General features: G+C 49.2%; 1 pseudogene; it reads left to right on the forward strand.

Moving 5' to 3' along the window:
• Positions 1 to 25,310: 25,310 nt before the first annotated feature.
• LOC142568092 (uncharacterized) lies at positions 25,311 to 47,699 on the forward strand (annotated as a pseudogene).
• The last annotated feature ends 24,390 nt before the right edge of the window (positions 47,700 to 72,089 follow it).

Here is a 72,089-nt window from a genome sequence, read left to right on the forward strand (position 1 = left end):
CAAGCTAAGAGCAACGTATCGCACATCACATCACGCGGCTCCCCAACACTGCCGCTACGTGGAAATGTGAGGGTCGACCGCTTCAAACCACCCCCTGTGACGATGTAACTCGTATTGTTCGCCGCGAGATCGAGGCCGCCTGTTTGCCAGCTTTCTCCGCGACGCCTCCCGATCCACCAGCAACCACGATCGCGATGATCCAGGCCGTCGTCAGATAGGAATTTGAGATCATGGGTCTCAACTCCGTGTGTTCATCGTCTACACCCACGGTTCCCCAGTTCTCTAGCAGCCCTCCTCGTCCCCAGCAGTCCTTCTCTCCCACACCTCGCCGCAACCCGTCCGAATGGCGTACCCCTGATGTCAGGCCGATCTGCTTTCACTGCTGTCGCATCGGCCACGTCGCTCGTCACTGCCGCAACCGATGGCCACCACCTCCTCGGACATACACCGCCGCTCATTCCCGCCCCTTTGGAGCTTCTGTTCCCTATGCCACCCGCCATGAACCCATTGCCGCTGATGCTCCTACCCCAAACCTTCGCTACAGCCGCTCGCCCTCACCTCGACGCCATCAGTCTCGTTCGCCCCAACCCCGTCGCTTCTCTGCGTCGCCTATCGCTTCCCGGATCCAGCCGGAAAACTAGCCATTGCAGCTTCTGGAGGTGAAGCTGCGTTGTCCACTCTGCCCTCAAATCCTCTGCTGACGTTACACACGAACCAAAACCTTCTTGACCTTGACGTTGATGGCTATCCTGTCACGGCACTCATCGATACAGGTGCACATCTTTCTATTATGAGTGCTGCCTTCCGACGACTGAACAAGCTCCTCACTACAGCGTCGGCACGCGTCGTCCGCGTTGCGGATGGCGGTACTGTGCCTATCATCGGCATGTGTACGGCACGCGTCAGCATCGCCGGCCGCCACACTCCTGTCCTCTTCACCGTGATTGCTCATTGCCCCACGACCTCATTCTCGGCCTCGATTTTCTCTCCGCGCATTCTGCTCTTATTGACTGCTCTGCCAGTACCCTTCGCCTTGAGTTGCCCATTCTCACAGAACATTCTGACGCACCCCAGTGCCGCTTATGCCCCACCGGCTTTATTCGCCTGCCGCCAAAATCAATAGCCTATATTGAACTCTTGTCTTCCCCACCAGTCCCTGATGGCGAGTACCTCGTCACTCCTCGGCCCGACATTCCGCTACAGTATGACGTTACCGTGCCTCACAGTATACTTACTATTACGGCGAACCGCACTTTCCTGCCTATCTTTAACTTTGGATTGGCAAAGCAAATTCTACCGCTAGGTATTTGCCTTGCCAACGTTGATTGTCTCGGCGACCATCACGTGGCAACTTTATCGACCGATGCTTCTCGCGAGCTTAGGGGGCCCATCGAGCCAGCCTCGGCCGCCGACTCCTAGATACAGAAAATGGTTGCGACGGACCTGTCTTCTGCGCAGGCTGAAGACCTTTACCAAGTGTTATCATCCTACAGAAATATTTTCGACTTCGACGATCGCCCTTTAGGCCAGACGCTCGCTGTCAAGCATCGCATTCTTACTGGCGATGCTACTCCTATTCACCGACGACCATATCGAGTTTCTGCGTCTGAACGCCGAGTAACTCAAAGTGAAGTTAACAAAATGCTAGACAAAAGCATCATTGAGCCGTCTTCCAGTCCCTGGGCGTCACCTGTAGTGTTGGTTAAGAAGAAGGATGGCACGTGGCGCTTCTGTGTAGACTACCGCCATCTGAACAACATTACTAAGAAGGACGTCTACCCGCTCCGACGTATAGACGACGCCCTTGACTGCCTCCACGGTTCCAGCTATTTCTCTTCCATTGATCTTCGTTCTGGATACTGGCAGGTTGCTGTTGACGATATGGACAGAGAAAAAACCGCGTTCATCACACCTGATGGCCTATACCAATTTAAAGTAATTCCGTTTGGATTATGCAACGCCCCTGCCACCTTTGAGCGTACGATGGACTCCTTGCTCCGTGGTTTCAAATGGTCCACCTGTCTATGCTACCTCGACGACGTCATCGTCTTCTCGCCCACGTTCGACACTCACCTTGAGCGTTTAACAGCTATACTTGACGTATTTCGAAAGGCGAACCTGCAACTTAACTCATCAAAATGTCGTTTCGGCCGCCGCCAAATTACTGTTCTGGGCCACCTCGTTGACGTTTCCGGAGTACAGCCTGATCCCGACAAAACTCGCGCTGTCCGAGACTTTCCGGTTCCGAAGACAGTCGCAGACGTTAGAAGTTTTGTCGGGCTATGCTCGTACTTTCGTCGCTTTATTCAAGATTTTGCGGCAATTGCTAGACCTCTCACTAATCTGCTGAAGAAAAGCGTACAATTCTCGTGGGAGCCTGAAGCAGCCCCCGCCTTCTCTCGTCTCTTCACTCTTCTCTCCTCACCACCCGTTCTCGCCCACTTCGACCCTGATGCCCCTACAGAATTGCGTACAGATGCCAGCGGTCATGGCGTAGGTGCCGTCTTAGCCCAGCGTCAGCGTGGCCAGGATCGTGTTATTACTTATGGGAGGCGCCTCCTCACACCAGCGGAGCGCAACTATTCCATTACGGAACGAGAATGCCTTGCTGTAGTCTGGGCGGTTGCGAAGTTCCGTCCTTACCTTTACGGTCGCCCTTTTTCCGTAGTCACTGACCATCATGCTCTCTGCTGGCTCTCATCGCTAAAGGATCCTACAGGCCGGTTTGGTCGATGGGCTTTGAGGCTACAAGAATTTTCATATTCCGTGGTCTACAAGTCTGGCCGCCTGCACCAAGACGCTGACAGCTTGTCGCGTTACCCTGTTGACGACCCTGAATCCTCCAATATTACCAGGGCTGCTTGTGTATTATCTGTGTCGCAGCTGCTTCATTTCGCCGACGAGCAACGTCGTGACTCCTAGATCAGAGCACTCATCTACCGTTTTGAACACTCTCCGGCCGACGCCACTCTACGCCTCTTCGTCCTCTGCGACGGTACTCTGTACCGTCGTAACCTTCATCCGGACGGTTCTGAGTTCCTACTTGTCATACCTAAGCACCTCCGCTCAACCGTTCTACAAGAGCTTCATGACGCACGAACGGCAGGACACCTCGGCGTATCTCGAACCTATGACGGTGTACGCCACCGTTTTTTCTGGCCGGGCCTTGCCCGTTCCGTACGACGTTACGCTGCCGCTTGTGAACTTTGCCAATGACGCAAGAAACCTTCCCAGCTCCCCGCTGGTTACCTACAGCCGCTCGACATCCCCGTCGAGCCCTTCCATCGTGTCGGCTTAGACCTTCTCGACCCATTTCCGGAATCTACATCAGGAAACAAGTGGGTTGCACTCGCGGTGGACTATGCGACCCGCTATGCCGTAACCCGCGCTCTTCCGACCAGTTGCGCAACTGATGTTGCGGACTTCCTCCTGCATGATATCATTTTGATTCATGGTGCCCCGCGTCAGTTGCTAACAGACCGTGGCCGTACGTTCTTAGCCAAAGTCATTGACGACACCATGCGTGCCTGCTCAATACAGCATGAATTTACCACCTCCTACCACCCTCAAACGAACGGCCTCACTGAGCGTTTGAACCGCACCCTACAGACATGCTATCCAAATACGTTTCAGACGACCACCAAGACTGGAACCAGGCTCTACCTTACATTACATTTGCGTATAGCTCTTCCCGTCTCGAAACTGCTGGATTTTCGCCTTTTTACCTCTTGTATGGCCGTGAACCGACGCTACCACTGGACACTGTGCTTCCGTCCACCACAGCTTCAACTAGCGCTTATGCCCGTGATGTTATCGCCCATGCTGACCATGCTCGCCAACTTGCGCGCACTCGTCTACAAGTCTCTCAAGGCAAACAAAAGCAACGCTACGACCTCCGTCACCGTGATGTCCATTTTGTGCCCGGCACCCTCGTGTTGCTTTGGTCACCATCACGTAAAGTTGGCCTTTGTGAAAAACTGCTTTCCTGCTACACAGGCCCATATCGCGTGCTTCGCCAAGTAACCGATGTCACCTACGAAATCGCTCTAGCCACGCCCACTACGTCCTCCACTGTGACACCCAGTGACATTGTCCACGTCGCCCGACTCAAACCCTACAACTCTCCACGCGCCTTGGATATTTAACAGCACCGTGACGGCGCTTTTGCCGCCGGGGGGGGGGGGGGGTAGTATTACGATATCATCGAGCGATGCTGAAGGGACGAGCCGCCGCGAGAACGACGACGAAGTGGGTCGGTGCCTTTGGCGCGAGCGAGTGTCGGACTGGCGATCTGGCTCCAAGGAGGTTAAAGGAAAACTGCTGGAGTGGAATCTCCCGTAGCTTCGTAACAGGAAAGGTAAAGCCGATGCTTGCCCCTCCTTCACCTGAAATACAGCCTTATTGGGTGATGTTTGCTTACAGCTTAAGTGATTTGGCTCTGTTATTGTTATGCTAGGCTAATTAAAAAAACAAAAGCTGATTACCAACGAAAATAGTAATTTCTTCTAAATATTGATGACGTTCTCCCTAACTCAATATGCCAAAGTATTCAGATTTCACTCTAAAACCAGTAATACAGAGGTACACGTAGATAAGTATGTTTGGTAAAACAGGCGATGATAAATCGACGAAGTTAACTCATGGGAAGTGTGCGAAGAGAGCTTCATTTTTATTTGTAGTTCTATCGTGCCCCTCCTGTGCGGCTTCACCTTCGGGACATAGTTTCCACTCTAGCAGTTTTTCTCTGGCTCCAGTGTAAACAACCTGTATATAGCCTCTTTAATCTGTGCCTTTCCACACGTAACAATATATATATATATATATATATATATATATATATATATATATATATATATATATATATATATATATATATATATATTCAATGTGAAATTAAGAAATAAAACTGGGTATACCTGGCCAAAGCCAGCAGGCAGTGATTAGTGATTACAGAAGCAGACGACGCCGGTGTCGGTCGTATGCTGTGCGGTACTCCTCAAATGCGTCATTCCGCTTTCGACACACATTTCCCATTTTAAACAAGTAGAAATTATTCAGACATAGCGTGTCGTTTTCAAATTTAACTTATAAGTAAATGATATTGAATAGATCATCTAGAATTAATAGGTGAAAATTTTTTTCTGGTATCAGTGTAACTACCGTTAGAATCCAGGCGGCGCTAGCGGCGCCTGCGAGAACCGGCGTCGTTGGTCCTATGGGAATGTCACGGGCTTGCGATAGTTCCAAGAGAAATGCCTGGACGCTGTTGGCCAATCAAATTGTGCGCGGAAGGTATGTGAGTGATACATTACTTCACCTATGCCAATAATCACACTGCTAAACCTGCTATATGTGCTTGAGTCACATCCTTTTCCGCGTGATTTGGGCTTGACAGGGGGCATTGACCCCCGCGTTCCTGCTTTTCCATTGCGGGCGCCTCCAGGCAGCTGCAGCTCTTTTGAGCTAGCCTTCACCACATTGTACGCATTCCACGTGCTCTTTGGCTCTTTGCTGACACTCCCTTCCCTGTCACGTCGGGAGTCTGTGTTCCATTGTCACGACCATACTCGTTCACGATGGCGGCCCTGTGCCGCTTTTCTTCGGCTGCTTCAAGTCTTCTTTCCATAGCCTTCTGTGTAACACTCCAAATTTATCTCATTTTTGAGCTCTTTGACCTGTTTCACAAGTTCATCCTGGAAATCCTCCATTTTTCTTAGCCTAACATCGACACCACAGTGTCTGCCGATTGACTCGATTTCCTCTCCATTCTCGTACGTCCCCTCGTCTACCCTCACGGAGCCCCCTCAAACGGCACGCTTGACCGTTTTCTTGCTAGGTGTTGCAGGAAGCTTTCTCTAAGGAAAACGCCGAAGCTTTCAGAGCGTGTGCCTTCTAGCAAAAGCTGATGCGCACAAAATCCAAATCCTTAAATTCCGCAAAGTAATTACCACCAGTGTTTTAGAAGCAATAAATGCTTTACAGACTTAAGGTATGACACGTGATCGCACGCGTTCAAGCACGCAGCCACGTTCTCACTGTCCTACCAAAGTAATATTCTCTATACCAATGCACATACACACTAAAACCACTAATGTCTAATAGTCTTGCCACTTCCAAACTTCAATTTATAGCCTATAAATGCTTAGCGTTCCACACTGTTGCACGTGTTGAAACACGTGGCGCGAAATGACACTGATTATCCTGAATGACCAAATATACACGAAACAGCCGCACAAACGAAAAAAAGGAAAACAAAAAAAGGTAGCCAATTACTATTTAAAGGCTAAAAAGTCATGAAATAAAAAAACAGAAGCAAGCTCAAAGCATGTAGAGAAAAACTTTTCTTTTTATCGCGACCAGGGAGCTCTGGAAAATCACGCCCGTCCGCCTCAAACACCGCCGCGATCATTTCCACAGCCCATGCCGAAGTGGTGCCACCAGGTGTCGTCTACAAAAGGGAGTGCCCAAGGAGTGCCCATGGCTTAGCCATGGGCACTCCCTGAACACACTATCCCCTTCCAGTATACTGTAGTCTAGCCCCGTCCGTGAAGGGAATGCGCACAGGTTCGTAGCAGAAGACAGCAAGGGGTTTATTTTCTACAATACATGCAGGCGAGAGCCGCATGTGTTCGAGAAGGCAAAGTCTCAATCCTGTCCATTGGCCGAGATGCTGGGGGCAACGGACGATTCTCAGAATTCGACTCGGGCTGTGGCAGCATCCTGTCTCTGCGACACTGGTACTTCACCCAATCGAAGAGCGTTGGTGCGTCGCTCGTACACAACACAACCCATCCGACCACTCCGTCAAAACCCGTACCGTGTTCGACAAGAGAGCGAGAGGCGATAAAGTTCGAAGTCGACGAAGTGTTGCGCGACGTAATCATCCAGCCATCGAACAGTCCGTGGACATCTACTGTTGTCTTGCTTAAAAAGAAGGTTCGAACTCTGCGTTTTTGCATTGATCATCGTTCCCTCAACTAAATCGCGAACAAGGACGTATACCCCTCCGACAGATAGACGACGCACTGGACCGGCTCTGTATTGCAAAGTACTTTTCGCAGATGGATCCGAAGATGGGCCACTGGCAAATCGAAGTCAACGACAGGGATTGAGCGAAAACCACCTTTTTTACTCCGTATGGTCTCTATAAATTCAAGGGGATGTCATTGGGTCTTTTCTCGGATCCCGCAACGTTTTAGCTCGTAATGGACACTGTCTTCGCAAGCTTCAAGTGGGAAGCCACGCTAGCCTATTTGGATGACGTCGTTTTTTCTGAAAGTTTCTACAAGCACTTGAGCCGCTTTGAAATATTACTAGAGACAATGAAGTCTTCCGGACTCACTTTGAAACGAGAAAAGTGTCACTTTGCCTACGAAGAGATGCTCTTCCTAGTCCACATCATCAGCAAATCTGGAGTACGCCCCGACTCGACCGCTGAAGACAGCTGCCTTTGCAAAGTTCCAGAAGCCTATCCATAAATTTACTATCGAGGCAGTGCGCAGATTCCTTCGCATGTGTGCCTACTATAGGCGCTTTCTCAACGAGATTTAACGCATCGCCGAGCGGCTGCCACATCTAAATAAATGTGATGTCCATTTCAAGTGGGACCGACGGATTTCAAGAACTAAAACGACGCATGAAATTGCCACGGGTACTTGCGCAATTCGACGAAAACGCCGAAACCGAAATCCACACTCACACCAGTAACCTAGGCCTCGGCGCCGTCCTAGTCCAGAGGAAAGACGGACTTGAACTGGTGGTAGTTTACGCTAGCAGGTAAAAAAAGCAGAAGCCAATTATTGTACTACCGAAAAGGAATGCCTTTTCATCATTTGGCCTAGAGCAAATTTCCGCCCTCACCGTTCAAAGTAGCAAGCGACCATCACGCGTTGTGTTGGCTAGCGAGTTTAAAGGACCCTTCAGGACACCTAGTATTCGGGAGCCTTAGACTGCAATGAAAAGACATCACGGTAATTTACAAGTCCGGAACAAAGCATTCTGATGCCGACAGCTTGTTTCGAGCTCTCGTGGACCTGCTGCCCCAAGTTGACCAAGACGAGGATGCCATTTTAGGGACAATAAGCGCAGACAACTTTGCCGAGCAGCAACGAGCAGACCCGCAGCTAAGAAGCCTTGAGGAATACTTGGAAGACAAGATCAAATTTCTCCCGAGGTTATTTAGACGCAGCTTGTCGTCGTTTTTCTCGCAAAACAACGTCCTTGGGGAAAAGGAACGTTTCGCCAGCCCACACCAACTATCTCCTCGTTGTGCCCGCGTCACTCCGACCAAAAGTCCAGCACGTCCTGCACGATAAGACATCCGGCCACTTCGGGCTTTCTCGTACGCTCGCAAAAATACAAGTAATATTGGCCCCGCGTGACCACCAATGTCGCGCGTAACGTCGAGACATGTCGAGACTGCTAGCGACCCAAAACACCGCCGACAAGGCCTGCGGCATTACTAAAGCCGATCTAACCTCCTTGCCGACATCAGATCGGGTGGAACTGTTAGGAGCCTTTCCAACGTCAACATCCGGTTACTAAGGGATCGTTGTGGCCGCCGAATACATTACCCGCTACGAAAGCCAGAAATCCTCAGTACTGACTGATACGTCGTCAGAAGACGACATCGATGGAGTACTCGTGCGAAGGCACTGGCGGTTTTCGCACGAGCGCACCTCAGGGAACCAACGCCTCGACAGCGCTGGCTCCTACGGCTGAACTAGTGTCTGCTACAATGGCCCTGCTTCCTTGACTTAATAAAACGTCGGCAGCCAACCACGGCTGTAGAGACGTAACAATTGGCGACGAGGAAAACTCTAGACGGCACTTCACCGACATCAAGGATCAACATGGCGACGCCTGACTTTCGTCGGCTACCCGAATTCAGGGGCAGCTCCGGCTGCTGGAGATCCTGGTATGGGAGCTTTCAATTCCTTTTCGAAGTTAACGACATTACGGAAGCTTCCCAGAAACGTGCCTATCTGCTAACTTGTGCGGGGAACAGACTTCTACGTTGTGTGCGTTCTCGTACAACCCAAGCAGCCCCGCCAAGTGAATTACGAGGATATAGTCGAGATGCTCACGGCGCATTTTGATTCCCAACCTTCTGAAGTCTTCAGCAGGGCACGCTTTGAACGACATGACCAACTGCACGGAGAAACAATCTGTGATTACGCGACAGCGCTCAAGAAACTAGCAGCCAATAGTAATTTTCAAACGAGCGCAGACACGCCGGCGAAACCGACAATGCTGCCTCGTGACGTTATGTCGCATGACCGTTTCCTTTGTGGTCTCCGGAACGACTAGGTCCAGAAACGCTTGTTCGCAGAAAAGGATTTGACGTTCAAGAAAGCGTTTGACTCAGCCACTGCGAGCTGAAAACGCCGTTGAAGATGAGAAAAACGTGAAGGTGGAATTTAAAGGCATTCACGAAGAAAGCACAAGCAAGCGGACACATTGAAAAAACGTGCATAACGAATCGGAAAAAGGCATGAAATAAAAGAAATAAAAATATCGAAAATGCGCAACAAAGAATTTTGACAACAGCCTCAGTACCAGACGTAATGCTTTACGAACTCAACTCCTTGGGGGACGCGAACAGCACATAGAAGGCCATGATGCAGTTACGCATAATTGGCAAGTCCTTGGATTTTGTGGTGGACTCATGTGCAACCTGATTATCTGCAAGACAGATAATCAAGGTGGCTCCAGTGCATAAAGCCAAAAGGAGAATCAACGATGTTGGCGTTGGGACGCGCAACTACATTCGGAAACTTGAAAGTTTCAGACAGCTCCATGCAAATACTGCAAGAAACGCGGACACATTAAAGAAACGTGCATAATGAATCGGAAAAAGGCATGCAATAAAAGAAATAAAATCTCGAAAATGCACAACAAAGAATTTTGACAACAGCCTCAGGCCCAGACGTGGTGCTTTACGAACTCAACTCCTTGGGGGAGGCGAACAGCACATAGAAGGCCATGGTGCAGTGAGGCATAATTGACAAGTCCTTGGATTTTGTGGTGGACTCAGGTGCAGCCTGCACTTTCATCAGTGAGGCGACGTTCCGAGCCACGTGCACACATCACCTACCACGGCTTCACACGAACAACATTCTCCTACACACAAGGTCAGGTCAGCCCCTTCGACTTCTCGGTTGGGCAACGGTGGAAGTAACATACAGTGACAAGACGTTCACATTGCCGCTTGCCGTTGTCAAGGCAGCAGGTTGTTGCCTCCTCGGACGAAATTGGTTTCCTCATCTGAGTATACAGATAACACGCATCAATGACGTAACAGACGATGAACTTGTGTCCAAGATTCTGGTTAAGTACCGGTCGGTGTTCGACGATGACATCGCAGTACACGTTGGTCCTGCGGTGCCAATCGAACTTGTGGAAAGAGCAACGGCAAAGTTTCTAAAATCACGCCCGGTTCCCTTCGCGTTGCGGTCGGCTGTAGAGGGTGAACTGGATCAACCGTAAGATCAAGGCATAATTGAGCCTGCACAGCATTGGGATTGGGCAACGCCTCTCGTACTCGTTCGAAAGAAGAATGATTCGTTACGAATATGCGATGAGTACAGTTGTACAGTGAACCAGGTATCAAAGAAGGCAGATTACCCACTTCCCACAATAGACGAGGTCCTCTGCCAGTTGAGGAGTGGCAAGGTCTTCAGAAGCCTGGATTTAGCACAAGCTTACCCGTAACTTCACGTGACACCAAAGACAGCAGAGATATTGCCCCTCAACACGCTGAAAAGGCTCTACAAGGTCAAACGGTTGCCTTTTGGAATCTGCAGCACCAGCAATTTTAAACGCTTCATGGAGGCTATGCTGTTTGACATCAGCATGGAGACTGGCATCTGGCATTGAGACTGCTGTCTGTTTGCGCATACTTAGAGAATGTGATCATCAGTGCAAAGGACGCCGTGGAATACGCCGTCAGATTGGCACAGGTCCTCAAGAGGCTGCGAAAGTACAATCTGTGCCTCGCAAAATACAAGTGCCGTTTTGCAGTGAGACAAGTTTCTTTTCTAGGACACCGATTTCACAGCAGCGAAGAGAAAGTTCAAGCTATCATTGAGGCTCCAGCGCCCAAGCAAGCAAGCGCTGCAGTCATTTCTCGGAGTGCTGGCTTTCTACGGCACATTCTTGAAGAACAAGGCAACAATTGCTAGCTGTCTCTGCCAGCTCCTCCAGCAGGACGTGACGTGGAGTTGGGAAACTCAGAATCAAGAAGTGTTTGACGAACTCGAGAGGTTGCTTCTCTGTCGGACCATACTGGCACACTACGACGAACGGAAGGAGCTTCTTGTTTCATGCTACGCTGCGCCATACGGCATAGGGGCTCTTCTGGCTCAGCGTGATGACCAGAATAGAGAAACACCGATCGCATTTCTATCTAGCACTCTTGGGCGGGCGGAAAGAAACTATGCACAGTTGGAAAGAGAAGGCCTTGCTGTAGTGTTAGCAGCTCACAAGTTCCATAAATATATTGCGGGAAGAAAGGTTACTTTTGTTACTGATCCGCTGCTGCTGCTCGGAATACTCGGCCCGGATAAACCAACGGCTCAAGTCCTTTCGTCACTAATGACAAGATAGTGCATCAAGTTATCTGCGTATGACTACAACATTGTTTACAAGCACAGCAAGAGCCATCAGAACGAAGACGCGTTGGGCCGATTGCCATTACGAGAACCCACCGACGAACCATGGCTATCAGGCGACGTCCTATTGTTTGAAACGTTGTCGAGACCGCCATTTACAGCCACAGAAATAGCATGTATTGCACAATAAGGCAATATCCTGCAAAGGCTGTACAAGTCAGTGCACGAGGGTACCGTGGAGAAACTCACTGGAGATAACTTCACTCATTACTAACAAAGAGTAACTGCACTGGCAGTTCATCGTGACTGCCTCATGATTGGCTCACGGTTGATTATACTAAGGTCAGCACGATCTCACGTTCTGCAACGTCTACATGCTGGTCACCGAGGAATGGTAGCCATGAAGAAGTGGGCAAGAAGCTGCCTATGGTGACCAGGAATCGACAAGGTTATCGAAGAAACGGTACGACAATGCCGTCAATGCCAATAAACGCAGAAGATACCACACAAAATTCCTATTCACAATAGGCATGTGTGCACAGCGCAAAATACAAGGACTGAAGGAAGAACACAACAGAAATGCGAAAGCACCCGTGTACTTAGATTTAGGTGCATGTTAAAGAACCCCAGGTGGTCGAAATTTACGGAGTCCTCCACTACGGCATGACTCATAATGAGATAGTGGTTTTGGCACGTACAACCCATAATATTTAAGAACACAACACAGGCATTGTGCTGTGCTATTCTTCCTTCACTCCTCGTCTTTTGCGCTTTGTACACATGTCGATATTGAATCACCTAACTCGCCCAAGCTTCCAGCTTATCATCCTATTCACACATGGGATCGTCCCCAGACAACTCGGAATATGGCGCACGTTGATTTCCCGGGGCCACTACACTGTTGCGCCTACGTAGTCGTGGTGGACGCGTAGACAAGGTGCGTGGAAGTTCGTCACGTGACACAGCCAACACCCGCGGCTGTCATCGATGTGCTCCGAAGTCTGCTACTTTCGGCATTCCCCGAAAAGTCGTCTGCGCCAACGAAAGAGCCTTTATTTCCAGCGAGATAAAGCAGTTCTCTGCGTCAAATGGCATATAGACCATCACATCATCAGCGCATCACCCTGCGACAAACGGCCAGGCAGATCGCTATGTGGCAGAACTGAAGAGAGCGCTCCTGATGCATACAAAGTGGTACATATAGTGTCGACTTGTAAGGTTCCTGTATCGGCAACACACGACAGTTCTCACAGTTACAGGAATGACACCTGCGAGAGCGATGTTTAGACGAGAACATTTATGTCCCCTCGACCTACTGCAGCCGGAGACGGAAACGCAGGTCCATCAGCGCCAAGAGACACTGAAACAAATACGTCGCTTCTCAGTAGGGCAAAAAGTGCTTATCTGTCACTTTTTAAATAAGCCAGACTATATTGAAGGTGAAATACTGTGCCGCATCGGACCACGATCCTGGCTTATAAATAGCTTCCTCGGAAATGTTCGGCGTCACATCCACCACATCAAAAAAAAAAAAACGAGTCAGACTAGGCAAGTAGACCAAGCATCGACCGATTCGAGCATAGCAGACTAATTACCGGACGCAATGACAAAAGTAAGAAGTTCTACTGTTCCTCTGGTACCGGACTCATTCGATACGAAAGACAACACTTCCTCTCAACCAGCAACTGCGGCCACCGGAAGTTGGGCGGTCTTCTGACCGCTATGGAGACTTTGTCTAAGGGAAGAAGGACTGATATGTCGCCAGAAGACGACATTGGTGAAGTGTCCCTGGAAAGGCACTGGCAGTTTTGGCACGAGCGTGCCTCACGGAACGAACGCCTCGGCAATGCTGGCTCTTACGCCTGAACTAGTGCCTGCTACTACGTATCTGTTTCCTTGACTTAATAAATCGTCCGCAGTCAACCACGGCTGTAGAGACGTAACACTGACAAAGGAAGTCCTCATTACTGTCTTCCTTGGTGACGGATGTCACCAAGGAAGACAATCTCCATGTCGCGGCCAATCTCCAGCGCGCCGAAGAAGCCCGACAAGTCGTCCGCCTACGCATCAAAAACCGGCAGAGGACCGACAGCCGGCACTACAATTTTCGGCAACACTAAGTGGAATACCAGTCTGGCGACGCTGTTTGCGTTTAGACCTAGATACGCCTACGAGGACTTAGAAGGTTTCACGTCACTATTTTGGACCCTAGAAGATCATCCGACGCATTGGCGCATGGACTATGAGGCCATGCAAGATGGCATTTCGCAATCAGCGGCGCTGGTCACGACCTGAAATACTCTGTTTTGCGCCTTAAACCGTTCTACCAGCTGCTAACGAACTTTGGGAATTTGTTTCTTTGTTGCTTTGTTACTTTTTCTTTACTCAGTGTGCTTTTGTCTTTTGCGCTCCCGTTACGTTTGTAGCATCGTGACGATGCTATTTAAAAGGGTGGCATTGACACATGTACTTCCTTATCTTTCTCGGGATGTCGCATTTCACCGGATAACAAATATAAACGCTGTGGCTCAGCGCATAACGCGCCTGTATGTATCGGAAACTTTTTGAATGCCATCGTGGGTTCTATCCCTTGAATATTGTCACCGCACCTTCTGTAATCTGATCATATGCGTGCCGCGAATTGTGTAGTACTTTCGGAAAGACATGCAGGCACCAGTGATTATTCTGGAACCTTGATTACTCATGTATAAAGGTCGACGAGCTTGACTCACAGATCAGCTTTCGACGATCGGCCACTGTATTCATCCCTATCGTTCTGCTTTTAGTGTAGCCATTCTTTTGTGGGTAAAGGTACACCTAATAAAAACTTAGTTTCGTAATTCACAGTTTTGCTACTATGTTCTTCGCCGTCACTACAACATGACAATAGACAGCTGTAGTTGGGCGTACGCAGCAGCTCTACGTACGCAGGAAATCCGCAGAGGTGACAGTGGGAATGCGCAGTACACAGGAGTACGCACGGTCTCATGTATGCGCCTGCAGCTTTTCAAAAGCTGCGTCGCATCCGCTGCGGGCTCTGCCGCCATTGCGCAATGTTCTCGGGTGTCCACAAGAGTATATTGTTTGATATGGCTCTTGCCGGAGATACCACTTCGGTTTGTGGTTTGACTTAGTGGCGGCTGATATCGGCTACACAGTTTCAGAAGGTGGCGTATGGCGGCGCTGGGTTCCCCACCTGATCCTGCGCGTGCAAGTGAGCAATCCCCTAGTCAACTTTTGCGTCCGGCCTACTATTGCCCTTTCGTGCGCTTCGGTACCTACCCACGACCTCGCGCATGTACGTGGGTGGTTGCGGCTGCCCAACTATAACTGTCTATCTTTAGAGTAGGCCTGCACGGTCTGTGACCCGCAAGCTGAAATCCTTTCTAAGATGCCTCAATTCGTACAAAATTGCGCAGCTTCATTTGTTTCTAACATGACTTCACTTCTAGTATTACTACACGTATGCATGGGCTGGGATGGGAATTATTAAGCCGGTCGAGAAAAAGCATGCAATTAGAGAAGCTTTTCAAAATTTCTTGCGGAATGGTTAACGTAGAGAACGAAATATACATTTTGCTTTCTCATTTTCATCTCAAAGACGTCGTCATAATTGGAAAATATGGGAAATTAATTGTCGAACCAATGTCTTTCATGAGTGATTTTTTTCCGTACACCACCAGTCAATTGAATCAACGGCCACAACAAATTACTCAATGTTGAACTCAAGTGTGGTTTCAAGCTTTGTTGTTGGATGTATAATGGCGTGCGTGGTAGTTTGTTATTTGCTCCATGCCCGCCTCATGCAAATAGTATGTATTTTTCCCCCCTGCAATAATGCCATCTGACTCAGCTGCCTTCCGACGCTCAGCTTCGAACATTATTGTGATGTCGGTGTAGTTCTTCACCCATGATTCGGCGCACTGATTCAAAAGTGCACTCATTCAAATATTATTGATACGTTGGTGATAGAGTGATATGCACTCAGACTTCAATATTGTTTCTGGGCACGTTAAATGAAAGATTGATTGATTGATCAAATAAGATTATTATTAATAGTGCGTTCCAGGAGGGCCCGCCTGACAACTGCGTCGAGTGTGTGCGATTCTAATATCGCGTGTCTTGTTGCCATCATGATGAAGTTGTGTATACTTAACCAGGTTTATACTGGCATAAATGTTTTTCCACTTATCAAGAATTCTAGGATGCCCAAGTTGTAAGTTCTCACGAGCACCTTCTTTCCTCAAACTTGTAGTGTGAAGAACACTGGTTTTCTCAAAAATACGCAGCTTCAGTATGAAAGCCATATCATAACAATGAGATCAGCTCTTTAAAGATGGTTCAGAGCAAGTCTTCTCGCTTCGTCTTCGGCAAATATAGAAGGAGAGCTAGCATGACTGACATGAAAAAAAAACGGTTTGACAAGCGATATTTAAAGCATTCCGCCGCAAACCATTTTCACACACTATTCGCATCCCCAACAGCGATATCACCTTTGGATGCGTAGCATTCCTTGGCTAGTTCTGCAAGAATTAAAGTGTACAAGAAAAAAATTGAATGGCGCCATCTATGTCCGACAAGGTGCATTTATATAACGCTCTCAAGACATATATGCACTAAGATATTGCACAAAACTGGACGACAAATTTTTGTAGGTTAGTTTCATACCACATGATTGTAGCTGGAGACCTTATCGTCGATGTATCGTAATCAACGAATCGATGGTTACCGAAGTATAACAAAAAAGCCTTCAGCTGCACACGTGCTACAGGTGACTGCATCCCGACGACGAGACAGGACGGTGTCATCGACCACGTCTACGTGTCTGGCTTAGATCATTTGTGTCGTACTTCCGAAAAAACCCGCCAGGGGGCCGTGGAGTACAGAGGTGTCTCAGATAAGCTCCCGCTTCTCATGCTTCTCACCCCGGAACAAGGCCCGTGACGAACCCAAGTTTTGTACCGGTGCAACCGGCAAGACGAGAGAAATCGGCGGACGCTAGCCACTTTCGGATGAGTGCGCCTTATCTCAAGATATCAGACGTTATTCGCGACGACCACCCGCCCGCCCACCCGGTTAAGCCTAACGCCAAAACCAGCTCCCGCAATCTCATCGGCAGAAACGCACTCGCGCCGCGTGAGCACGAGCACACGAGCGCTCGCCCACGCCGCGGCGAAGAGCCCCTACGATGGGCCGAGAGGCAGCTGCTGCATGCGAAATGTCAACGAACCAGAAAGAAGATGAAGTGCAATGTAAACGGACCGGACGGAAGAGAACACCGGGAAAAATACCTGGAACTATGACGCAGAAAGTGGCCCAACAATCGAAGCGCAAAGCGCCTGGATCACAAGAAATGAAAAAAGCCAGAAGGACACCTAGAATTCAAAGACACCGGCAAATAAACTAACCCATGAGCAAACAGCCAATCCAGCACCGTCACTGCAACAACGCAGACCCAGGATGCCACCCCTGCCACTTAACGACTTTAAGATCGTCTACCGCCCGCAAGCAGGTATCGACCCCGCCAATTGGAGTACAGTCGCATTCATGCAAGCCATCGGTAGAGCGAGTGGACTATCGCAGCAGGACTTCATTGAAAAAATTGGAGGACGCTTAAGCTTCGCCTTCAAGAGTGGAACGCGATAGCGTTATCACTCTTTAATCACTCTATCGTTCTTATCACTTATCTTTTATCACTTATCACTCTATTGTTCTCACCGCCTACTCAAACGATCTAAGCTGGCGAAACGTCGTAGTCTACGCGAGCCAAACAGCCGGGCCGCGACGCACCATGAAGGCGGACGCGATCATGGGGCGAGTGGCGCGCCACGTGTCGGGGCAGCGCCGTACATTGCGAGGAGGGGACTTCTGTAATTGCCGCAAGATGGATCTGCGTGTGCGCATAGCGCAGAAGAAATGTAGCGGAAACGTACTTCGCTACTCGTGAAACTGCGACTTCTGTAATTTACATGGTCATCATTTCCGATATACACCGCAGTATAACTTTCTACGGCACGTTTCTAAGGCAACACCGCATTTACTAAAGGCGATTTTGTCCCGGTTTTGAACGATAGAAGTCGTGGCTGAGTGGTAGCGTTGCCGTCTCACACTCCGGAGACCCTGGTTCGATTCCCACCTGCCCATCGTGCAAAATCTTTTTATTTATGAAGTGACTTCTGCGATTTATCACTCACGGCCAACGCCGCTGACTCCGACGACACCGGCTTTTCTGCGACACGAGCTCCTTAACGATGTCGCGTTAAAAGTACGCATACAAGTACAGAGAAACGAAAATTTAATCAGCGCCAGCACGGCCGACAAGGAAGACGCCAGGATGCTGGTTAGCATCAACAAAATACAGCTCGGAGGCACTTACCACAACGTCAAAAGCAACATACGAACCCACGAGCTCTCCCGAGGCGTCATCAATGGCCTCATACCAGGAACAAGCACCGCAGAACTCATGGCAGGAATCGGAGCAACCAGCACGATACACCGTTCTTCACGCCCGAATGATGGGTCAATCGACCACGGCAGTCGTATTCCTCGAAGGACCGCACGTTTCCTACTACATCATCTTCCAGAGCGTAGACTTCCACTGCAGACCATATTGCAAGTCAGTGCAGTACTGCCGCACTTGTGGCAACACGGGGTGCCGCCAAGACGTCTGTCCGAAACCGATCCCCGATTTTTGCTACAAATGCAGCAATAATAATATTTGGAGTTTTACGTGCCAAAACCACTTTCTGATTATGAGGCACGCCGTAGTGGAGGCCTCCGGAAATTTGGACCACCTGGGGTTCTTTAACGTGCACCTAAATCTAAGCACACGGGTGTTTTCGCATTTCGCCCCCATCGAAATGCGGCCGCCGCGGCCGGGATTCGATCCCGCGACCTCGTGCTCAGCAGCCCAACACCATAGCCACTGAGCAACCACGACGGGTCAAATGCAGCAAGACTGGACAATCACAAGACCATGATTGCAAACCGACATGCAAGCTCTGCGGAGAAGCGCACCAAACTATAAGTACAGAGTACAAGAAGAGACTGAAGCCAAGCCCTCCACCCTCCAATATGTGGCAACAGCGCCTTAACAGACTACAAGAAAGAGACAGCCACTGGAGCTCCAACAGTGCAGAGTTCACGGAGCTGGGCGTCTCGGCCACCACCTCGAGCAGTGTCAGAGCGGGTAGCTGCCCCAGGCGCAGCAGTTCCAAGCCGATACTGCGAAGTGCCTCACACTCGCATTCCCGCTCTCGCTTCCGCTTAGCCGACGCGGTAAGCGGCTCGGGTGACTTGGGTGGTTCGAGCAGCTTGGATGCATCGGCCGAAGCCGCAGTCATATGGGTCCTTGAAAACAAACAGCAGAACCAGCAGAGCAAACTGCGGAATCAGCACAGCCAATTGCAAAACCAGCAAAATCTCACAGGCAAGGTGCTCCGCAGTCAACAAAAACACCGAGAGCTCACCGACAAACTGCTTCAAAAATGCAAAGAACAACAAGAACTCACAGACAAGCTGCATCAAAAACGCCCGGATCTCGAAAACATAAACAGACAGTGGGGAACGACGTGGACCAAGGCCTACGTTGAAGCCACAGTTGCAAGGTGCCTGATATTTCAAGAAGCCTTTATAAAGAATATTCACGCCACAATGGAAAAAATTGTCCAGTCAGCAGTCGAAAAGACAGCCGCAACCTTCGAAAAGAAGATCGCCACGTTAAACGCCAAAATAGATGGGATCGCGCCACAGCTCAACAATATTATCGTGCACATAAAGAACAACTACATCACCAAGGCACAGCTCGACAATTTGCGCCCCACGACTCGGAAGAAGGCGCGGGACAACAGTCACAGCGACTCTCGCTCGGTGTTGCCCACTCGCGATCGCCGACGTGAATTCGAATCCATTTCGAATTCGGTTGATTCGTCGGGTTGACGTCAAGCTGAATCAACCCGATGTCATAGCACTACAGGAAACAAACACGCAGAACATCCGACTACAAGGATACGCCAAATATGCACAAACCCAACGCACTGCCATACTGGTGAAGAAAACTCTCACAGCCCAAAAACATGACGTAGAGATCACCCAGACAGAACACACCTTAATAGAGGTTTTACTTAAACGAAAGATGCAGAAAGCCTATTGTTGCCAGCGTGTACAGCCCACCTCACGACCAGCTACCGGACTTCGATCACTTTGTACGAGAGGCCAGGAAATCCACGAATTGACATGAACTCGTCATAGTGGGGGACTTTAACGCCTGGCACTTGGCATGGGACTATCATACCACCACAAAGAAGGGTGCTAGAGTGCACGATGCCGCCCAGCAACACAGACTCACCCTCTGGAATGATCATCTCCCGACCACGAGAATTGGAAACAGCGTCTCCAGGGACACAAACTACGATCTTACCTTTACTGCGGACGTCCCCTGAGCAGAGTGGAGTCGAGTCCAGGAAACCTTAGGTAGCGATCACCATATCCTCGAATTATATGTAGCACACACCCGTAGACAGACCAAGACCGGAATTGCACGGCTAACCGAATGGAAATCCTTTAGGGACAATTTATATTCCGGAGCAAGCATAATTGACATTGACGAGTGGCTCGAAAATGTATTACACACAGCAAAACATCACACCAAAGTCGTAAAACGCGATGCCGATACACCTGCGGTCGACGCGCATCTCTTCCATCTCTGGGAGGTCTGGAAATGGCCTCCTGAAGATATGGAAGCGACAAAAGCTTAACATAAAGCTAAAGACACGCATCGCTCTCCTTACCAAGTAAGCTCAAGACTATGCGGACCACCTCGTCAGGTAGAACTGGCGCGCTTTCTGTGACAAGCTACGGGGGATTCTGAGCATGCAGAGGACCTGGCACTTCCTAAACGCCTCCTGGCCACTGAACCGACCAAAACTAAATAGAAGCAACATCTCCACAGTCTTATCTGCAACCACGCCGGATCAGAAGAACACCTCCTGCGATAAATACAAAAGAAACTATGCGGAGACGCACCCTCTCCCGCGTCAACTTGACTCAAAGAGTACTCTGGAAAACCGAATCCAGAACTCGACCGAGCCTATACGCAGGCCGAAATCCACGTAGCCCTATCCAAGCTGACTAGAAATACCAGCACTGGTAAAGACCGGATCGTTAACAAACACCTACGCAACCTACCGCAGCAGGCCACCGAGGCTCTTCTCCGTTACTACAATGAGTGCGGGGAGAAAGGAGAACTGCCTGCTGTATGGAAGCACTCGGAGATCACCATGATCCCCAAGCCCAACAAACCTCTCAGTTTGGAGAACCTGCGCCCGATCTCCCTCACCTCGTTCGCGGGAAAGCTTTTAAGCTGTTCGAACATATGGTGCACGAACGCATTACCCAGTACCTGGAAGAGGACGGCCACCTACCAGATACCATATTCGGCTTTAGGCAGCACCTCTTAATGCAGGGCGTGCTCCTACAACTAAAAGAAGGCCCGCTAGATCGACGCAAATACTCCATAGTGGCAGTAGACGTCAAGGGAGCCTTTGATAACGTTAGCCACGACGAGATCCTCAACAACCTTGAAAGCACCTGCTGCGGCACTAGAACCTACGCATGCGTCAGAAACTTTCTGAAGGACCGCAGGGAAACAGTCTGGATCTGCAGCATCTGCAGCGAAAGTTTCCTACTTCCAAACAGAGGCACCCCACAAGGGTCAGTCATTTAACCGCTACACTTTGACGTAGCTATGAACAGGCTACCCACACTCCTCGAGACCATACCAGATCTGCGTCACGCGATGTATGCTGATGACATCCCGCTCTGGACCAGAGCTACGAACACTGGACGGCAAGAAAATAGGTTACAAGAAGCCGTACACACTATCGAAAGCTAGATCCCAAACTTCAGCCTCGGCTGCGCCCCCGAGAAGTCTGAGCACCTCGTCCTGAAAGCTAGAACGAGAGGCCGGCCACCAACTACGAAGAGGCTGACCCCAGCGTCACCCTCAACAGGACAACAATCCCGAAAGTCAACACAATACGAATACTTGTACTCCACATCCACAAGGACGGATCGGGAGCTTCCAGCCTACCGAGACTAAAACGCATCCTTTCGCAACTCACACACCTTGTCAAGAGGATCTCAAGATAAATAAGCGGGCTCAAGGAGTAAGACACACTAAGAATAATACCAGCACTGCTCACCAGCCGCATCACATCCGACAAGCCGTACCTGGCTTTGAAGAACGCTGAAATAGAAAAGCTCAACATCATGATAAGGAAGGCAATCAGAGTCGCCCTGGGACTCCCCGCCATGGCCTCCGAGTCACGCCTCCTTAAGATGGGCGTCCACAACACGTGGCAAGAGCTCGCCGAAGCGCACAAGAACAGCCAACTGGAACTAATCAAGCTACCGCCCATAGCGAGATCAGTATTCCGACACCTGAACTTAGCGACCGGTGTACTCCGGCCGACTGATGGTGAACTTATGTGTATTTTTTCAAATTTAAAAGACAGTAGCACGTACGATACAGATAACTTGCAGATGAAACCTATTAAGTATGTTCTCCATGTAATCGCCCCAGTGTTAACGGATGTTTAAAGCCTATCACTCGCTAGTGGTGCCTTCCCACGTAAAATGCAAGCTGCAAAAGTGCTAGCTTTATTCAAGAAAGGTAATGAAACAGCTATTGTCCAACTACAGGCCAATATCTATACTCCCGATATTTTCGAAAGCTTTAGAAAAAATAATTTTTATCCGTGTATCTAACTTCCTTGAAACTAAGAACCTCTCTTCACAGACTCGCACTGTGCCTTCCGCAAACACAGATTGACTCAGCTTGCACTTCTTCAGCAGAAAGAATACGTTTTACAAAATTTTGAGGACCGCCAGCTTTCTTTAGTGGTATTTATTGACTTTAGAAAGGCATTCGACTCCATCAGTCACGAAGTATTATTAAATAAACTTACCTACTATGGTATCCGCAGTGTCGCCTTAAAAGTATTTCAGTCATACGTGCAGCACATATACCAATATGTGTTCATTGACAACAAATCGTCCAAAATTTCTTGTGTTACGACAGGTGTTCCTCAGGGCAGTATCTTTGGGCATCTTCTGTTTAATCTTTCCGTCAGTGATCTCGTTAATATTGATCTCGATGCCAAATTCATAATCTATGCCGACGACACTACTGTCCTGTTTTCGTTCAATGATGCTCCGGAGCTAGTGTCAGTGGCTAACTCTTGTTTGGAAAAAACATATTTGTGGTCTCTAGTAAATGGTCTCAAGATTAACGCTGAAAAAACAAAGGCAGTTTTATTTCAACCGATGAATAAGAATACCTGTCTGTGTAGGGACGTGGTGTAAGGGTCTTCTAAAATTAAACTCGTCCGTTCTGTGAAAACACTCGCGGTCTTTTTCGATAAAAATATGAGCTGGAGCGATCATATTCATTTTCTTGCAGTGAAACTCTCCCAAATTACTGGACGCGTTTTCTCTATTCGCTACATGCCTCGGAAGATTAAAATGTTAATTTATAATGCTTTGTTTGCGAGCCACCTTCATTATTGCTGCCTTATTGGGGGCACCAAATCTGTTACAAATATTAACCATTGGCTTGTAATACAAAAGAAAATTGTTCGCGTAATTAGTGATATGCTCTTTGACTCCCCATCTGAGCCCCTATTTAAAGAAACTTCGTGTAATTAAAGTCAGTGATATGTTTAACTACCGCCTTGCTCTTGGACACCTAAAAGAAACCAAACAGAACTTAAGCCTTGTTTCATCTCTGACTAGATTAAAACACAATATACCATGTTATAACACCAGGTCCCCGGAATACTGGCATGTGCTGCATGTGCGTTCAACCTATGTTAACGAAATGATTTTTACACTCTCCCCACTCTGTTGAATAGTCTCAGATATGCGTCCATCGATGTACCTAATTGTTCTGGCAGAGAAATGTATAATTTCTATTACCCCTAGAATTGGGTTTAACCATGTACCTAATCTTTTTCTTTTTAAGAGTTTTGTGTATCTATATATCTTTATTGTTTGTTTTTCCCGAGCTGTTTCATTTGCGAAGCAAATTGTTTAAGTAAGATCTATGTACTACATGCCATTGCGCTCTTTCCTTTCTCCATTTTTGTTGTTCCTCTTTCCTTTCTTTTTCTTCTTTTTTTTTCTCGCTCCTTGCTGTATGCTGCCTTTTGGACCTTCTGTTTATTAGGACTAGTCAAGTTGCTTTTGTAGCAACTTTTTTCCTAATGCCTTGGCACTTTGTGCTACTTGTTTTTATGAATAAAGGTATTATTATTATTATTATTATTATTATTATTATTATTATTATTATTATTATGATTATTATTATTATTATTATTAAGATATCAAGGCAGAACCAGAAAGCATATTGTATTTTTCGTTCATGTACTGTTACACATTAGCTTCGTTGCCTTTTGTTCACCTTTTTAATCACTCCCCTCTCTAACCCCCATGACCCTCAATAGATAGCAAATATAGAGCACACAAATTGTACCTGCAATAGAACAATTTCTTAGTCTACTGAAGGGCGCCTTTAAGAGGAAGCTTTAGCTCGGACCCATTCCGATAACGCCTGCTCAAATACATCTAAAACACAGAAGCTGTTTTCTGAGATAAGCCCTAGACAGATTCTAAAGATATTTGCTGCATTTGAAAGAAAAGCTTAAATTGCAGTGGCTGTTGGAAGAGGAATTGTCATTTGTGGCCTGAATGTTGTAAAAAGAATTTTCAAGAATTTGTATCTCTGAAAAGAATAGAAGCACGAAGTCTATAAATTCGTAGCTCTAAACCAAGAACAGATATCGCATTTCTGTAAAGTGCATCCGTTAGTCATCTAAAGCGGACACAATTGATATGCAGGTTGATATCTTATGTGAATTGGTTCCATTGCTTACGAGGGTTTTCCGAAAGGTCTATTCACATATTACTTTATTTTTAACCACGTGTAACATAATTTTGTCCACTTTAGATTCTCTATTAGATGCTGTTTACAGAATCGATTTCATATCTTACTGCTGAGTTCAGAATTATAAATAGGATAGTTCCGATTTCTGAGAGTTTGCATTTTATTGCAAGTGTTGATAATAAATTCACGACACAAACAAAAATCACCACAAACAGACACTACACTTTAACGTTTTCTGCTGTATGCAACAAACCTCATCAAATTTGGCGCAGTGGTTGACGAGAAAACAAATTTTCTTCTTTCCCATGTATTTATACAGTAACATCCGAGCTAAAGGTTCTTGAGCACACTAAGCAGAATGCTTACCTCACTACGGCTGTCATCGTTCAAATCCTCCGCAGCAGCTTTCGCTTTCTGCCGGGGACGCGACCTCGCCTTGGACTTCGATGGCGCGGGTGCAGCAGGATGCACTGCGACACTTGCCCTGTGCCCCCTTGCGGCTCTGGGAGCCAGTGAACTCTCCGGTGTTGCGGGTTCGGCAAGGTTCTCTTGATAAGAGACAGCCGCGGCTGCTTTGGAACCGCGCTGCTTTGTGTGGCGTTCGTTGACGACGGGATTCCGGAAGATCTGTAGATTGACAACAAAAATTCGCGCGGATTATAGGCGTAGTGTACCGCTATAGAGGTGCCACTGAGGGCCGCTTAGTGGGTGTTTTTGAAAGTACACTCGGGAACGCGACATCCTTTGTAGAAAGGATGACTGAAGTTCACGGCCACGATTTCTCCATTGCTCGGGTGCCACACGGCTACCTCTGTGATGAGAACAGCATGAAAGCTAGGCGCTCTATGAGAGTGGAGATGCACACCATGATAAAAGAGTTTGGGACAGGCCAGGCTGCACACGTGCCAAGTTTGTCCCGCAGACAAGCGTAAAGACGTCCACTTACAAAGTAGAGCTCGTGTTTTGTACCCCTCTTATTTTGTTGACTAATGTGACGTGTCATTCCATGTTACTTTACCCTTGCCGCATTACTGTTTCTGTAACTCAATATTAAGCACCTGTCGTTGAAGTAGACTATAGGCTCACTTCCGTGGCGCATAAAAGCGACCAACTTTCGACGAGATTTTGCACGTGGGTGGTCGCTTACCACCCACGTGCAAAATCTGGCTGTTCGCCACAGATATATCCTCTCCAGATAATTGCCGCCCAGCGAACGTCACCACAGGAACCGGCCGCGCGCGGCGGGGAGCGCGGGCCAATGAGATCGTGCCGATGGCTTCCGCACGAGTCGAGCTCGTCGGGCCACAGAAAGCTCCCAACCTCAAGTTTGCTGACAGACGCCAGCGGCACTCTTTCTCCTAGCGGATAGCCGCGTCACCACGTATCAGCCACCAGCTCTCTGAGGCGCTCGGGATGCAACACATTATTGCGACATTGCTCCTGGCGTCGCCATCATTTGGCGATGATTCGGTGGTCGGGTAGCCAAGGCGCCCGGTACTGCTGCGTGGTGAGCCGTCTCAACAATGACAAAAACACTAGGGGCCTACAGCCGCGTTTCAATTTGTACAATTTCCTCGGCAAATAGAATGAAAGGAATGCGGGCAGGCACGGATAATTGCTCTGTACAGCCTCCAGTAAGTCGTAATGCGAAAGCTTGCCGTTTTAGTGAATTCATTGTAAGGTTCGTTACAGCGCAACACAAGACACGGAAAAAAGGAAGGTATAAAACAACGACACGGCGCTGACTCTCAGATGATTTTTTTATTGAACATATGTCTAACAAGCACGTATCGAGGATTTTTGTTCAAGGGGGGGGTGAGGGGAGGGCCCAACCCAAGGTAATTTTTGTAAGCAAATGAGGGGGGATGTACCTTTACTAGTACAAATATGAATAATGCCTACCATTCGCCATAAAGACGCGTAAACCCGCAAAAGTGAATTTAAATAAGGTGTACCTCACAGGTACGCCTGTGAGATACACCTCTCCTTTACTTGGCAAACAATTGGAACCACACCAAATGGACTCGCGCTTGACAGAAGCGCAGACAAAACATTGCCAAGAACAAGCAAACAAGCGAAAGTGTAAAATAAAGATTGCTAGTACCGTTTTATGAATTGGCTCTAAATATATATATATATATATATATATATATATATATATATATATATATATGTTTGCGAAACAATTAGAGTTCTTTTGGATCCCTCGTTTTGGAAGTCGCGTAACGATGCAGTCCCGTACGACCGCGTAGAGCGCAGGACGCTTCGGTTCTAGAGGTACTGCGCCCACCGCGGAAGCTTAGAAAAACACCCACATAACCACAGCAGAGAAGTGGCTACGTCAGGCCGCTCTACTGATAACTGTAGAAGCGTCATTCAAAACAAACGGAATTCTCCACTTCCGGCCGCATTTTCTCTACTTCCTTTTTGAACCCAAGGATGCTGATCCATAAATAATTTTACAAACAATGGTTAAATTTGTTAATTTTCGCTTTTCCGTCCTGTTTGGCTGTTGTCTTGGCTCTTTCCCTTAGCAGATCGCTTAATTTCTCAACTCCTTGCGACTATTGTTTCCGGTTGCCAAGTTTGCCCAAAAGTGTTGTACAATTAGGGAAAAGCCAGACGAGGTAACGGGAGACAGTCATATTGCTTATGGGTTTAATGGTCATTGCAGGGTCTGGTGATGGGCGCTGTTTCGCATCTCACCAAATCGATGAGAAAACTGGCCTTCACACCCCAGGAGATGCCGATAACTACCACCGTCCAAAAAGAGAGAAAAAATGGACAACCATTCCACTCTGTGAGGATGGGATGGCAGCGAGAGCTAATGACAGTCAAAGCTCTCAAACGAAAATCAAAGTGCTTCACCTCCGCCGAGCGGTGGCCCGAAGGTAATGCAATGTCGGGCCGACCCGCGGCAAAGGTGAAGCAGGCGTTTAGCATTCCCTGTACGAGGGCCGATCCCGACGGTATTGCCATACCTGGCCTACCAGCGGCGGAGGTGAAGCAGGCGTGGGTCCATCCCGAATGTGGGTCCATCCCGAAGGTGTAGTGCAATGCAGGGCCGACCCGCAGCGGAGATGAAGCAAGAGTTAAGCACTCGCCTTACGTGGGGCCATTCCGAAGATTTCGAAGGGCGCGTTACAAGTCCCCGAGCCAACAGGGGTATCTGCCATTGAGCTTGGATCCTTGCTGCACTATCACCAGGATCGCCCTACGTGAGGGTTTTTTTTTTGTTGATGGACGCCGAAGAAACTGCGGAAGATCAGTCATATACAGCTTTGGCTGTAAAAGGCAGCAAAATGTTCACCGGCGACTAGACTGATATGTCGGCGCTTCAGGAATGTCTGTGAGAGGTGGTGGCGTGGGCGTGGAGGGGGGGTGGTATGCCGCTTAATAGCGGTGGGGGGGGGGGCGACCCCCCCTTGGGTACGTGCCTGATGTCTAACATATGTATAGGTTCCAGTTCATAACCATGACATGCACGAGACACAGATCTAGATACATCGAGGCAACTGTGACCAACTGAAGTATAATCCAAATTGACATAGGTAACGCAGTTTCTTGTCATGAACGAACACAGTTCGCTGATACAAGCCTTGTCCCTAATGTTTATATTATAAGCCTCAGCGATTTTCCTTGTCAATTGGCTCGCTTGTTTAAAAATTACATTACTTTTTTTTAAAAGAACGGGTGACAACCACACAACTTGCAATGCTCTGGGAGATGAAGTGGCGCAACCCCTTGAAGAGATAGCTCATGCTCTCTAAGTCGAACATTCACACGGCGCTTGCTTTGTCCCACGTACTCTTTACCACAAGATGATGGGATGGCGCATACAACCTGCTTAACACAAGTGATGTACCCGTTCACATGGTTGGCAGTGCACTTTCCCTTTACTTGCTTATCTTTCAGCATATGAACTAACGGGCATATGTGACCTATCTTATGTTTCGCAGAAGAAACATCAATGCTGTACCTTGAACCAGCGTTCTTAAGCCCGAGCGCCAACTTGTGTACATACGTTACTACTGCGTTTTTTCCGCTTTTTTCTTGTAATTTAGTTTTACCACCTTAGTCATTTATACTCTTGACGCCACGAACGGTACTTTCACTCACACATGAAATAATCACTTCGGGGTAACCAGCGTCCAGTAAACGATTTACCTGATCAGAATACGCCGCCTTCGACATATGAGAACACGACTTCTCTATTGCAGCATTTAGGATAGTCTTTGTTATAGTCCGCTTCACTACCTTAGATTGATTGGATTTATAGTTGAAAATGGGCTTAACCGACCTGTGATCATATTTTCAGGGCACATGATTTTTACCAAAGGTTAACCTAAGGTCTAGAAATTGCAGTTGATGATCTTTACGGATGTCGAAAGTAATATCAAGCGCCTGGAAGACCGTTAGTTGAACATCCGGTGTGCCTTCAGCGTAGATGTGGAAAACTTATACTACTCCCTTCCACATGCGCAGGTTATGAAATGTGTCAAAGACTGCCTAATGTGTGACAATGAATAAGAAGCCTTCATCAATGGTTGCGGTATCTCAACAGAAGCCTTTCTTGAACGTTTTTGTTTTACTTGAGATCTACCTTTGTTTCAGAGACAGAGGATCTGTATATACAAAAGTCGGGGGCATGCATTGACTCGTGTGTAGCTCCTATCATTAGTGACATTTTTCTAGATTATATTGATAGACAATCTGGCTAAGCTTTGCAATAAGGTTATCCGCTATGTTGATTTCGTTATGTTATTTAACAGTGACATTCAGCCCGAGGCTGTTGATGAAGTTTTGACGGTATTCGGGCAGCACGGCATGGGCCTTGATTTTAATTTCGAAGTCCGCAAAGATAATAAAGTGCAGTTTCTGGACTGAAGGTTAACTTTTGGTAAAAATCATGTGTGCTGAAAATACGATCCCAGGTCGCTTAAGCCCATTTTGAACTACAAATCCGGTCAATCTAAAGTATTGAAGCGGGCTATAGCGAACACTAACTATCCTGAATGCTGCATTAAAAAACTTGTTTTCATATGACGAAACCTGCTTTTTCTGATCAGGTAAATCGTCTACTGGGCGCTGGTTACCCCGAAGCGATCATTTCATCTGTGAGTGAAACTATGGTTCGCGGCGTCAAGAGCATAAATGACCAAGGTATTCAAACTGAATTAGAAGAAAAAAAAAACGCAGTTGTACCGTATGTTCGCAGGCTAGCGCATAGGATTATGAACGTTGGTTCAAGGTACAACATTGATGTTCGTTTTTCTGCGAAACTTAAGATAGGTCGTATGTGCCCGTTACTTGATAATTTGCTGAAGGAAAAGCAAATGAAAGGAAAATGCACTGTCAAATTTATGAACAGGTACATCAATTGTGCTAAGCAGGTTCTGTATGCCATTCCATTGTCTTGTGGTCGAGAGTACGTGGGACAAACGAAGCGATGTGTGAATATTCGACTTCGGGAGCATGAGCTATCTCTTCAAGGGGTTGCGCCACTTCATCTTCCGGATCATTGCATGTCGTGTGGTTGTCGAGCCTATAAAAACTAATGTCATTTATAAACAAGCGCGCCAATTGACAAGGAGAATCGCTGAGGCTTACAATATAAAGATTAGGGGCAAATCATGTATCAGCGAACCGTATATCGCTCTTCATGACAAGCAACTGCGTTACACATGTCAATTTTGATTATGCCTCAGTTAGTCACAGTTGCCTCGATGTATCTCTGTGTCTCGTGCATGTCACGGTTATGAACTGGCGTCTATATATATATTGTTACACACGAGGTGTTTAACACAGGTGTTTAACGAGGTGTTTAACCACGCCTGCGCGGCCGGCGTGGTTCATGACAGCTTGTAACAATATGTTAGTCATATCTTTAATAAAACTATCAGTTGGGAGTCAGCGCCATGTCGTCGCATTATAAGTTCGTTTTGTGCGTGTGTTGTATTGCGCTGCAATGGACCTTAAAATGAACCCTAAGCAAGGGGCCGAACTTGCGGTCTTGATGTTTTACTGAATGCTTACCATTATTTGCGGCAGCGTTGTTGTTGCGCCTCGTAGCTAAGTCATAACAGTTTGCTTATGGCGCCGACAATATCGCTGCAGCTCGACGTGCTTTGAGTGACGCAGTGAGCGTCGGCTGATTTGCGCTTGCGACGCACATAGTCCTGAGTCGTTTGTCTGACAGCGCGCGCTTTTGACAGCTAGGCCATTTGTATATAGTACGCGGAACGTACTGTGTGGCATCTTTACTCTGGGAGTTGCGCTGTGAGAGGAGGGCAGCAGCGGTTCGAATCACTTTGGCTCTCGGTCATTCTTTTATTGCGGGCAACAAGGGCACTTTGGATCGCGAAAAAGCCCGATAAAGATCAAAGTTTTTGGTCGTGATCAAGGATGGTAACTGTTTCATGGCGCGAGAATCGGGATCGGCTTGGTTGAGCTCACTAAGCATATTGGTGCAGATGAGAGCCTACGATCACGACCTACTGGATCCTGATCGTGCAAAATCCTGGTAGAAAGTGCCCGTTAGAAGTAGCGAATCCGGAGTGGACCCCATAGTGCTCCAAAGTGCTTAATCACCGTTTGGTCTAGTGGTTCGTAGACCGTTTCTCAGACCAAGGCGTAGTCGTTACATGACTGCGTATTTGTGCATTGCCACGTTACCTGCCCACGACACTTCTGCCTGTTATATGCTATAAGGTTTCGTTCATCGTACAGATCTAGCGCTGGAGAACCGTTATGATCCGTATATACGCCTAGAGCCTCGATGTGTACCTTCGTATCTCCTACAAAAGTCACCTGTCCCAATTTTTGAACTCATTAATATCGCTTCTATTGCAATCAATCAATTCCTTATTTTTATCTCTGCTATCGCCACCTGTCCGTAGTATACCTGATTCAATGAAGCAGGCTAGGTGAGTATTTGTCACCGCCTGTTTCGAAAAGGAGGCTAATATGTCATCATCATTATGATCACCGAGCAGCGCTGCCTGCGAGAGCAATTGGAAACATTGCCAGGCGGTGCAGTCACGTAGGCGTGTTGTGTACCAGAGCACGGACTGCGAAATTGCATCTTCGGTATTGTGTGTCTGCGCAAGCCTTCGTTCAGTGACACAGAAGCCTCGAAAACCCGAAGGGCTGGCACTGGCCCATGAAATGCTTCATATTTACAGACAGGTAGCGCAAAAAAACGAGGAGACAAGCCTGCACCACTAAACTTGTTGCGTTAGTCAAATAAGTCGCGCTTGTTTGCTTTCGCATGCCACTTTATTTAACGTTTTCGCATACAAAATTATTATTTGTGTCGCACAGTCAGTTGTGGGGTTCTCGCAAGTAAATGGAGCCCATTAATTATTAAAGGGGAGACTGGAACTTGCATGCTCCTCTGGCTACCACTGCTGAGCCTCGACAGGAGCGGCCGCTTCTTGCAAGTGCGGCGAGTGCTTTGATGTGAGGCGATACGACTGCATGTTATAAATAGTAGCAATATCGCCAGAAAGGCGAATCATCGATTGCGATAGCAAATTAGTAGACAGCTATACGAAGTAAGCATATTAGTTTTATCGGCCGTTTAAAATTGTAAACATTCCCTTAAGGCTCACTCAAAGTAAGCCGGCCAAACACCGATTTAAGTCTGCCGACTCTCGCCGACAGCGCGTTTTCCTTTGTGTTGGCGCCTCTATCACACTCTAGCGATGCCAACAATGTGCCGATGGTTGGCTGAGACCTCGGCGTTGGTGCAGTTTGACAGAGGTGCTGACACGAAGGTAAAAAACGTTGTCGCCGACAGTCGGCACACCGAAATCGGTGTCGGGTCGGCCTAGTCTGAGTGAGCCTTTAGTAACCGAATTAGCAAGCATTAGCAGCGCGCACAAGCCAACATGAACACATCACACTTGATGAGCGCGGACACTCGCTGCCAGAACGCTGGTGTGAGCAAACGTGGCCGCAGACGCGACCGAAGTGACCTTCGTGCGGGCTATCGCTTCAATGTAAGAACGGCGAGAGCACAGCACGTCCAAACGTAGGAGCCGTCTGCAGATCAATTTGAAGATGAGGCGCGTGCTTGTTGGCGGTGTTGTAGACGCCTCCCTCCCTCCTGCGCTGCTTCCCCGCTTTCCTCCATAAATGGCACGCGAGATGGAGCTTACGATCGTCAGTTCCCCGTGTGCCCCGTCGAAAAACGCGCAGTTGCGGCTGGGGCACAACGCCTAGGCTCCTTCATCCCATCCTTCAACGGCCTTCCGTGCGACGTAAGACGGCGCGTTTGCTCTCCGCTTTCTTCGTTCGCGCCCGCCAGGTTGACCGGCGACCGTCGGCTTCCCTCGAGTGCCGTCGCTCGCACGCGTAGCACACGACGCCCGGCGACGGTGTTGTCGCCCTCGGTCTTTATACGGAACCTCACGGCGACGGTCAAAATGCGCCTGGAGAGTCCGTATCATTGTTATCGCAATAAAAGAAAACGAAGAAAGGCAAATGATTCATCGAAGGCTAAAGAGCGTGAAGAAACTCGCGTGGAAAGCCGCCTCAAAAGTACCAAGTTACGGGGCCACAAAATCATCATGGATTTAGACAACTCATCGACGTTGCAGTCGTTGTGTTACGCAATACGGTTGTAAAATCGTCTCTCTTTGTACTGGTGCGTTGCACGAGAGTTTTTTCGCACTTTTTTTACTTTGACGAATCATTTGCCTTTCTTCGTTCTCGTTATTAACAAACAGAGATATCGCACCACATCGAACTACTCCCCATCCCTGCAAGCAGCCGCTCCTGCCGAAGCTCAGCAGTGGTACCCAACTGAGGCTACCAGTCCCAGTCTCCACTTTAATGATGGGTGCCAGTTACGTGCGAGAGCCCCGTAATCGACTGTGCGACACGGAGATTTTCATACGCGAAAACGTTAACTAATTCCCATGCGAAAGCGAAGAAGCGCGACTTGACTCGCCAGGCTTGTCTCCTCTCTTTTATTGCACTATTTGTCCGTAAATATACAGAATTTCACGGACCAGTGCCAGCCTTCCGGGTATTCGAGTCCGCTGTGACACTGAACGCAGGCTGGTGCAGACAGATGCACGGGAGACACAACTTCGCAGTCGGTGGTCCCGTGCACAACACGTCTACCTGACTGCGTTTGCAACGTTTTCATTTGCTCCCACAGGCAGCGCTGCTTGATGATGGTGGTGATTTATTGGCCCCTCCGTCAAAACAGGGAGCTGACAAATGGTCACGCAGCGTGCTTCATTGAATCTGACATACTGTCTATGTTTTTCATTGCAGCATTTTTTTTTACACATCTCGCTTACCTTCCTTTCCTCAACACTTGTCTATGTACCAATTATCGCTACCTATGCCTCTAACGGATCCATTCGTATAAATTTTCCCCTGCTTTTTCTTCCACCGATACTCTAACCAACTCTTGCTGATCTCCACTGCTGACCGGTTCATGCTTCCATCCACATTAAATACAAGTGCTTCTTGAAGGTGTGCGTTACCTTCGGGTCCAACTGGATGAATGCCTTCGTGTCCATTAGCATGTGTTGAGTAGTCTCCGGGTTTTTGCTCCAGCATACATGTACGTGATCTTGATGCGAACACTTGCTGCTGTATGTTTTTGTCCTTACGTAACCAGCTCTAGCCTCAAATAGTGAGCCACTGCCCTTTGTTTTACCGTACAGGTTTTCTCCTGTAATTTTTTTCTTCCAATTCTTGTAAACATCCATGTCCTTTTTCTTCCCACCCTTCGGAACGAATTCACCATCTGTGATTCTCTCTCTTTCTTTCTCATGACTCCTGCTTGTCTATTTGCACTTTCAATTACCCTGTATTTGGTTGCTAACTCTGTCGACCTCTACCTCCATTCTGTGTCCACGCTTTTCTAGTAGAGGTACTTGAACACTTTAGTAGCCTATTTATTCATATCCACGTTTCTGAGCCTTTCTGCAAAACATGTTTTGCTCTGCGCTTCTCTGACTTCAAAACAGGCCCAACCCATGTCACCCTGCACTGCCTCATTTGTGGTTTTACCGTGGGCTCCTCAAAACAACCGGCCTGCCGAACTTTCGTTAACTTCCCAAACCGACAAGATGTCTTACTTGAAGGACAAAATGGCCTTCGCAAAAGTTCACGCTGGCACCATTACTGGCTTCCAGATTCCATGCACGACGTCGTACTTATGAAGGCCCCAAAGTGCTCTGTTTCATTATTGCTGCATTTCGCTTTCCCTCTTTTTCTCCAGATTATGTTTGATGGCTGCTCGAGTAAGTCTCTTCTTCGAGACGCAGGTGAGGGGCTGGTCGGAGCAGACGCATGCTCCGCACACTCCGTGTTTCGAGAATCGCTGTGTACGCCAATCTTGGACGGCGACTCCAAAACCAATATTCATCGGTTGCGCTGGTGACCGGGAGCCCGTCGACGGCACAATCATGCAGGTGGGCCCAATTTTTTGAAACCTTTATCGACAAAAACGTTGGCGAGCAAGTGGAACGCTGCTCGGCCTAAGGCCCAGCAGCGAGCGCGGCCGCGCGACCATCGCCCAAGCCATGGTCACGCACTCTACGGAGCCCGTTATTCGTGGCTACGAACCCGACAGTTTGCCCGCCCAAGAAATACGACTAGCTCCTCCGTCAGCGGCCAGCTTTCCCCCTCATTGTTAGCGGGTGCTTTGAGAAATGCGTCGCCACCGCCCCGCTGTTCGCGCACCTCCGACGGCGGGTGCGACACTCGCAGGCGCACCACGCTACTCACCTAGCATGGATCCTGTCCAGTACGTTGCAGGGACGGCGCCAGGGAGGGGGCACGGGGGGCGGCCGGCCACCAAACATTTCCGCCTGCACCCCTTTGCCTCCCCCGCGAGCGCCGAACATCTCATTCAAGGTAGGCGGTACGAATCAAAATGTCAATTTTGATGTAATATAACTTGGAGGCACATGTATGACAGCAGCACCTTTTACAAACGACATCTTTGTTTAAGCATTAAAAAATTATTATAGAAAATTTATGATCACAAGTAATTACCCTCGCCTTTGTGATAGAATAGGCGCTTGAAATGCAGCGCGAACTTCCGCGACGAGATAAAGGTGGTTCCAATGGTTCTAAATAGATTTAAAAATGGGCTGCATTTCTTCCTTGTTCGTCCTGCTTCCGTGAACCGGCAAGTTCGAGCATCGGACGTAATAGCCTCGGCCACAAAATCGCAAGCGGGGCCAAACGAGTTTAGAGGGCATGTCCTTTCTAAGCCGCAGCTTTTCGCACAGAAAACCGTTGGGACAACACTGCCTATTCTCAGTTAGTCCCAGTAAGCCACCCAACCTTGCAGAACGCCACCACTTACAGTCAGCCATGCGCGAGCCTAATTGCCATACCCTCCTCCCCCCGCCCCCTGACAGTAAAGACACGCGTGCCGAATACCGACATACTCGGGAGTGATGCGGCTCGAAGTGGCGTTTGAGCCGGGAATCCAAGCCCCTCGACGACTACGCCCTGTAGTAGGAATGAAGGAAAAATTATGCACATCCCACGCGCTGTGGGAATCGATGTAAGCTAAGCTTTCTGCCCTTTTTGCTTTGATTGACAATAATTAACGGTGGTGTTGATGGCGAGTGTTTCGTATCTTCAACGTTCAGACCAACGCGAGAGTGCTGAGTTGACGCGAAACGTTACCTTCCGTGCACCCCTGCTGTTTTTCTGGGTAGTACATAGAACTCACAGGGAGAGGCATTTGCTGGAGGCATCGTTCTGCACCATATTTTACAACCTCTCACAGGGTTGAGCATTGTCATTGTTTCAAATGGCACATCGCATCGTTGGGAAAGTATCATACTTGAATCGAGTTATGGAGCTGTGCGTGCTAAAACTACAATCTGATTACGAGGCACGCCGTGGTGGCTGACTCCGGATTAATTTTGACACCTTTAACCTTTAACGTGTCCCTAAATCTAAGCGTATGAGCGTTTTTTATTCCGCCCCCGTCGTAATGCGGCAGCCGCGGTCGGAATCAAATCCGCGACGTCGAGCGGTGACGTGGCCGCATAGCTGCCGCGGCGGGCCCACAAGTGTTGCTCTGTCGCGCTGACGATTCCGTGGTGTCGCCTGGACCCTGCAGTGTGCTTTAATTAATGCGGCTCTTTTTCTGCACGCCCTGCGTACGTTGTCCGCTTGACATATTTGCACGGTGTTTATTTTTAAGAAATAGCAGTAACGTATTGTACCGTACCTTGAAGTTAAATTTATCCCATTTCCCCGCAACCGCTGTCTTGTCTAAAGTATAGTAGCGTTTCGTTGCGTTTTCATGTCATCTTTTCTCAGTCCCCCCTCCGTTACCTTTGGATGGGCACTGCGAGAGAAAAGTGGCAAGGACGTTGTTCACTCGTTTAGCTACTGCGTCTGTTCCACCCTATGTCTCCTTTCTCTCCCCCCTCCTCTCTTCCATTCTATCTATAGTCGGGTACAAGTTTAGAAAAAAAATGGGCGTTTACTTCTGCAAGGCGGATGCACACGAGCATCCATCAACGGGCGCGCACTCTATGCTGACGTCACGAGCCGGACGTCAGTCTAGACTGTCTACACCCCGCCGATAGAGAAGATGGCCGCCCCCGCTTCGAACTGGGCCGAGTCACGTCAATCGTGTGCATCTGCCCCTCTTCAGAGTGAATTCCCAAACTGTTTGTGGTGGTCTATCATGGCGCAAACATTATGGCGAGCAAGCTGTGTACCATTTCCGCTGCGTGTGTTTATTTTGTGCCGTGATCCGGCGACAAAAGATTGCAGCGAGCAATGCGGAGGCTGCGCTACGCTTCGTCCCAAAACACGATCCCGCGGCGACACACCGCTAAAAACAAACAACCTGCGTGTTTGTTCCATGGCGTTTTGTTTTGCTTCAAAATCAAGTTACGACAACGAAAATTTGCCAATGTCTGGTGCATACTGCTAGCGGCGGGTGCGTTCGTGTACAGTGTCGCTGTACAAAAAAAATGTGAAAAGGAACAAAAAAACCAATCACATTCTTAAAAATAGGTTTATGAAAACACAAAACCAACAAGATATCTAAATCTTATGCTATTTAAAAGCAAGAGTATTTATTTAAAACAATTAGTGGAACGATTTTGTACAGTTCCTGCCTCGGTGGTTCTTCTCGCCCCAGGTTTGCAATGGTTTCGATAAATGTATTGCTTCTTTTAAGTACTTGTTAAATAGCAACGGATCCATTTTAAGCTCGGAAACGAGTAGTCAATGTGCCGCGTACGTGTAGACCAGCGCAATAGCCATGCAGTGCTGCTCTTTCTACTTTTGTCCCTTGCAATGAAGTTAAAGAAATTGGAGGACGCTTAAGCTTCGCCTTCAAGAGTGGAACGCGACAGCTTCCCGTCGACCCGCCAAGGGGTGTAAGACAATGCACTACGGCGCAGCGATCACTTACGAGGCGCCCCGCATCGGACTTTGCGCCCACCTATCACGCGCTGAGCGTCGAGCAACGCAGCGTTCGGCGCGGCAACGAAACGTGCGCCTGAGCAAACGGAACGAACCAAAGAACTCGGCGTCTCGGAGGGGGAAACGATCTACGCCAGCCAAACGTCGTTATCGGCACGGGCAGAGGGATAGGTAGATAGTAATCTAAAGAAAGGAACGGCGCTTGATTCTGCTAGATTCTGCAACCCGTGCGGGAGTAAAGTCCCTTGATAATTTGCCAGTAACGAAAGGGGGCCTTGGGTGGGCACATTTATTTGTGCGACAAGTGGTGTCGCGCTTTATGTACCTTCGCGATCAGAATGATGTGTTCCTTCGCACAGTCATCCAAGTGCTTTTATGTCGTCACCTTCCAGGATTTGTTGTATGCTCGTGTGAAGCAATGCATGGTGCCGTTAAAGGTTACCTGCGAGAAGTCGTGCTTGCGTACAGAATGTTGCATGTGCGGTTCTCTGTGCAGTATCTCGCCAATATTACTAGGAAAAAACTGTATAAGCATCTAATTGACACTATGCTCCCTGTACCGATTTGCCGTATGTCAAACCGTGGAGGCCCAGGAGATGTCCTCAAAAGGGTTAAAAGAATGCCAGTACCCCCTTCGGTAAAAACTTTTTTCTTTAAACTACACACTAACACCTTATCAGTTAAAACATGGATGCATAACAGGGGTTTTTTTGTCCCGTGGTCCATTAACTGCTTCTTATGCAGGAAACCTGAAACGATAGAGCATGCGTTTCTAGATTGCTGGGATCCCATCTTTTTCTGGGACGGGCTACAAAGGACTTTAAAGAAAGAGTTACCTTTAGATCCCCATGGAATAAGATTCTTACCGGTAGAAAAGGAGGCTTTTCCGTATGACGCTATAATGCTCCTGGGCCTCCACAGTTTGTGGAAAGCTAGAACGCAGTTCAACAATGCCGATGTCAATTCGCGACCTACACGTGATCACTTCATTGAATCTGTAGTACGGTTCAGGGATGTCCATCGCGCACTCCCTGAACAACCAACATGGATTGACATGCTAGATAAACTTGTAGCATTGAAAAAAATTTGATATGTCGTGCCAGCAAAATCCTTGTTGACATGTTTTTCCTTTTTCTGTATTGTTTGTGTATGTCAAAGCCGGCAATAAAGGAAAAAAAGCTCGTGGCTGAGTGGTAGCGTCTCCGTCTCACACACAGGAGACGCTGGTTCGATTCCCACCCAGCCTGTCTTGGAAGTTGCTTTTTATTTACGAAGTGCCTGCCACGATTTATCGCTCACGGCCGACGCCGCGGACGCCGACACCGACAGCACCGGCTTTTCTGCGACACGAGCTCCTTAACGCTATCGCGTTAAAAGCCGACAGCGCGCAGGGCTGTAGAAGGCACGGCGTTATTTTTTCTCTCGCGATGCGGCATGTGGTGTAGAATTCCATTCATGAGAGCTCGACCAAACCAGTCATCAGAATACAAAACACTTTAATTATACAGAGAATTATGCGTTTTCTAAGCATGGTTTTTTGAGCGGGACTACTTTAGTCATGGAGGTAATCGGCTGTCGCATTTCGGAATCTGGGCGGAGCCTCCTCCTTTTTCTAAAGTTGTACCCGATTGCCTCTGGACTTGCACGTTAGTATAAAGGTGAGCGCTGCAGTTTCTGCAATACTTTTGCGGGGGGTCACGGACAATTACAACTGTCAAGATGCGTACATAGCGATGCCCAGGAGCTCCAGAGGGTATTGTTAAGAACAGCCCGCTGACGTGCAAGTTTTGCCAGCCAGTTGCGACAGCGGCGTCAACTTTTCGTGGAACACCACCGCAACCCTCTAGCCTCACGTCGTCAACAATAGCCGCGACCTCGACTCTCCGTCGCAGGTGCCAAGATGAGTTCGACGAAGCAGGCTTTGTACCTGAACCTGCCACCGCCGAAATGGTCTGTTATGAACAAGGGAGTACCCGGGGGAACGTAGTTCGAGGTCCCTTTCCACGCGCCGTTCAAGACGCAAGACAATGGGCAACCGGGCGCGCTGCGGGGGTCAGCTCGGGGAATAAAAAGCACCTCTCCTGATGTAAGCCCCGAGTTCTACGAAGCCCGTCTGGCCTCAGTTGGGGACCGTGAACCTCGCACAAAGAAGTGTGTGTGTGTGAGTGTGTGTGTCCAGCCCGCAGAGAGGCGACTCGTTTACGATGACTGCTCGAACGTTTCACTCACCTTGGGATCGAGGGAGGACCGAGTGTTTATAAACGGCTGTTTGCGCCTGCTCAGTGTTCTTTCCTCCCGCCGTCATGCTAGACTGGTGAACTGCAACGTCCTGATGTAGATACTGTTAATAAACCCATATTCCTCGTTCTCGATGAGAGGCAGTCCTTCCCTTCAACAACGCCCTCAGCGTGGATAAGTTGGACGACGGCATGGGCCAGCTATCATCTAATTCATGCCCGACTCCCATCTCCACAACTGGTTACGAGCGCTGGGATTAAGCCCCCCCCCAGTATGTGCACATTCGACGCGGTGCAAAGTCCAAGCGAGTTTCTCGCGTGGCCTTCTCTGCCACGCTCCTGTCCTGTATACACGCGCTCTGATCCATCCCCCGAAGAGGTGTGCGAGACAGCAGCAGCAGTAGTGGGAAAGTCGAAGGAAGAGGAAAAGAAAGCTTTTCTTTAAAAGGGTGCAGTTACATTATTGTGACGGGTTCAAGGTACGGAAGCCCACTCGATGTCCGAGATCACTACAGGGCACATCAGCGTCACTGAACGAAAGTCTCCACTTTTTATCCCTTCGTATTCCTTAGGTGACCAGACTAGGGAATCTGATGACCGTAACGCGGCCAATCACCAAGGTCGAATCGGTTGCAATATCCCACCCAGGATTTCACGCCGTTCCGACGAACTCCGACTTCAACGGTATGAAACATGTAACCGTATTGCAGCCTGGGAATCAAAGGTCGGCGCTGTTCTTTCTGTAGCCGTCGACTTCGGCCCCTTTCATCCATTAGTTCAGCTAGTAATATTCTGGTAGAGGGTGTTGACTCGTCAACGGTCGGCGTCAAAGTTGCGTTACTTCTCAATAGGCGCGTGATGGATTCTATGGGTTGGCTCCGGCTGCCTCTTCGGCGTATTGAGATTTAACAAGAGCTTCAGTAGCCAGTGACGACAGCGCCGCAGCTACGATCGCCCCTGGGTGGACAGTGATGGACAGTGAGTATGACGAGCTTTCCGCATCGTGTACAGCAAGAGATGAACATGATTCTGGGACCACATTCACCACCTCGGATGTGTATGTCCACCATGCAGGCCAGTTGGACATTTGTAACTTTAAGACAGATTCACCCACACAGTCAATATATTGAACACGTTTCCGTTTAAGAAGTACGGCAAATTGAGCTGAAGCTTCCACTCGGACTGTTGCCACCTATTTCCTTGGTTGCAGTACTGCGCGAAGGCCGACGCAGCTTTCTGTTACCCCTGCAAAATGTTTTCTCCTGGTGCTTTGGTCCCGGGAGTCGGAGCCGAGGAAGAAGCAAGAGCCAGGACGGACGCCAGGACGAGTCCTACCCGCCACTGGGGAAGCAGAACGGCCCGGACCAAAACAACAGCAGACGAAAGGTGGCGTTCAGGTGAGCTGGAGAGCAGGCCCTCCCAAATCACTATTTCCGCACTCGGATACCAACATTACACAGACAAATAATGAAAAGAAACTAGAGGAGGAAAACAAGGCAATAAGACAGGAATTAGAGCAATGTCGCGAAGAGACTAGGCAACTTAAAAGAAAACTAGACGAGCTCATCAAAGAGTTGCAGTGGCAGACACATGGGAGGAACGTGACAAACACGTCGGGTCCATCAGTTGAGGACACGCAACAGACAGAAGAGCAAAACTTCAGAGACGAGATCAAAGGTTTCATGATAACAGTACAGAAGCAGATGCACGAGATGCAGCAAAAGCAAGCGTTGCAGGAACAGAGCTTCCGCAACTACGTTAAAAATCAAAATACCCAAAGAACCACTAACGACGCCAGAGATAGACTCTACAATGAGAGGCGTTTCGGACCTGAAAGCCAAAGTGCAAACAATAACAACACAACATGGCAGGACAAAGCCAATTAAACGTATGGCAATGGAACTGTAGAGGGTATCGGAGGAAGCAGGGCCTCTTAGAGCAGTTTATTAACACTAAAGGAGCATAACCAGACATAATCATGCTACAGGAAACCAACATAACACCCACGCTAAGGGGATACACGTGCCAAGAGAGCGGAAGGACCGCAACCCTCATTAGCAATAAGATAGTAACCATAGCACACAAGGAGATTGAGGGGACAAAAATCGAACACGTGATCACAGAAATCATACCCAGAAAGAAATATAAAGGGAGAAGCACGTTCATAATAAACCTATATAGCCCCCCTAGACAAAAAGATTGAGATTTCGAGAAGCTGTTTGCCGAGGCAGACAAACTAGCCAGATCGAACACACTCATCATAGCAGGGGACTTTAATGCCAAAAGTCCGAATTGGGGCTACCAGAAGGCAGAACGAAAAGGACAAAAGATAAGTGACGCGGCGGAAAGGATAAGCTGTGAGCTACTCACAGACGAAAACCAACCTACGCGACTAGGGAATAGCGTAAGACCAGATACCTGCCCAGATCTAACCTTTGTGAAAGGAGCAAGCCAAGTCGAATGGGAGAACACGCTAGAAAACCTAGGCAGCGATCACTACATCGTAAGAACGTCAATAGAGGCAGGAACAATCAAGAGAAAGATAGGATTGGCCCATTTAACAGATTGGTACGCGTTTAGACAAGGAAGTCAACAACTAAAGGGAGAGATCACATCCATCAAGGAATGGTGTCAGCAGCTCAAACAAATACAGGAAACATACACGCAAGAAATAGATAGGACGGAGCAAGTACCGGAGGTGGACAAACGTCTGCTTGGGCTATGGGAAGCGAGACGTGGGCTCACTAAAAGATGGAAAAGACAAAAGCTTAACAAGAAACTCAAAAAGAAAATAGCAGAAATCACAGCAAAAGCAGAGGTATATGCAACGCAACTGGCCAGGCAAAGCTGGCAACAGTTTAGCAGTTCGCTACAAGGTACGCTCAACAGGGCCAAAACGTGGCGCATTCTGAAAGCATTAATGGACCCAGGGAAAACAAAGGCAGAGAGCAACAAGGCAATCCAGAGGCTGATTCACCAGTACGATGGTACCGAAGAGCAGCTAATGGAGGCCTTGAAAAACAAATGCTACGGACAGGAAAGACCCGAAGAATATAAAGGGGAATACCAGGGGGAAGAAAACGCAGATATGGACAGGCCAATCACACGAGAAGAAGTGAACGCAGCTCTGGGGTCCCTAACCAAAAACACAGCAGCGGGAGCAGACAAAATTAAGAACTCCCTCATTCGCAACCTAAGCGAGGAGGCGATAGATCAATAAACAATCTACTTAAACAAATTGTGGAACGAGGGAACAATCCCGGAGGAGTGGAAACACGCCGAGGTCGTAGTGATCCCGAAGCCAGGAAAGAAGCTACAGATAGAAAACCTAAGACCAATCTCGCTCACCTCGTGCTTGGGAAAGTTATAGGAAAGAATAATCACAAAGAGAATCCAGCAACTCATGGAAGGCAAGGAACTGTATCCGCACAGTATGTTTGGCTGCCGAGCAAAGCTATCAACACAGGATGTCCTCCTACAGATTAAGGAAGGGGTCCTAAGCAAAGCACCCAAGACAGGAGAAAACATCATAATGGAACTAGACATCAAGGGAGCCTTCGATAATGTCAGCCACGCGGCAATAATGGAAGGGCTTCAAAACATAAATTCTGGGAAGAGGACTCATGACTACGTGAGAGCCTTCCTAGCAAAAAGAACGGCCACAGTAGGACTAGGGGATATAAGAAGCGAACCTTTTGTCACCCCAAGCAAAGGTACGCCACAGGGCATAGTCATTTCACCAATACTGTTTAACATTGCGATGCTTGGCCTGGCCAGGGAACTAGGCGAAATCGAGGGCATACGACATGCAATGTATGCGGACGATATCACAATATGGGCCAACCAAGGAACGCTAGGACAAAAGCAAGAGAAACAGCGAGAGGCAGCAAAACGCGTAGAAAACTATGTTAAGGCAAGAGGCCTGGCTTGCTCCACAGAGAAATCGGAAATACTCAGAATTGGAAAGAACACCACCAAGGCCGAAATCGAAATAACCTTAGAGGGCCAGCTTATAGCGGAAAAGAACATGATAAGAATTCTAGGAATGTGGCTGCAAAGCAGAGGAAAATGCAGTCACACAATTAGCTCACTCCAAAAATCGACAGATCAAGTAAGCATGATGTTTACGAGAGTTTCAAATAGAAGACATGGCATGAAAGAGGCAGACACGATCAAGTTGGTTAAAAGTTTAGTGGTCAGCAGAGTCACATACTCGCTACCTTACCACTTGATGAACAAGCTAGAAAGAGAACAAGCAGAAACAATACTAAGGAAGGCGTACAAAACGGCACTACACCTACCGAGGAATACTTCAAACGACAAGCTACTGCAGCTAGGAATACACAACACGTTCAGCGAGCTGGCAGAAGCGCAACTAAACACACAAATAGCGAGACTTTGGCAGTCGGCTACAGGAAGAATGCTCCTAAAGAGACTAGGATACGATACGAAAGGGGCAATAGATCGAGAGGCAGACATCCCAGACAACGTCAAACAAACCCTCAGAATAAGTCCAATTCCACGCAACATGGATCCGAACCTACACGCAGCCAGAAGGCAGGCAAGGGCAGATTACGTGGAAGGCCACCTGGCAACAGAGGAAAACACGGTGTACACGGATGCAGGGCTATACCCGTGGGACAAGCACACTAGAACACACAGAGTAGCTACGGCTGTAGTAGACTACATGGGAGAGACAATCAGCTGCGCAACCATAAGGAATTGCACGGTAGCCGAGCGGGAAGAGGTCGCCATAGCGCTTGCAGCGACCGAAGGCTAGCGAAGTAACAGATCACTAACCATATTAACAGACTCCAAAGCTGCATGCAGGCATTACATGCAGGGGAGAGTCTGTAAAGAGGCCCTGCGAATCCTCCTCGGAGCAGGAACTCTCGGAAATAAAGTGAAACACAAAATTTTCTGGATACGGGCCCATACCGGTATAGAAGGGAACGTGAGAGCAGACAGTCTAGTTCGCGAGATCACATACCGAGCTGGACAGATAGAGCCTCTCGAGAACCCTACAACGGTGGAGCCGACGTGTGCGGAAATATTAAACTACCATAGAGGGCAGAGAATCAAATATCCTCCGCCACACACACTACTTACACAACAGGAAGCAGCCGACTGGAGAAGGCTACAAACCGAAACTTTCTATAATCTACACATACTAAGTAAAATGTACCCGACACAATACAGAAACTCCTGCCCATGGTGCGGAGAAATACCAACTCTTTACCACATAACATGGAAATGTAAGCATAACTACACATTCCATAAACATAAAAACCGGAGTGCGGAGAAATGGGAGGGCCTGCTCACCAGCAGCGAGCTCACCGCCCAAAGGGCAATGGTGCAGCACGCGTGCGAAGTGGCCAGGCTCAGTGGAGCCCTGGAATAGCGGCACACCAGTGCTGAAGAGCCAGGCAGCAAGCGCAAGACGGCTCACCGCTAAAATCCTTGATAGAATCAATAAAGTTTTTCTCTCTCTCTCTCTCTCTCTCTCCTGGTGCCAGTGAGAAACTTGCATTTGTCAATGGTGGATACAGTAACTAGAAAAAAGCACTAGAAAAACAGGCTGGGTTCAGAAAACACGATAGTCACTCGCGCATAAGTCTTGCCAGACATCGTGCGTTTCTTATACGCATATGAAGTCGGGAGGATAGAGCAATTCACTTGCAACACATCTTAGCGACGCGTACTCCAGGGAGGTGCAGGAAAATCGCCTCTACAAAGCAAGAGTTGCACATATTTTACGATTCACTGCTGTTCCGGAAATCGCTCAGACGGGCCACGATGAAAGTGCCACAAGTGAAAACAAGGGAAGCTTCGTTCAGCTCTTGAACTTGGTTGGCAAATATAACGATATTGTCGGAAAGAAACTGCATGTAAGAGCAGCGAACGCGAAGTACGTTCATCATTCGCTACAAGCACAGATCCTTGAAATTCTCAGCCACATCACACTAACAAGTGTAAAGGAAGAGCTAAGCTCCAAGTGCTTTGCACTTATTGTCGATAAAACGAAGCACCTAAGCAAAAGGGAACAATTATCAGTTGTAGTAAGGTACTACGTAAGTGGGGCTGTCTTTGAGTAGTTTTTTCGATGACGCAAAGCTGAGCCCAAGGATGCAAAGTAACTCCTCGGCTACGTAAGGGAAATATTGAATCGCTGCAGCATACATACTCAGCTGTGGATTGCTCAAACATATGATGGTGTGAGTGTCATGAGTGGTACCTCAAGGGGCGTCGAGGCGCTGTTCAGGCAGGAAGTGCCACAGGCAGTGCACGTCCTCTGCATGAACCACCGCCTCATTCTTATCATCGTGGATATCTGCAAGGTGATAAAACCGGTGAGGGATTCTTCTTTCTTTTTGAATGCCTCTATGTTTTCCTGAGGATATCTGCAATTCACTTTCCCTACGTAGATGTGCAGAAAAGGTGGTCTTTGCCTGTGATAGAGCTGCAGCGTCTCAGCGATACCCAATGGGCCTGCCAGGTAGCGGCTTGCAGAGCAGCAATGAAAAGCTTTCCTGCTATCGTTGTATGTCTCACTTAAGTCATCGCTACACACAGAAGGCGGGCAACGGAAGCTGGGGTCTGCTTGAGAAAATGGTCTTCTCGTTTCTCTTTCATTTAAGCCTATTTACCAAAGTACTCAGCCGCCTTAAGGTTCTTTCGGACCTATTACAAAGAGAAGACTGCAATGTTAGTATGGTGTGCCCTATGACACGCACAGTCATTGACGAGTTCTCCAAATTGAGAAGTTTGCAGAACACATTTGACGCTGTTTGGGTGCAAACCGGCAGTATTTCTGAGAAAACTGGGGTGTCACAAAAAGAAAAGCAGAGAATCACACTCCTTCCTCCTCATTTAGTACAGTATGTACTGAGCGAAGGACGGCCCGTTATAGAATAGTCTCCATATTCAAAAGGAAACATTTAGAGCCGAAGTCTTTCTACCCATTTTGAACCAGCTGGTTGCTTAGCTGACTAAGTGGTTCACGAAGAATAATGATATACCCTGCGGAGTTAACATCCCCGCCCCGGAATGAGAATATTATGGCCATCTCTTTGCTCAAGCCTTTCTCCAAGCACTATGCATGCGACATAGAAAGCGTTGAAGTTGAGTGCCAGCTGGTAGCGAAACTTGTTCAGCGCATCGAAACCCAGTGGAAGTGCAAGATGGAGACATTGCTGCAATTGGTGACTGTCTTGGGAGAATATAAACTAGCATTCCACGAAGTGCACGAGCTAGCTGTTATCGCTATGACGATAGTGGGATCATCTTGCGAGAGCACGATTTCGTGCCTTCGAAGACTGAAGACTTATCTTCGCAGCAAGATGACGAATAGCCGTCTGAGCGACCTAGCTGTGCTTACAGTCGAGAGTCTCTTGTCAATAAGATAGATATTCAGCGTGTTGTCTCATGTTCGTTGCTGCGCACAGTAATATGTGTATACGTTTGCACTAGTATGGCGGTCTAATGATACCCCATCGTATCTTTGTGGCGCTTTCATGGGAAAATTGTGCGGCCCGGGCATACGAGCGATACCTATACCGGTATCAAAACATCCTCTTCACCATCAAATAAATCCTGGCTCTATTTTGTCTTCTGCTGACACAGCGGAGGCATTGGCATCTGTGGTTGTGACGAAACCGCCCTCTGTCCCTGTCATCGCTTTGAAAGAGACTCCATATAGTGTGCTGTCCGAGGCCACGTCGGTGGTCTAGCTTGGGTTGTGAATAATGTATAATCGAAGAGCTGTTATTTGCGTTTGTGAAACCTGCTGTACTGTATGACCAAATTTGACGCTGACTGAAATGCCTATTGCGTGCTCTATTTGCAGTTCTTTCTCTCATCTTTTTTTATTCTTTTCCCATTTACGTATTTATTATTATATTTCCCATTTTCAGCGATTTGAATCGCCAGCCGGCGACACAAGAGTATTATTTTTTTTTGTAATCTAGCGTGTCTTTGCCAAAGTTGGAATTGATATGCACATTGCTTACAGGTGTTAGTTCTCTCTCCTGTTGTGAAATATACTCCTTTGAATCTATAATGCAATCTAGTAAACTGATGTTATTTTGTTGCTGCTGGGTGCCTGTGTTTTTTCTTTATTTATTACTGCTTCTTTAGTTATGTTCTGTACCATGTACTATATTAATCTTCATTTTCTTATCAGAAGCACGGCTGTGTAAATATGCTATGTTTTATTTGTACCTTACTGCGATGCTGGAATAGCTTATTCAAACTGATGTGTTTAGAAGACCTTCAGCCCAGTTATAGTGAAAGCAGAACGCATAAGTTCCCCGCCTCCCTGCTCTGCCCCCCGAAGGAATTCACTTGTGGGTGCGCCACCCCCTCTGCCTAGTAAAAAATCCTGGCGCCGTCCCTGGTACGTGGTCATCATCAAGCCGAGGGAACCCTGCAACTTAGCTCAATACAGGGGCACGGGCAGTATTGGCAGCGCCGTGCGGGCAGCCATCTCCCAGCGTAGCGACAGCGCAGAGCGGACCCAAACCTCGCACATAAATACAGCCTGCACCCGGTATGGAAACAGCATCTGATCGTCGTCGGCACCAAGGAAGAGCGCGTGCTGCACATCCTGCTCAGCCTAAACCAGCTGTGGTTAACCAGCAGAACCATCAACGTGCAAGCTTACTTCAAGGCAACTGGAAACATGGGCAAGGGTGTAATCCGACTGGCCAAAACATTCACAACAGACTACATCCCGGAGAACACCACCTCGTCACATAACCAAATCATCGGGGCCAGGAGGCTTGACTCCAAAAGCGTAGTGAGGCTCACATTTGAGCACAACAATCTCCCAAGGTTCGCCTTCTTCCTCAACGAAGCCACCCTGATGCAAAAATACAAGAAAATCGACGGAATTTGTGCCACGTGCGGGAAGCCTGGACCCTGCTCGGACGTGCGCCCCACGCCAGCGCTGCAGAACGAACGGTGCGCGCTCAGCAGCAAAACGGGACTGGATTCGTCGTGACCACACGAGTGTCACTCGAGCTGTGTGTTCTGTGGTGGGCTGCACGTGGCTGGTTCTCGTGACTGCCCGCGCAGATACCACCCACCAGCCCCCTCCAAGCCCGCAAGCCCACCGACCCACAAAACAAGCGGACGCAGCCGGGCACCGACTAGCAATCACAATGGACAGTGAGCAACCGACAGCATGGGTTGCGCAAAGAAACCCACGCCAGGTCTACTTCCCAGTCCTAATCTGGGAACCGGGTGGCCTCCCGATCCAGGTCACGGTTCAGGTGGCATCGGCCAGCGCAGCGGCACAACCAGTAAGGCCAGACGTCAGCCGCGCCATCACCGGCCCTCAAGTCAGCGGGATCTCAGGTGAGCTGGGCATCCGTGGTCACCTCCCCTCGCACTCAAAATAGCTCTCGCAATACCGAATCACCGATAACAGAACAGCTTCAAAACACTATTGATCAACAAAATCGAACCCTAGCCCAATTGTAACAGCTAATCGCACAACAGCAGCAGGAAATTTTCCACCTTTAAGAGGCGGAAGCACAAAGAAATAAACATCCCGAGGCATCCCCTATAGCCGCTACTTTCGCAGACTGCGAGATGTTCCCGATATCTTCCGGGACTCCAGAATTCGACACTTATTTCACCAAACGCCTTAACTCCGTGACCAAGCTGAAACAGGCCTCAAAAGCCGAAATTATGGACAAGGCCCTTGAGTAGAAATTTAGCCTCTTTACGGCAACCACAACCCAAACGATAGAGCAATCCATCATCAAGCACGTCAGCGTGCTCGAAGCCAAACACACAGAACTGCACAAACTGACAACACCATATATCAGCCAGATGCAATCAGTCATAGCCAAACACAACAGGCAAGCACCTCAACTCAACGAAGGCAAGCATAGCAAGGGCGTCAAGCCCCTGTCGGAATGACGTGACATACCAGCTACAGCCCTGTACATCAATCCACACGGCGACCATGTCTCCGCGTCACGTGATGGCTAGTCGCGATCCACAATTCACAGTTTTTCAGTGGAACTGTCGCACTTCTCGCCTTCAAGCGGCATTACCACATGAATATATATTCAAACACCAGAATCGATACCAGTTTATACAAGATGTCGTGCAAGAGGCAGCCAAACAATCCTCGTGCACGGCTTACACTAGTAGCGAGGGTATATCATCATTATCATCATCATCATCATGAGCCAGGTTACGCCCACTGCAGGGCAAAGGCATCTCCCATACTTCTCCAACAACCCCGGCCATGTACTAATTGTGGCCATGTCGTCCCTGCAAACTTCTTAATCTCATCCGCCCACCTAACTTTCTGCCGCCCCCTGCCACGCTTCCCTTGCCTGGGAGGGGATGTGGGTCGGTGACGGGAGCGGTCGCATACCGCGTCGGCTCCGTGACAGATCGCAATCAATTGCGATACACCAACTTTTCCCCCTGCAAGCCTGGTATCATCGTCTCCAGGAACCTCAGCGGCACCCGTCTACACCACGTTTGTTAAGGTGGAGCCAATTTTTGACCACTTTTCGGTCATTTGAAGCTTTCGTCACGCCGCGGTGGTGCTAAGCCTAACGGCGCCGGGGCCTGCGATGGCCCCGGTCGGGGATCCCTCGGCTCTGGCGGCTCCAAATCAAGTCACCGGATACGACCCGCAGTCCTTGCAGATCGTAACAATGGATACCCATCAATCCGAGGATACGACTCAAGGCGAGGATCCTCTACCAACCGGGGACGATTACCTCCAAGATATGGTCCGCGTCTGGCGCGGAAAGAAGAACGCGGCGGCGGCATCGAGGGACGCTGGTGCTGCTGCCACCCAGCAACACGCGCCGGCTAGCTCTGCGCATACGCAGGGCGGGAGTGCGCTGAACGCAGCCTCGACGAGCTCCAAGCAACTCCGGTGGCGGCCGCAGAACACGCCACGAATTGAAAAAGATGACATCGTCGTGGTGCTGAAACCAAGGAACACGGTCGACCTCAAGGCAACTTTTGGTCCTGGACGAGCCGGCGCTGCAGTCCGCAGCATCCTCGAGGACGACGCAAATGCTGGACTTGAGGTGTGGCCCGTTTGGGACCAAAACGTCCTTGTATGTGCACTGAAATCTGTCGACGCCGCGGAGAAGCTACTCCGGGATATTGTGCTGCCGGTAGGGGAACGCGAGCTACCGTTCCGGGGACACCCTAAACTCTCCGGAGCGTTCTGACGAGGCGTCGTGACTGTTTCGCCAGACGAAACGTCTGAAAGCGTTAAACGAAAACTCAGTGCGGAACAAAATGTGGTGTCTGTGCGCAAGCTAGGGGGAACCCCGGTTGCGGCGATCACCTTCGCGGGGACCAAGTGCCACGGACGGTGTTGTACAGCTACGAACGGCTCCCTGTTCGCCTGTACAAGAAAACAGTGCCAGCATGCCACCGCTGTGGCACAGTGAGCCATCGGGCCAATGCGTGCCCGCGACCGCAGCCGGGACGCTGCAAACGCTGCGGAGTCCAGGTTCCCGATGCCACTCCTGACAGCTCGGCAGAACATGACTGTGTTCCGAGCTGCCTCATCTGCGGAGGCGGCCACCCTACCGGAGCTCCTGGCTGTGCCGGGCGGTTCCGGAAAGCCACCAAACCGAGCTCCCCATCCGGATCCAAACCGAAGACAAAGACGGGGCCCAAGCAGGCTCCTCCGCCCAAGGCCAAGAAAGCGCCAGCCGATCAGGAAACCAAGGCCAAACCCGGCACATCGAAGCCTGTCAGGTCCGCGACCCAGGCGGTGCCCCCGGTCCTCAACGCCAGGGACTTCCCGCCCTTGGCACCCGTCCAACCACAGGTGAGCAGTTGTAGTAGGGCAGTCTCCGGGCCCCCTACCCGTCCCTCCCCTACCGAAACCGCCCTACAGCAGCAGGTAGAGGAGCTCAGGCGCCAAAACCAAATTCTAGCGCGCAAAATTCAAGAATTAGAGGCCAAACAGGCCGGGTCATCCGAAACAATGCAAGAAGCTGAGCCAGATGACGAGGATGAAGGATCATCCGTAAGAGCTTGCCTCACTAGCATTTCGCGGCAGTGCGGGGACACGGTAGTTGGATCTGCTGGTCGCGTCGCCGGCCTAGAGGCACTGCAGCGCCAAACCGAGCAACTGGAGGAGCAAGTGGCGGCCCTCCCGAATGAAATCATGTCAGCAGTCCGCGAGTCCTTCCAGGACATGTTCAAGGCAGCTTTAACGCAAGCACTTCCCGACCTTATGGCCCAGGTCACTTACTCGGTCCTTAAAGCCGTGCAGCCCTGGGTCGGCACCCAAATTAAGAACGCCACTAGCGGCGAATCCCCTCACCTCAAACGTAAGACAGCCTCCCGCCAGGCAGTGGAGGAACATGGTTCAGGCTCTGCAGCTGGTGGGTCGGTGCGGCCCCTCGCTGGGGTTGCGCTGGCTCCCGGCCAGAGCTAGTCCGCTCGCCCGTAAATAAATAGAACAAGATGGCTAGCAGATCTAATAGGAATGATAAAAACCTTGCAAAATTCCAGATCATCCAATGGAACTGCAGGGGTTTCAGAGCTTCGAAAAAACGGTCACACCTCCAGCTCTACCTGCAGTCCCTAGGAGACATGCCGGTACTCATTACCCTGCAGGAGCCCGGCATAGACGCTAAATTATCAGGATACAGCACCTTTCAGGGGGCGCCTCTACGTGCATCTTGGTGAATAAAGCTTACACCGTGGTTCAGGTCGACTTAGACTTGAGTACCGAGCAAGAATATACAATGGTCCGGGAACTACCTCTCAGACGTCGCGACCCGTCAATACATATCCTCAACATATACTGCCCTCCGCATAAGCCGCGCGTAACCTTTAATGAAATCTTCCTTCGCAACATAAAAATGGCAATCAAAGAGCCTCTAGTGATCGTTGGAGACTTCAATGCTCCCAGCCTTCATTGCGGCTACCACTTCGAACAGGCAAGAGGACGTAAGCTGGCGGAGCTCATCTCGACCCTCAGCCTCACGTTGCTCACGGACCCGGCGTATCCCACCCGAGTGGGGAATTCGGTAACCCGCGACACGTGTCCCAACCTTTCTCTCATTAAAAATGCTAGAGCGGCTGCTTGGGAGAACTTGGGAGATTCTCTAGGCAGCGATCACCTCCTTCTCCGGATTACACTCATGGCGAAGGTAGCGCGCAAAAAATGGGGTCAGGCCAAGCTGACCGATTGGCACAAATTTCGAAATCACATTATCCCTCCCGTACTATTTTCCGGCGGCTACGCGGAGTGGGCTAACCACATATACAACATTCAGAAACAACAGGTCACAACACTAGAAACCACCGAAGAGATCCCCGCAGTGGACACCCACCTCCTGCATTTGTGGGAGGCGCGCCGGAGCTTAAGTAAACGGTGGAAAAAGCAGAAAACTAATCGCAAATTACGCGACCGCATAGCCAAACTCACACAGCAGGCTGCAGCGTATGCTGCCGAACTCTCAGATTCAAATTGGATGGCACGCTGCGACGCCGCAGCTCATCAGATGAGCTCGAAGGGGACGTGGCGTCTCTTTCGCAGTCTAATCGACCCCTCCCAAAGGAGAGGGGAGACACAAAAGCAGCTCCGGCGGGCTCTGCAAGGGTATCAAGGTACGACGGCGCAACTTGCGGACACTCTGTGCGATGGATATCTCTGTCGTACGGAGGACCCGCCTGGGCCTGAGTACATATAGTCTGGCAGGCCTAATGAAACACTTCATGCCCCTTTTGTGTTGCACGACCTAAAGGCGGCCTTAGCAAAAATGCGCCGGGGTACGGCTCCGGGACGGGATCACATAACAGTGAACCTGTTGGCGAACCTACTGGACCCAGCCTACCTCCATTTATTAGAATACATAAACCAGATCTGGGACGGGCGTCCACTCCCTCCCGAGTTGAAAACGTCACTTGTGACGTTTATCCCTAAAACAGGTAAGGCCGTGAATACGGACAACCTGAGGCCCATATCACTGACCTCATGTGCGGGCAAGCTTATGGAGACGATGGTTCGGGATCGCCTCTCTCCATACCTGGAGAGTAAGGGCTTCTTTGCAGTCACCCTGTTCGGGTTTCGCCCCCACATGTCTGCACAGGATGTCCTTCTCCAGCTGCACAGGGATGTAATACGACCCACAACTATGCAACACAATGACAAAGCCATCCTCGCCCTTGATCTGAAAGGGGCTTTCGACAATGTTAAACACGGAAGCATCCTGGCCAACTTGAGTTCTACCGATTGTGGGGCTAGGGCCTACGCGTATGTAAGAGATTTCTTGACTAATCGCCAGGCCTTCCTTCGGATTGAGGGCGAGGAATACGGCCCTTACATGATGGGAACACGGGGTACCCCTCAGGGAGCGGTGTTATCACCGCTCCTGTTCAACATAGCTATGATGCGCCTCCCAAGCCAACTGGCCCGGGTGGAAGGCATTCAACACGCGTTATATGCAGATGACATTACAATTTGGACCACTGAGGGGAGCCTGGGGAACATGGAGGCCCGCCTTCAGCAGGCCTCTTCCATAGTCGATGCGTATGCTATGGACTGTGGGCTCCAATGTGCTCCAGCAAAATCAGAGCTTCTGCATGTCAGAGCGAACCCAAAGGATACGACAGCAATTCACACCTCTCTGTCAGGAGGTCCTATTAGAGAGGTGGAGGAGCTCCGTATTCTGGGCCTTTTCATTCACCACAGACTCAGACCGAACTCCACCATTGTGAAACTCAAGAGAGTAGGCGAACAGGTAGGGCGTATGATCCGCCGCGTTTCCAACAAGCGGGGCGGTCTGCGGGGCAGGGACGCGCTTCGGCTCGTCTATGCCTTCGTGACTAGCCGGATCCTCTACGCCGTGCCATATCTCCGCACTACTAAGCAAGACGAGGCGCGAATAGACGCCATCATCCGCAAGGCAACTAAGCGAGCCCTGGATCTCCCGGTGGCTACCTCTAATGCCAAGCTGAAGGCATTTGGGGTGCTAAACTCCTACCAGGAGCTGCGGGAGGCCCACCTCGTGTACCAATACACGCGGCTCATGCAGACGGCCCCTGGGCGCCGCCTGCTAAACCGCTTACACATCCAACATGACTGCGCTCCAGAGGAGACGGAGCGTATCCCAGTACTGTGGCGCCATATGCACTGGGTCTCCCCGCTCCCCCTTAACATGGACACCGACATGCACAAAAACAGACGACAAGCGCGGGCTCGGGCTCTTGAGAGACAACACGGCTCCCGACCCGGTGTATATTATGTAGGCGTAGCAGGGCCGTCGCCCACGGGATTTTACACGGCCGCTGTTGTTCACCAGGAAATGCACGTCGATGGACTCTCTTTTCGAGCCCCGAATTCTATGCGAGCCGAGGAAGTAGCGATAGCGCTTGCTGCCGCCCGCGCCAATTCGAGAATCATCATTACGGACTCCCGAAAAGCATGTGATCATTACTTGGCTGGGGAGATCTCCCCCTTAGCTGCTTGATTCTAAGACGGACTGCCACTGATCCAACACCGAAAAGAATCATTTGGGCTCCTGGCCATCAGGGCGTACGAGGTAATGAGGCCGCTGACGCGGCTGCCGGAGCGCTTATTTACCGGGCTCCGCATCCCAGCTCTTCTGGCTCGGAGACTAACCAGCCGCTGCTGCGATTCAGGAAAATAATAACGCATTATAGCGACAACCACCGCCTTTTCCCGGCCCCTGCCAAGGGGCTGAGTAAGACGGAGGAGCGAACTTCAAGGCGCCTGCAGACAGGTACTCTGCTCTGTCCTGCAATCTTAAAGCATTGCGATCCTAACACGGATGGGCGATGCCCGCACTGTGGGGATACCTGTGATATCTTCCACATGGTGTGGACATGTACTCAAAATCCCCACCTCCCCCGTTCCCCTACCCCTTCCAAAGAGGCATGGGAGACTGCCCTCCTCAACTGCTCCTCGCTTGAGTCCCAAAGGGCTCTGGTGAAACGGGCGAGAGACGGGGCATTGTCATGCGAGGTCCCGGACTAGGGACGCCGACCATGTAGCGGGGCCACTCTGTGGCTCCCAAACTCTCTTTCAGCAATTAAAAGTTTTCACCACCACCTTCTCTTGCCTTGGAATCCAGTGCGTAACCCTTAATGACCATCGGTTATCTTCCCTCCTCATTACATGTCCTGCCCATGCCCATTTCTTTTTCTTGATTTCAACTAAGATGTCATTAACTCGCGTTTGTTCGCTCACCCAATCTGCTCTTTTCTTATCCCTTAACGTTACACCCATCATTCTTCTTTCCATAGCTCGTTGCGTCGTCCTCAATTTAAGTAGAACCCTTTTCGTAGGCCTCCAGGTTTCTGCCCCGTAGGAGAGTACTGGTAAGACACAGCTATTATACACTTTTCTCTTGAGGGATAATGGCAACCTGCTGTTCATGATCTGAGAATGCCTGCCAAACGCACCCCAGCCCATTCTTATTCTTCTCATTATTTCCGTTTCATGATCCGGATCCACCGTCACTACCTACCCTAAGTACATGTATTCCCTTACCACTTCCAGTGCCTCACTACCTATCGTAAACTGCTGTTTTCTTCCGTGACTGTTAAAGATTACTTTAGTTTTCTGCAGATTAATTTTTAGACCCACTCTTATGCTTTGCATCTCCACCTCAGTGAGCATGCATTGCAATTGGTCCCATGAGTTACTAAGCAAGGCAATGTCACCAGAGAAACGAAAGTTACTAAGGTATTCTCCGTTAACTTTTATCCCCAAGTAGTCACGTTTGTCTATAATCAATATGCAGCTGCACAGCATCACCTCGACCTTAGGGTCGCTGGCTCGGTAGTAACGCTGGCACGTGGTAGTAACGGTGAAGAAAGCAACAAAAGTGTGAATGACAAAACTAGCGTTTTATTGGTAGAACCTGCGCTCTCAAAAACAGGCTACACTCAAAGCACAATGATATCGACGAACACAGTCGGGGATCGTCCAACTCTGATCAGCGGATCAAGCTCATCGGCTTTCACACACGAGTCAACGAACGTTCCAGAGTAGTCGCTGGTGCCCACGCGTCTTCCATAAAGTTCTACACCATTCGCGTCGCGCAAACATAAAATCATATTACACAACCTTCGGTGACAAAAGACAGCATATACAACCATCGATAACATTCGTGAAACTTCCGATACATGCGGGCTCGTCCTGCGCTGTCCGATAACATTTGTTAGGCGGCGAAACGTGGTCGCCCGATAAATACCCCCCTCTTAAAGAGCGTCGTCACGATGCTGCAAACAAACGAAAGTGATAAACAAAGCCACCCCTAGTAAAGAAAGAACAAAATAATGACGTTCGTCGGCGTGCGTAAAATGGCTCATTACGCACCACGTGGACCACTTGAGATCGTGCGCAGTGCCGCTGTGATTGCGAAATCTCTTCCGGCACGACCTCATAGCCCAGGGCGACAATGGTCGGGTAATCTTGTAGGGTCCGAAATAGCGTCGCAATAGTTTCTCGCTAAGTCCTCGTCGGCGTATCGCGCTCCAAACCCAAGCGCAGTCGTCGGGCTGATATTCCACGTAGCGTCGTCGTAGATTGTAGTGTGGGCTGTCGGTCCTCTGATTGTCCTTGATGTGCAGGCGGGCGAGCTGACGGGCTTCTTCGGCGCGATGGAGATAGGTGGCGACGTCAAGATTCTCTTCGTCGGTGATGCGCGGCAGCATGGCGTTGAGAGTCGTCATCGGATTCCTTCCGTAAACCAGCATGAATGGCGTGATCTGTGTTGTTTCTTACACTGCCATGTTGTAAGCGAAGGTAACGTACGGCGGGATGGCATCGCACGTCTTGTTTTTGACGTCGACATATTTTGCTAGCTTGTCGGTGAGAGTTGTTCAGCCGCTCAGTAAGACCATTCGTCTGCGAGTGGTAGGCAGTGGTCCTCCTGCGGCTTGTCTGGCTGAATTGCAGAATGGCTCGGGTGAGCTCTGCTGTAAACGCTGGTCCTCTGTCAGTGATGATGACATCTGGGGCACCATATACCAGCAGGTTGTTCTCGCCAAAGAATTTTGCCACTTCTGATGCACTACTTTTCACCGCGGCTTTCGTTTCAACGAAGCGGGTGAGGTAGTCCGTCTCCGAGACGATCCACTTATGTCTGGATGCTAACTTCGGAAACGGTCCAAACAAGTCCATCCCGATCTGTGGAAATGGACGGCGAGGAGGCTCGATCAGCTGTAGTGTGCCCGCTAGCCTAGTCGGTGGTGTCTTGCGTCACTGATAGCCTTGGCATGTCTTTGCGTACCGGGCGACGTCGATGGTCAGGCGCGGCCAATAATACTTCTCTTGTATTCGGGCAAGTGTGAGGGAAAATCCGATGTGCCCGGCTGTCTCATCATCGTGCAGGGCGAGCAGGCTTTCTGACCGGTGTGCTGTAGGCACAATTAGGAGGTAGTTTGCATGGGCTGGGGTAAAGTTCTTCTTTACCAGAACGTCATTTCGCAATTGAGTAGAAGACAATCCCTGTATAAATTTTTTCAGGGAAAAGTCGGTCTTGCCTACCAAGTACTCAGCAAGGCTTCTTAGATCTTGGTCCGCTCGCTGCTGTTCGGGAAAGTTGTCTGTGCTTGTTACTAAGAGCGCCTCGTCGTCTTGGTCATCTTAGGCGGCGGGTCCACGGGAGCGCGAGACAGACGTTCGACATGAGAGTGCTTTTGTCCGGATTGTAAATTACAGTGATGTCATTTTCTTGCAGTCTGAGGCTCCAGTTTCCGAGACATCCTGAAGGGCCTTTAAGGTCGCTAGCCAACACATGGCGTGATGGTCACTTACCACTTCGAACGGTCTGCCATATAGGTAAAGGCGAAATTTTGTTGTAGCCAATACGATGGCAAGACATTCCTATTCGCTTGTAGAGTAATTGCCTGCCGTCTTTGACAGTGACCGGGCAGTGAAAGCTATCACCCGTTGAAGTCCGTCTTTCCTCTGTACAAGGATGGCACCGAGGCCTAGGCTACTGGCATCGGTGGCCTCGTTGAAGTGCGCAAGTACCGCTGGCGACTGCATGCGTCGTTTGAGTTCTTCAAATGCGTCGGCCTTTGGTGTTTCCCACTTGAACTCGACATCACATTTAGTTAGACGATTCAGCGGCTAAGCAATGCGTGCAAAGTCAAAGCGCCTTTAGTACGTACACATGCAAAAGAATCTACGCACTGTAAGGTTTGGAGACGATCTCGCCGCTGCCACCATTTGTAAGATCTGGAGTCGGGCTTGTAGGACGATCGGAGGAACTTGGGGCGACAGGACTAGGCGAGCAGGATTTATTTACATTATTTACATTTGAACACGCGATACATTTACACAGTCTAGCGTGACTCCCACATGGAGCCCGCAAGACGAAGCATACAGCAAACAAGCGCACAGCTCACGAGTACATTGACGAGCCCAGAGCATGACGACAAATACACACTAGCAGCGGACAATCGCTGCTTATAAGCACTCCGCTCGACGTCATAGTTTGACGTCATTGAAGATGACCCGGCCTTTTGGAGGAAGAGGGCTCACATACACGTGCCGCACAGGTATCAGTGTTCTCCGAAGGCAGACGACCTTTGCAGCGCAGTCGTCGTGATATCCATTGCCATGCGTCCCCGTAGTCAGGTGGTCACGCCCGACCCCAGCCGGCGCCGCTAAATTCCAGAGCTGCCTTTTTCCTGTAGTCGCCACGTGTGTCAGCAGGCTGTGACAAATCCTGGGACCCCCGTACCGCACCGCACCCTTTCGCCAGTGTGGCTCCCCCTGCCGCAGAAGGACCATGACGACCCGGCAAATTAACCAACAATGCAAGGGTCGCCAAACGTGGCCAGCCCTGCTGTCGTCAACGATCCTCCAAACGCGGCGCAATGTCGGTTAGCGTTGTCGTCCTCGCTCGTTCTCTGAAGGGCGCCGCCACCGCGGGTCGGTCGAAGCACGTGCAGCGGGCTGAAATAGCTGGCACGTTGCCACCCCGGCCGGCCATTCCTAACAGCACTGCCTTCTTGTCGACGGGCTGCTGAAACTTTGCGATGGCCGCTGTCTTCTGCGGGTGGGGACGTATTCCAGACTTGCTGATGACGTGTCCCAGGAACAGCAGCTCTTCGTGCGCTAAGTGATACTTTGCGGTTTCAAGGTGAGTCCTGGAGACTTCATTTCCTTTAGTACTGTCTCAAAGCGTCTCAAGTGCTTGTCGAAACTTGCAGGAAAAATGACGACGTCATCGAAGTAAACAAGACAGGTCTCCCATTTCAATCCTGCTAACACCTGTCGAATCACGCGCTGGAATGTTGCAGGCGCCGAGAACAGTCAGAATAGTATGACCTCACGGAGGAAGGAAACTCAGGGGAGGCCCTGACGTCACTCTTTGTGAAGCGAAAGTGAAGCCGGAAGTTGGCGTTTCTCATGGCGTTGCTCCGCCTATAAGGCCAGCTCTCCTCTCTTGTTTATATTTCTCGCGAAACCACGCCGCGCTGCGCGCAGCCGTGCTGCTCGGACCCGCGCGCTCCGAAGCAATACTAAACAATCGTTAGCACGTTAGCATGATTCCGCCAAAGCGGGCAAAATTTCCCGTGGATATTCCTTCGTCCGTTGCCATTGCCGTGGCTCGGTACATTGCGTACAGCGTTGCATGCGCGTTCATTTCACGAACTTTAGTTCCTCCTGTCCCACCTGGCCACAGCAACATCCGGTAGAGCACGATCCAGATAACGCAGCGCAACAAAACACGGAGACCAACGCAAACCCGCCCGCACGGCGCCTTTGCCAGGGTACGAAACCTACGGAGCAACACGTGTGAGCGCACAGAACAATAGCAAAGCCGCCATTGTGGCCCGAAAGGCGGGGCCACTACAGCAAAGAAATAAAAAAAACACCAAACAAAGGAAAACCTAATACGTCAGTTCCTCCACACTTTTCTCCTAGCGCGCGGAGGGGGTAGGGCCTCCTGCGTTTCCTTCCTGCATGTATGACCTTGATCTCATAGAGGCCGTCTTTTCACGATCCCGCTGGCGGGCTTCTATTTGCCAGTAGCCACTCTTGAGATCCATCGACAAAAAGTATTTAGCGTTGCAGAGCCAATCAAATGCGTCGTCTATCTATGGAACGGGGTACACATCTTTCTTCGTAATCTTGTTCAATCGAAGATAATCGACTCGCAAACGTAGTGTTCCTTACTTTTCCTTTACCAAGACTACAAAAGATACCCACGGGCTTTTCGACGGCTGGATAAGATGTAGTCGCGCAGAATTTCGTCGACTTGTTGCCTTATAGCTTCACGTTCTCGCGTCGAAACTCGCTATGGTCTCTGGAGGAGCGGTCGAGCACACTCTTCGGCTGTTATGCGATGCTTTGCAACTGGTCTTTGTCGAATCATCAGTGACGTCGAAAAGCAGTCTTTGTGCCGTCGAACTAGACTTCCGAGGTGTTGCTGCTTAATCATGGCGAGACTTGAATTTATGTCGAAGTACGATTCAGGAACTATGGTAGTTGAGGTAGACATTGCAGAATCCGAGAGTACAAGCGCATTGCTGGTTTCCAGAGTTTCCTCAGTGTAGCGATCGTCGCACCCTTGTTCATGTACTTGAACTCCTGGCTGAAGTGTGTCAGCAACATTTCCGTTCTTCCTCCGTGCAGTGAAGGGATCCCTCTTGCTACGCAAATTTCACGGTCGAGCAGTCGACGCTGATCACCCTCGATGACGCCTACCTCTGCAGTTACTTCGGCGCCGACGGAAATGACAATGCTGAAGAGGGGCAGGATGCTGACTTAATTTTTGAGCACACTCTAGGCATGGCGACTCCGAGAGCTTTACGGCGTTATCGGTTAATCTTCGGAAGGCGTTATCATCAGTATCGTCATCATCATTTATTAACCCTTAAGGATCCTTAACAGGGCATTACATAAGGGGGGGAATAGTATTGAAATGACATATAAAGGAGCGAATGCTATACAACAATGCATCAACTATGTTACAAGTACAGAGCGCACACACACACAAAAGAGATACAGTAAAGAGCAGTGGAAAACAGAAGGCAAAAAAAGGTGTAGACAGTGTTGTTCGTGTAGAAACGCGCTACATATTTCATATTCTAGTCGTACGAGGTGGTCAGTTGTCGAGCAGCCCTTTCTGTATCCGCACTGGTGCATGTCTATTAAATTCCTTGATTCAAGGATGAATGTGAGCCTTATGTTTATGATACTCTCGTAGGACTTGGCCAGACAGCTTGTAAACGCAATGGGCCTGTAGCTTGTTGGGGACGTTGCCGGTTTACCTGGTTTCAAAAAAAGGCACTACTACTGCATTTTTCCCGTCTGTAGGCATTACTCCAGATTCCCAGATCTTGTTGAAAAAGTTAAGTAGTGTTCCTGCTGATGCTTGAGATAGGTGTGCCAGCATTGTGTAGTGGACACGGTCAAGACCTGTTGCCGTTTTTCGCCGGCAGATAGAACCCTGTTCAATTCTTGCATTGTGAGGACTTTATTATAAGGTTCATTTGAAGCCCCAGTGGCGGGCAGTCTGTTTCTCTGCCGACTTTTTATAATTTAGGAAAGCATTGGAGTAGTTTGCTGAGCTAGAGACCTTGTAAACGTGTTGGCCTAATAAGTTGGCCTGGTCCTGCAGTGTTATTTGCGTGCCTGGACATGTGAGTAGTGGCATTGTGTATGGTGTGTACTCTTCTTTAAATTTCCTTACCTTGTCCCACATTCGTTTTGACGTGACGGTACTATTAATTAAACATATGTATTTTTGCCGTGACGATTTCTCTGCCTGTCTTGGAATAAATCGTGCTTTGGCTTTGGCCTGTTTAAATTTACAAGGTTGCTATAAGTGGGGAACCTCCGCAGGATTCCCCAGGCTCTTATTTTGCTTCTTTTTGGCTTCGGTACACTCGTTCGTCCACCAAGGATTTAGCCTTTTGCGCAAAATACCGGATGACTGCGGTATTGCCTTTTCTGCTGCAGATATTATGACCTCAGTGATTTGTTTGTTGAGTTCGTCAGTGCTTATTTCTTGTTAAAATACAGCCTCCAGTTTCGCGTTTTCCATAAAAGCTGGCCAGTCAGCGAGCTGTAATTTCCACGGACGTTGCCTATTGACTAAAATGACTGGTGATGATAAAAGTTTGATGATTGCGGGCAAGTGATCACTGCCATAAGGCCTGTCGAGGGCTTCCCATTTAAGATCATTAAAAAGAGATGGTGAGCAGAAGGCTAAATCTAGACAACTAAAACTGCGGGAAGTTGGTGAAAAGTACGTCAGGGCACCTGAATTTAAAAGGCAGATACTATTGGATAAGGTAAAATCTTCAGCCAACTGTCCTCTGTGGTCAGTTTTGACGCTGCCCCAAAGAGTACAATGAGCATTAAAATCTCCTACTAAAACAAATGGTTGCGGTAATTGATCTGTTAGATTTTCTAATTGTTTAGTAGTGAAGTGGGTGTCGGGTGGAATGTACAGTGAGCAAATGGTGATGGATTTGTAAGATAGAATGGTGACAGCTAGGGCTTCTAAGGATGTATTCAATTATACATTTCGGGTAGGAGTGCCGCCCAGCACGACTACAGCCACTCCACCTGACAAACGGCTGTGACATTCGCGGTCCCTTCGGACAACGGTGAAACCTTTGAGAATTTGGCTATTTTTTGGACCGAGATTTGTTTCCTGGAGACATACTGCAACTGGTGAAAAGCTGTTGATGATGTCTTTGACGTCACCTAAATTGTGTATCAAACCTCTACAATTCCAATGGATAATAAAAGCCATTTTGAAATTGAAAGGTAACAATGGCACTACGGAAAGAATAGAAGGTAGATGTCAGGTGACATGGATTTAAAAAGACTAATACAAATGAGCGATAACCTTTAGGTTATCGCTTTCTCATTTCGAGTGGTTATTGGGATTTTGTCCCTCTTACCGCGCTCGAGAGAGCGCTTGTCCTTCGGTGTCCATGACACCGGGGTTCTTGTGTCGACCTCCATCGCTCTCTCCGAGGCGCTGGAGGTCCGAGAGTTTGGCGCCGAGACACGTGCCTCGGGCCTTGGAGTTCTCTTGATCTTAGGGCCCTGCGGGACTGGTGTTTGCAGGGCCTCTGAAGAGGATGGAGCAGCGCCGGCTGCTTCCACCACGGGGGCGGGAAGGGTCACGGCGGGACCACTATGCGTGGTCTCGGACTTCTGAGACCTCTGTGACGCTGCCCTCATCTGCGTCACATTGGCGTAACTTCTTCGAGGAAGGTACGATAGCCGCTTTCTGGCTTCATGGAACGAGATTTTTTCTTTGACAATTAGAGCAATTACTTGTTTTTCTTTTTTCCAGCAAGGGCAGGACCGCGAATAAGCTGGATGATCTCCCTTGCAGTTAACATAATGTGGGGAATAGGTGCAATTCTCAGATCGGTGTTCCTTGGAGCTGCATTTAGCACAAGTTGTTTGTCCTCGGCATGCATGCGAAGCATGTCCAAACCTCTGGCACTGAAAACATCGTCTGGGGTTCGGGATATATGGTCTCACATTGACTTTAACATAACCTGCATCGAGCGAGGTAGGCATTACGCTTGTTCCGAAGGTGAGTATAACATGTTTGGTGGGGATTTCTTGATCGTTTCTGCGATTACTATTCTTTGTACTTTGGTAACATTTTGTTCCCGGAAACTTTCCAGCAGTTCCTCATCGCTGAAATTAATAAAGTCTTCTTCAGATATTACTCCCCTGCTTGTATTAAGTGTTCTGTGGGCTGAAAGAGTGACTGTCGCCTCGCCAATACTGGTAAGTTCAGACAGCTTATCTGCTTGATCTTTATTAAGGAGGTCCCCGCTAGGCATTTAGGAGGCTTTGTATGTCTGTCCGATTTTATCTTTCAGGCATTTGGCTACCAGGAATGGAGAGAGCTTTCTTACTGGAATGTTGCTTTCACTGTGGACTACATAGTATTTGGGAAAAGATGTAGCGTTGCTACGAAAGGAGAATTGGAATGGTGCTTCGGTGCGGCGTCTTTTCAGACGCCGATCATAGACTACAGAGGCTTGCGCTGCCATAGCAAAATGTGTTTGTTCGGCAACAGCGCCGACCGCCCACCATGGAGCCCAACGAAGGGCACATGGCAGAGCTTGCGTACAAGTCTGCACGACGCCAGTCGTACGCCATAACTATAACCAAATATGGTGAACCCAAGGTAGGATAGCCACACAAGGTTAACCCTTGCTGCCAAACAGAAAGTAACTAAACAGAAGAGAGAAGAAGATAGGAAAGGCCAGAACGTCAGAGAGAAAGACGAAGATTCCAGGAGAAAGAGACAGGAAGAGGCGACTGCAGATTTCCCCCGGGTGGGTCGGTCCAGGGGTGCCGTCTACGTGAAGCAGAGGCCAAAGAGGTGTGTTGCCTCCGCCGGGGGGCCTTAAAGGTCCAAACACCCGGCAACGGCTCAACCCCCAGGATACCCCTTTCCCCGGACGCGGCTGAGCCGCGCACGGCTACACGCGGGAGGGTCCAACCCTCGTGTACTCGGGTACGTGGTGTCGCCACACGCCAAACGCCTGCTGACGCAAACGCCCCTGTGGGGGGGGGGGGAATTAATGGCGACGATGGTGTGCGACAGGCTGTCTGAGTTTCTGGAGAACAAAAATGTTTTCGCAGACACCATGTTCGTGTTCTGCCCACACCGGTCCGCACAGGATGTCTTGCTTCAAGTTGACCGAGAAATTCTCGACCCGATCAAATATCCCCTCAATGGCAAAGTAGTACTCGCTTTGGATTTGAAGGGGGCCTTCGACATTGTGACCCACGAAATTATTCTAACACATCTTTCGCAAACGGATTGCGGCCAAAACGCCTTTAACAACGTTAGGCAATTTCTCACTCACCGACAATCATACATTTGTATTAAGGACAGCGAACAAGGCCCATACCAATTAGGCACACGAGGGACTCCGCAGAGAGCGGTCCTCTTGCCCCTCCTATTCAATTTTGGAAGGATGAGACTTCCTGCTCAGCTGGCGAGGGTCGACGGCATCCAGCACGCGCTGTCTGCCGACGACATCACCATCTGGGCTAAACACGGCGCGGTAGGAGCAATGGAGGCCAAGCTGCAGCAAGCGGTGGACATCGTAGACAACTATACTCGTCGATGCGGCCTTCAGTGCTCCCCGTCCAAATCTGAATTTGTGCACATACGCCCCTCACCAAAGTGCATCACCAAAATCGGCCACTCCCTTAACAGTCGACCCATACCCGAACACGACGAGATCCGAGTACTGGGGCTCTTTATTCACAAAAATCGAAAAGCTGACACAACATTGGCCAAATTGCGTAAGGTGGGGGTCCAGGTGGCCCGGATGGTCCGCCGGGTTTCGAACAAGCGCGGGGAGTTACGATACAAAGACGCCTTGCGGCTGGCGAATTGAATTTGTAACCAGTCGAGTCCTATACTCGGCTCCATAACTCCACCTACGCAAATTTGACGAGAATGCACTCGAAGTCATTCTCCGTAAAATCTGCAAGCGTGCCCTCGACCTCCCGGTCAGTACCTCCAACGAGCGCCTCCTGGGTCTGGGGATGATGAACATATTTAAGCAGCTGCGAGATGCACACTTGATGAACGAATACACGAGACTCTCTAAAACGCCGTCGGGTCGCCGCCTTTTTGCCCGACTATACATCCATCAATCAATACATACGGAAGAGCACGTATAGATCCCATCACAGTGGAGGTATGCCCTGCACGTGCGCCCTTTTCCGGTGAACATGACACGAGAAGACCATAGTGACAGACGCCTCGGGCGGGCGGAAGCTTTGGTTCGCCTTTATGGACATAAACACGGAGTCTTCTACGTGGACGCCTCCGGCCCGTACCATGGGGGTTGGTACGTGGTCGCAGTCGTACACCAAAACACTGCAATAAACGGACTCATTTCTGTGCACACACCATTACACACGTGGAGGTGGTTGCCATCGCGCTAGTCGCCGCAGATCAACACTCGCGGGTCATCATCACCGACTCGAGGGGTGCTTGCCGCAATATTGAGCACGGGCACATACCGTACCTTGCCTACAAAAGTTTGCAAAACAGCGACTATCTCGGTGCCCCCTCACAGCGTACGATTATCTGGAGTCCGGCTCACACGGGCCTCGAGGGAAACAAGACGACCGATGCCGTCGCCCGCGCGCTCACTTTCCGGGCATCACCTTCGTCCCCCACCGATCCAGGTGCCGAACCTAATCCCACCTATAGTTTCAAAAGGATTGTTCAGCTCTACCAATCTGGCCATGCCATCTATCTCAAGCCCTTAAGGGCCTCACAAAGGCGGAAGAGCACATTCTCCTTTGCCTTTATACCGAAACTCTACTGTGCCCGGCAGCCTTAAAATACTTTGACCTCGCTTGCGCGGGGAAGTGCCCGCACTTTGGGGAAATGTCCTCATTTTTCCACATGGTGTGGACATGTCGAAAAACCCCAGATCTAACCCCACTACCCAAATCTTCCCAGGAGGACTGGGAGGCAGCCATGCTCGGCTGCTGTGACCTGACGGCCCAACGGGCCTCGGTCGAGCGGGCCCGGGCTGCGGCGGACGCCAATGGGCTCCCGTAAAAGGAAGCCCATCTAGTGTTGGAGTAAAACTTATGTAAATAAATGTTTTTCAGACAGAGGGGCCCTGGCACGGGCGCACAGGGTGAATCTGGCAACGGGCGTTGGCGGCGTAGGTCATCGCTTCCGGCTAAAGCCACTGCGATTCGGGACTTCAAGCGACTGCTGAATCTCTTCTCGGACGACGTCAGCAGTGGATGCTACCTGAGGCTGCGATCTTGGGGACATCGGCTGAAGCTCCTCTCGCACCACCGGTCTGATGGTCTTGCTCAGGCCACCTGTGCCCCCTGGTTGAAGGTCGGCTTAGTTCATTGGGAGCGTGTGTCGGTTGAACTGCTTGTTCCCGATTTCATGCGTTTCTTTGGTGGTTGTAGCCTTGGAAGCAAATTCAGCAACTGTCCTGGGCACGTTGCGCGTGAATCCTGTGAAGAGCTCTTGCTTGACACTCCTTGTCAAGCGAATTTTTTTCTCTTCTGGCATATCAGGTTCGGCGTGTCTGAACAAAGGTCGTGATACTCTCGTTGGGAAGTTGCACTGCGGCTTCGAGCATAGCTTCGGCTTTGCCTTGCGCACGACACTCGTAAACGTCTGCCAGAAGCAATTGCGGAAGAGACCCCATATGTCAGGGTCGATTCTCCGTTCTCAAACCACAATCTGGCGGCGTCTTCTAAGTCCATGTATGCATGTCGCTCGCAGCTTGGTCGATGATCCATGGAAGGTTGGTGGTTGCCAGAGTTGTTGCAGTAGAATGAGGGACGCTGGGGCAGCGATTCTGGTTGTTGACTCGAGCTTGATCCATCTGGTCTTCTCAGCAAGAGGTCCATATTGAAGTAGTAGTCATTGCTGCCAATACCTAGCTCTGTGGTCCTTGTCGAAGTTGGTGTTGTGCTCGGGTATTGGGCTTGAATCGCGGCTTTGCGGAGGCGTTCGGCACAGGAATGCACTAGCACCTCCATCAGATGTCACGTGGTAGATACGGTGAAGAAAGGAGCACAACTGTGAACGGCGAAACTAGTGTTTTATTGGGTGAACCTGTGCTCTTAAAACAGGCTACATAGAAAGCATAACGATAGCGGCGAACGCAGTCGGCGATCGTCGAAATCAGGGGTGCTATGCAGGATGCGCCGAGTTTGGCGAAATTCGGGATCCTCACGAGCTCTGGCGACACCCCAAGATGAAAGCACAAATGGTACCGAGACACAGTTCATCTTTCCACAAGCCTCCAGTTTCATTGGTTTATCTAGATTCACTCTGGGTGGCTATCATTCCTTGGGCGTTGCCTTCTGGGCGGTCGACAAACTGGGGCTCACGTGATCACACCGCCGGTGCACGGTCGTGCCTTCTTTCACTTGTTTGTGGTTCCACCGAGTGCATTGCATGCACAAGCGAGTTATAAAACAAGTGCGTTTAGTACAGTATTATTAGTTACTTTAACGTGGTTTAGAAGTATTTTAGAGCTTACAAGATGTACATTGAATGCGTATTAGACTAATTTGTAATTTAGTACACTTCGCATTATATCACGAGGAAACGCTGTGGTGGCGTCATCACATCCATTCACCGGGCGAACATGGCGGCTAAGCATCGGAGGCGCCCAGTGTAAACAAACTCGTACAACGAGCTTGCAGTGCGCGACGTAGTGATCAGGCTCGACGATGACCACTATTTCTTGGATAGTTCTGTTCCTCCGTGAGCAATCTTTCCGTGCACCCCGCAAGACTGCCAATAGCTTCGGCGATTTTACAGATCGAAACCCGCACCTACTGTTCACGGCGCAATGCTGAAGAAGCAACTTGTCCGGTGCTGGTTCTGCGAGTGTGCTGAGTTTCTCCACTGTGTGCGACTGCGAGCGTCAAGAATATTAGTGTGTGCAAAAGGAAGACAGCCTATATAGCTACGATTCGATAAGGAGGTGGTGGCGACGATGGATCTCGCTACCAACACAGTGAAGGAGACATCGACAGACTGCAGTTAAGTATATTTCTACTGTTTCATATTTAGCATAATAAGAGTGCACGGATTAAGTCGCTTTCGTAGTAACGAACTGAATGTCCAGCAGTTTAAAGAAGGCAGTGAGAACCAATGAGTGTTCGTGCTTCTACATGCAAGTGGGCCCGCGAAAATATGGAAAAGGTGAAGGTAACCTTCACTAACTTGGTGAGATAACAGAAGTTCACGAGTAACATTAAGCCCGCAGAATCTCTGGAAGAACATATTTATCCAGGTGAAACGTCAATAGCAGGTACTGATGTAAAGCAGGAAACTTATACAGAAATTTCATGGGTTGAACAGAACACGGATGACATAACCGAATCGTGATCGCCACGTCACCGATATCATTTAAAATAGTTTGGAGTCATTGCATTCTACCGGTTATTCAATATGGGACATAAACCTGGAGGTTAACAAAGAAACTTGAGAAGTCGAGGACTGTGCAGAAAGCGAAGTAACAATAATTGTTGGAGATAGCATTAAGGCAGGAAGACAGTGGCGCAGTAAAGCATGGCAACTGATATGCTAGTTGAGATTAAGAAAAAAAATGAAATCGGCGGGCGGGCCATGCACGTCTTCAATCACTTGTTGCCAATTCATAACAGGTGATTACATAAGCGCGACAGAATGGATGTCAAGGAGAGAGAACTTCAGCCGAGGATGGCAGAAAATTGCGCAATGGGACAAAAATATGATGTTTGTAGGCATAGGACGCAATCAGCTCGTATAAGACGGTATTGTAGGGAGAGGCATTTGTTTTGCAGTGAACAAAAATAGGTTTTTGGTACTGACAGTAGAGACTCGTGAAGGTGCGGGGACACCTCAGCTGCTGGCGCACTAATCAACATGACAATTGGCTCTGAAAAAGACAACCCCAGTTATGAAAAATAAAGTAATGTTGTCGCGACACATTGTTTTATTATGCATACTACACTAATGGCTTCCACAGTTAAGGGCACTTAGTACCAATAGTGCAACGAGCATTTTTCTTTGTAAATAATGGTTTATATGCGGTTGATTCAGTGCAACTGCCCACTTTTTTTGCAGCACAACATTCTGCTGCTGTAGGCACTCAACCGCCTGGTTGCAGCAGGCGAGCGCCAGGCACGTGCTCTTGAGCGTGTGACAGAGGTCCAGAGGGCTGCTCTGCAAGGGTAGTATCGGTGCCCTCACTGCTCTCCAGTCGAGCCCCCAGAAGACACCTTATAAAGGAGCTTTCAGTCTAATATTTTGTTTGTTATTCAAGAACATGAATAAAATTATTGCAGTAAACATTGTGCTGTGCATATTAGGATACTTGTAACATGCACTTGGTGTCTCTTCAAAATAGGCGAAAACGTAAGACAAACTGTGTCATTCTTGGATCATGTAAATGAAAAATACACTAATGCAGCATGCATGTCATTGTGCTGTCTGTTCTTTCTATGTGCAAGAATACAGTGCGTGTTGATTAGCCACAAGATGAACATGAACGGTGTGTGTAATTCACAATAAAAAGACACGAAACAGCAGGAGCTTAATAATGCTATCACCTATAGAGAGTGCATATGACTGCAACACTGCCCGATTCAAACGTCCCATTACATGCGTGTTCGATACCACATATTCGTTAACAGTGTCATATATTTGCATGTACTAATTTTCACACAGCTTAAGCCCTTGCATAGTTCACTTCTGATGTATCCATTTTATAGGCCAAATAATTGTGTACACTTTGTCATTTTGTGTTGTGTGAAAAGCAGCATCCTCTGTAGTCGGATACAACTTCAGAAGACAGGAGAGGCACCGCCCAGATGACCAAAGCGCAGCAGCCGATTGCCTCCACGTCTGAAGAAATAGTCTCTCTCCAACGAGCGGGTATTAGTGCGTCCGGTGGCAAGACGTCAGTCTAGAGTGCGTGTCCATTGGTGCAGGCTTGTGTTCACCTGGCTTTAAAATGCAGATTCCGGGGCCTCCTAAAGTTGTATCCGACTATAGGATCATGTAATGCCTTGCGCCAGTTGCATAGACTTTAGCAACTTGATAGCACACAATAATCGGGAACAGAAATCTATAAAGGCATGCAAGCAAAGCTGGCTGGCCGCACTTCCATTATGAGGGGCTGTAAAAAGATCTCGCCAAATATTCCCACGACGTCCTTTAAAAAGAGGTGGTGTTTGGTACCTTAGAATCAAAAACAGATTACAGTGAATGTTGCCTACGACGTCAAAACAAACTGAGCTTGGTTATCTGCACAGCATGTAATGGAAGATTGTGTTTCACATAGGAAACGAACTGCTCTGTCCAG

The sequence above is a fragment of the Dermacentor variabilis genome, unplaced genomic scaffold (genome assembly GCF_050947875.1).
Source record: "Dermacentor variabilis isolate Ectoservices unplaced genomic scaffold, ASM5094787v1 scaffold_16, whole genome shotgun sequence".
Lineage (NCBI taxonomy): Eukaryota > Metazoa > Arthropoda > Arachnida > Ixodida > Ixodidae > Dermacentor > Dermacentor variabilis.